Consider the following 55,032-nt stretch of genomic DNA (forward strand, 5'->3'; position numbering starts at 1 on the left):
CCTTATAAAGAGACCAGTGCAGTAAAAATGAAAGGCAACATATATGTTTTATCAGAAATGAGGAGGGTGTGGTAGAGTAAGTGTTGTAAAGTGAACCTGAGGAGTAATGGAACAATTTTTGGACAGATGAGACCAGAATGAAGATGTTTGCCTTCAAACCCATGAATTATATATTTTTTAAAACATGAATACAGAAAAAAAACCTATCAAGCACAGGAAGTAGACCTTTGTGTTGGTGCGGCTGGTGCAATTGTTGGTCACTTTAACTCCATAAAGATTTATTTGTATTCCTCTATTGGGTATTGCAGAGATGAGTCCTCTGAGAGGACACTCCACCAAAGCTAAAAAGCGTTTTAGGCGGTGATCTGTCATCGTGTCCTGAGCGCTTCAGCCTGTAAGCACCTCGGTAACCCTTGATTTGTCAGCTGTGGACATGCCATGAGCCCCACTCAATCCCTGAGAGGAAGCATTGGAGGATGAAGGGGGAGACAATAGGAGGCAGAGCGTTGAACTACAGACCTAAAGAGCGTGAGGGCAGCTGTCAAAACATCAACTCAAAATTATAAGCAGCCCCTGATTGGAAACTTTAAATGGTGGTTTCATATTCAAGCAGCAAATGCACCTTCAATCTTCCTTTATTCAAAAGAATCAAAAGTAAAATTGTGGGTTTAGTAGTTTAAGTATCTGATTTTTTCCACAGTGCACTTTTGGAGATCTAAAAAGTAATTTTCTGAAACAAAACTTTATGAAAAGTCTTACAAGAATCTGATGATGAGTTTCAATGCGGAGAGATGCTTTATTTTGAAAATCCCTGCCTATGCCCAAAAGTAGGCAGGTTAGGCTCTGGCAGCACAGTGACCCGAGAAAGGGATAGAGCAGGATTCGAAAATAGATTGAACATTATTATGGGAAATTGATCCTGTTTTGTATTACAGCATTGCTGCATATTTACTTTGAACAACACTGATCATAAAAATTCTGAGCTATAATTATCTGTATGCAGCTTTCCAGTACCATTTTTAGAACCTATATGAAGATCAGCTAAATGGCAACAACTCAACATGGATACAGAATACTCTTCCTGGGTTTTCTTTTCAAACCTTCAACAAAAACGGTGAGGAATATTGGAGCTATCCTCTGGATCTCTTTGTCTGCAAGTGGATGCATCAGAATGGAGAGAAGGAGGGAGCTTGTGACCTGCCCAGCGTATTTTCTACATCACAAATAAGATTTCTTCCAAACACATTTTTTATCTGCTCCTGATTCACCATTATTTGAACAAAGAAATACTCAGAATAACAATTTTAAGTTTCGTTTTCGTTCATCGTGAGAAAAATACCACAAGAACATGTTAAAAACAGCAAAAACATGAATTTTATTTTGGTGGGTCTCTAAAATATATTTTGTTACCATTTTCAGCACATGGGATTTTTTAATGTAAATACAATGACTTTGCATTTTCCAGTTCTTCATTAGCAAACTTTGTTCTAACCAGTGTGTTTTTGATCAGAACCCATCTATCTCATGACCTCATAACCAACACAGATCAAAACAGCCAATGGCATCACAGCTGGATTTACTGCGAGTTCCATCAGATGCAGAAACAGAGAGATAAAAACAAGATATTGTTTTGCAAGGTCATATTTTTATTTCTTTAAAAATAGAGGTCATTATTTAGAAAAAAAAAAAAGGTCCCATCAATGGTTGGTCAGAACGATGACGCTGGTCGAGGACGTCTGTGGACGGAGCAAACCTTCACAACTCTTTGTTGGTGCGATTTTCGCTTTCCCCCTGATCTGAAACCAAAACCGTAGGAAAAATAAATCTTCTGACGAAAGAACAAAAGCTGCAGGCGTGATCCGTCTTTCTCTGTCATCAGGATTTTAAGCACCGGCCACCACAAAATGTGTTGTGGACATTTACCACAGACACTGCTGCAGAGCTGCTCCTCCACACCATCTGCTTTCTTGCTGAACGTGGATATGATGGCGTCCTCCAGCTCCTCCACCAATGTTTCACACTGGGAAGGAAACACAACAGGAAAACACACATTCAGTAGAAATATACAAATGAACAGACTACCATGGGGTTGGGTTGGCTGGAGCTTATAGCCTGAGAGACCATCTGCCTGTTGGCAAGGATTCACATCCTGAACCTGACAGTCAACAGCTTCAACCCACAATGCTTAGCAGTGTGTTTATTATTGTTTATTTGACCATTCTTTTGGAGACATGTTATCGCAGAAGACTTCACTCCAATTCATCCCAATCGTGTTGTATGAGGTGGAGGTTGTTGAGTAAAGATCTTCCACACAAATTCACTCATCTGTGTCGTCATGGACCTCGCTTTGGGAACAGTCATGTTGGCATAGGATGGGCCATCTTTACACAAATGCTCCAAACCGGGGAGTCTGCAACCTGACGCTCTGGAGCCACAGCTGGCTCCTTTGTGATTTTGGCCCTTTGTTTTTGGATCAAAATGCTAAACATTTGGATAAAAAATATTTGTTTGCAGTTGTAGTTAAATTGATTTAGTTAATAAAGTTTGTGTTAAGATTTTTAATATGTCAGATAACCAAGCGAAATTATGGTAAAAGGTTGAATCTACTCTTTTAGGAGTTTGTTGTTGAAATACAGATTTTTTTAAAATTGGATTCTGAACTAATGTTGGGATGTTTATATTCAATAGTAAGAGGAGAAGAAGGATGAAGGAGAACCACTTTTTATTCAAACAAATGAAATCTGCTACAGTAGGAAGAAACACAGTGTGTATTTTATTTTGAAAGGAACTTGTATGTGCTGCAATAAAAAGTAAAATAAGTTGAAATTGTTAAACAAAATTATAAAACTGCTCTCATTCAACTATTGCCAATATTAAAAATACTATATGATATAAAAGAATGATTTAATGGTTGCAAAAACAGAAATAATGTTATTTTTTTTCTAAATTGCAGTGTGATTTTGTGGGTTTTAGTAAGAAATGGACCCAAATGGTTCCTGTAGCGTTTAAGGTTGCAGACTCCTGGTCCAGATTCCTGATATGCTGTGGGGGGAGGGGGGGGGGGGGGGGGGGCTCTACCTGGTTATTGAGATGTTTCCAATCACAGCCTCATGACACCATTTATACTTGTTCTTGTCATATTTATCAGGGAAAAAAGTACCAAAAACCCTTGTTGCCCTAGCAACATTCTATCGTACAATGATTATATTTGTTTATTTATCTTTGTAGACTTGTTTGTTCTCCCTTACTGCATTTTCATGCAGATGCAGCTTAAACAACCCTGAGTCATCTCTGAAAAGGTCTACTAATCTGGCATCATTCAAATGTATCTATAAAATGGCAATAAAATGTGTTTGTTTTGCAGCAAAATGTGATCCTTGCAAACGTGTGTGATACGTTTTATGCACCATCCTTGCAAAGGAAGAAATGTTCCAATTTTGTACATTAAGATTAAAAATGAACAAACGTCCGTGAAGACTGTGTGAATTTGAAATGCAGCAGGTTTTCCTCAGTTAAACTTCTGTATAATTCATTTAAAAAAGGAAACAGAATAAGCTGATGGAAAATAATTTGAAACTGGACATCCAGAAGTAATTAACAACTACATGTGTTCAGTAGTTAATCTAACAGGCGACAACATACTGCAAATGTCAGGCCGGTGGACGCCTCAGGTCCATCAAACTGGAAATTCTTCAAATCTGGAAAGCCTCCGTCAGCCCCGGTGCTTCTAGGAGCAAACCTCCTGTACTGCTTCTGCTGGGTGTTGGGGTCCAAGTAGAGGGCGTAGTCACTCATGCTTTTGCAAACCTCCTCCAGAAGCTCGCCGAGGTGAGTCTCTGAGCGAGCCAGTGGGACCTGAACACAGAGACATGAGGACATGCAGAGCACTTAGGAATGCTTTAAAAAAATCTGATTTAGTGTTAAAACCTATAAAATAGCTAGAGTGTGTGGTTTTAAGATTCACACAGATGTAGAAAACCAGCCTAAATCCATTTACCTCCATTTAGACTTCTAGACGAGAAGATGTCTAAGAAGGTACACCAAAAAACTGTTAAAGAAAACAGTGAGAAGCAATGTGTATCACGTTGAAACCTGTTTTGATGACCCTGCATACATCTGACCACATTTCAATGAGTTACTGTGTCTCATCTTGTGCTGAAATGCAACGTAACTTTTAGGATGACGTCACAGCAGCACAGAAAAGCATGTAAGAAGGGTTTTCTGGGGTGTTAAAATAAACACTAACAAGTAAACAGTTGGACCCTTTTTTCTGTTTGATAACACGAAAATCGTCGGGGGGGGGGGGGGGGGGGGTATTTTTACATTTTTCGTTCTTATATAACTGCTATTCCTTTTTTTGCTTTTTTCATTTTATTTCCCAACTAATGACTAATCCACGATGATCCAGTATAAACTGAGGGAAGTGACTTTAACAAAAAAAGTTACAAACAAAATAGAAAAGAAGTAGTCCGCTCCCGCACTTCACTAGTGAAGTGGACCGGCGGAGCGCGGACTTAAAGTTTTGTGTTTGATGGGAAGGGGGGGGGGGTACATGAGCGGTATGTGTGGGAGATTTAAGACTGCGATCCGTCCCGCAGCTCTAGGGGTACAAGCAACCGAACTCAGAACCGGGTCTAAAGGTGTGTCTGAGCACAGCTCGGATCGTCAGCACACACAGCGGTTTGAGCTTCAGAGCAGAAATGTCGCTCAGTCCTTAGAAAACATTCAAACAATCACGTGGATTTGTGTTTCCAGTCGTGTCCCGACTAAATAAAGGCTGATGTTATTCTTACATGTTTACGTGCAGCCAGCAAGCAGCACCACCCAAAGCTAATGTTGTTAGCCCGTGTTAGCATACTGCTAATCCTGGCTTCGTTCAGAAAAAGCACTGACCACACGGATTAAAATTCAAATGATGAGCGAACAGGTGTTTCACAATAACCGTAACATTATTAAAAGCACGTTTAGAAGATCATCTCGTATTTTACCGAGCTGACATGTCAATGTATATAGCCGCTCGGCGCTGTTTAACATTGTTTTGTATTGAATTGTTACATTCAATAAAGTTTGAAAAAAAAAAGCCGCTCGGCGGAATTTATATCCTTCCGGTTTTCAAACCCTACTGCGCATGTGCGAATGATTTATTCCGACGGAAAGTGTGACCTTAGTGAACGTTTTTATATTCTGAAAACATTTTTCTGGGCCCATGTACACGGTTGGATTCTAATCCGACCATTGATCCCATCAAGATATTTTGTACATGTAACCGCGGCTTATGGTGTCGACGCGCAACGTGGCGGGGGCGTGGCCTCACGATGGTGGTCTCTCCATCGGGATGTCAGTCACCCATCACGATGGACGATGATATCGTCCATCGGCACAACCCTAGTACGGTGGCCGTTTTGGTCCAGTTGTTCCGCTCCGAGGACAGATTGTATTCAGACTGAGGAATCTCAGAGCAAACCGAAGCTCAGTCCGATTGGAAACGAACCGAGACCACCTCCAAAGACGGGTCAGAGAGCGGTTCCTGGTCCCGGACGAAGGTCTGATTGGGTGTATTCAGACTGAAAACTTGTTCCAGATTTTCAGGGAAAACAAACTCTGGTTCACTTAAAGTGGACCAAATGTGTTCAGTCTGAATAGACCCTTAATTTGCCTCTCAAGTACCAAAGGAAAAAAATTCTAAAAAAAAAATGAATGAACCAGAGGAAACCTGCCTCTTTGGTTCAATCACCAGTTGAGTATAATTTGGTGAGATGCAGTGGGGATTTATAACAGGCTATAAAATCCTATTATTCAAAATTAATACACATAAAATAAAGAAAAAAAACACGTTTCTTAGTAGACCTGTATCCAGACTGACTGAGAAGACAGTTTTGGCAAAACTCCTAAATACAGTAGCGGATTCAGGAACCACAGCTTCAATGATCACTGAACCACAGATTCTTTTAGAGCACTTTTGTCCTTTTGAGCTTTCTGAGCATCAATTCTATCATATTGTAAACCATCAGCTTGTCTCTTGCATTTGATTCTAGCCCGACTGTTTACCAAGATTTAAGATAGTGGTCAATAGACCAGATTTTAACCGCAATAATTGGAATTATTCTCACTTTCTCTCTCTGGGGGCAAATCTGACCCCCTCAACTCAAAAACTTTTACATGCCTTTGTGTCGAACGTTGGTTGTGAAGGGAGATTTAGGGGTTCAAAGTTTTTCATGTCATGGCACAGTCATACAGTGAATCAAATTGGGGTTAAAGTTCTGGCACTTTGTAAATAAACTGAATTAAATTGAATTGAAGTAGATCAGAAAAACAAATCAACCCAGTTGGCTTTGATTCCCGTGAAGGAACACAAACTACAATTTCTCTTGTCATTATCTCTAAACGTTGAGGAAACACTCAGAGCCAAGTGGAAATGTGGCGATTAAAGAAAAACAAACGTCATGTTGGAGCTTTAAAGGAAAAAGGAAGTATTTTTGAGCTAAAAACAAAAGTCAAGTCGTGCTCCGGGTCTCGGCTGACCCAGTGTCAGATGTGCAACAGTGCGATGGTCTGTGTGGGTCAGCAGGGTGACCACTCGCTTCCGTAGCCTTTTCTCCATTCACACTAACAAACTTACTGCTACAATTTAGACTTTTAACCTTTAAGAGTGCTCTCTCCACCTCTACACCACCACATTGTTCCTCTGGGACAAAGACACCATGACAGTTGTGTCTAGACAGGTGCAGAGTGCAGCCCAGCGCTCTGCTCGCTGCGTCCCCGCATGCATTCGGGATGCCAAGGGCGACTGAGAAACAGGTCCAAGTGGTCTGCTCACAACTCCACTGAGGCTGAACAGTGGGATGGATTAGAAAAAGAGATCAGGACATGAAGAAATGTTCCCCGACCTACTTGATAACACCTGTACTAAACTCCAGACCAAGTACAAAAGTAACATAAGAGAAGCACAGGAATATTGATGAGTTTAAACTGAACAAAGAGCTTCCCTGCCATCTGCTTTCGGGTGGATCTGTCCTCCTCCTGTCTGTCCTTAGAGTTGGCAGAAGATCCTGAACACCCGCCACTTTTAGCATTGATTGAGCCCCCCCCAGAAAACTCTGCAGCTCTGAGATAGAAGGAAGGACGGAAGTTGGCAGGTCAACTGAATGTGTTGCAGCATGAGGCCAAAGGTTAAAGGCCATGAGCACTGGGGAATGTAGGTCAAACAGGTCGTGGACGATGAGCATCACCTATCAATCAAATCCTGTCTGTCATGACTTTGACACCATTGGGGAGAGAAAATCTTTTCTCTTGTTTAAATCAACTAATGTTTAAAAAAAATATTGTTGTTTTTTTCTGTCAGAATTGAAGCAGTACCACCTGCCTCTCAGTTTGAATTGTCAGCACCTCACATTTTATTCAGTTATAAACTGATAAAAGCCTGTAAGAAAAAAGTCCTCAAAGGACAAAATAACCGTCATCCTGAACTTCTACCAGTAAAGCAAATTCATCCATAAATTATGTCCTGAGTGATCCTTCAGCAACTCAAAATTTGTCAAATATAAAAAATAATTTAAGGGCAGGAGAAATAAAAGGTCGTTTTTCTTTAAAAGTCACTGTTGAGGTTGTAGTTGTTCATTTAAAAAAAAGCTTTACTTCGTTTTATCTTCGAGGTTCTTCGTGTTTAAATTAGATATCAAACTAAACAAAAAAAATCTCCTACATGATTTGAAATGTTTTTATTGATTTATCCTTCATTGATTGATACTGTTAGGGTTCAATAGTTCAAAATTCAGGTAAAGACACAAACTTTATACATAAATTTGGTCAAAATCTTTGTTAGAAACCAGCTGTCTGCTGTTTTAAAGAAGTTTTAAGGAGGAAATTAAAGTTTTGGCTCTAACCGTGAGAAAGCCAAAGGAAAAGCACGAGGGATTCTCAGACAGGTAGGAAAAGGTGTCATCAGCTCGCATAGTGCAGCAATGAGGTAAGGGCGCCTATATGCAGGACTTACCTACTGTGAGAGCGCAATAATTAAGATTTGCTCGACATTACTGCTTTCAAATGCATCAGGATCATTTCTATGAGAAGGCAGAAAAGCAGCGAAAGGGGTAAAATATTGCTCTGTATTTTTATTATTCTTTTATTAATTCAACTTAAATTGAAACTCTTTTGGAAAAATAAATAAAGTTGATGGGATGGGTCATTGTCATGCCACACCGCCAAAAAGTGTTGTGGAATTACAGACCTTCCTCGCCAGTTGGAGTCCGCTGAAAGGAAGCTGTCAGTCAAAGCCTTGACTGAAGAATGGGCTGGCGGAGGTGCTTTATTGTGGGACCAGTTTGACCAGAGAATAGGCTTCTTAGGGATCCTATCTGCTATTTAATTCAAGCTGGACAGGAAGCCATCAATGCAGAACGGTGGAGAGGGGCCCTTCACTTTCATTCTCCTGCTGATATGGATTAATGAAGTTTCTAAATGCTTATTAATAGTAATAATTTTGTCTGCCAAGCTGATAAAAGAGATGGTCGTTCCGATATCTAATAAATTTAGAACTCATATCTGTGCATGAGTAGAACTGAGAGGTGAAAAGAGCTTGACAACAATCCAGAAAAGAAACATGATTTTTTTCTTTTTTTGGTTAGTTATTAAACATCTATCTAGACTGGTCCTATAAGAGCGTCGTTTCTCTGATATGTCTGTCCACTATTACCTCATACAGTTGTTCCAGTGGTTATACATATGTTGGCTCATTCTCTTCTACAGACATCTTTCTGCTCAAAGGCCGTGTGTGTTAAAACACCGTGACTCGTGAAAGTTCATATCTATTGTAAATGAATTTAGTTCATTCGAAGTCGACTTTTGTTTTGTCAAATAGAAACCCGGAGAAAATGGCACAGGAAATAGCACTCCACAAAAACACTGGAACAAGGTTAAAACTATCCTTAGTTTAATACATTCTCCTTAAAAAAAAAAAAAAAAAAACGCCAATGGGGCTTAGAAAAAAGGGCTGTATCAAGAATTCTTATTTTTAGACAAGAATTATAAGACACGTTTTCTTAAACTAAGATTGTTTTGCTTTTGAAAAACTTTCCAGATAAGATTATTTTTCTTGCAAAACTAAAAATAAGGGAATTTTTCTTGAGGATCAAATTACTATGAATCAGTTTTGCTGTGCATAGTTGAGGACTTTTCTTTATCCTGATGGACAATAATGCAATAATAGGAGGGATCAAAGAGTGAATACAGGTGGCAGTAGACCTCAAATTAGCTTCTCGGGTGCAGCAGCAGAAACCAGGAGAGGTTGGTACAAAAAAGACAGACAATACCTCTGGAAATAGTACACCATCAGCATTAACATGCATTTATGTTTTAAAGGCTGAATGATGCAAACATTACGCTACTTTAACCCTGGAACACTTTCGCGATAAAAAGTTACACCATCACTTTTGCTGGATAATTTTTAACCTTATATAATATACCCAACAAAAAGTATTTGTCATAAAAAAGAGATCAAAGCATGACAACACATGATAAATTGCAGTGGTTGTCTTATTTTCAACTGTGGTATGTTTAACAAAATGAAAAAAAAATAGGAAGTTCCTAAAAACATGTTTAAAAATTACTGAAAAATTAAGAATTTGAGGAAAAAAATCCTAAAAAATAATAAAACGATACTAGAAACTTGGTCTTTGGTCCACCCATTCCTGGGACATGTGAGACTTCCCTGGTGAAGGTAAAGACGTGCAACATATTAAAATTTATGTAAAAAGTTTTGCTTGGGTAAAAATCAGCCGGTGATAGTGCTCTAGGGTTAACCATATTGATATTAAAAGGTAAAAAGAAGCTAAGAACTCAACTATACTTTAAGCTTGAAAGACTATACAAACTTTTGAGTTAGTTTAAGTTTTGTAACGTTTCAGGCTATCGCGGTTTATGTCTCATGTCAATGTTTTAGGACCTATGAAAATATTTTCACTTTTTGCACAGGAACTTAAGTCATTTTTAGCATTAGTGAATGTGCCAAAATGAAAATTAAAATAAGTTAAACAAAAAAGGAGAATCATTTCACTCGAAGCCAAGCAAACACTTGAAATGACATTCCAAGATAACCCACGATGGATGTGTGTGTCAGGGTGAAAGCAGGTCTTAAGGTGGGCCTGTCCCAAATAATCGGTGTTACCTCGAGTTAGGCCCAAGACATAGAAAAAGCTCAATAATTTTCCAGAACCACTCCCCCGTCTCTACCCACAACTTTATTAACACAAGCAGCCAATCAGCCAGTAACAACCAATCACAGTACTTACACCAACAAGCAGCTAGAAATCACTACTTTACCCAACAGCTCAGTTAATCCATCAAACATAGGAGACACATCAATAGCAGACAATAATTAGCATAGTAATTAAGAAAGCTGCTGGATTTCACCAAATTGAGTGCCTTTAAATACTGCCATGTGCTGGGTCCCTGCCCAAAACTCCCACTGTTTACCTACAAACACCTTTCGCTCGCTTGAAGTTTTCTTAGGGCCTTCTTTGAGGTCCCCTTCCTCCATCCACAATGGGATATCTGTATTCCTTCTAAACTTGATGGTAATGATTCCTCTACAGTTTTCATACTAATCAGTCTTGTGAGTTCAGAGGTCGTTAACCTAATGTTTTGTCTGAAAGTCATCTTCCACCCCGCTCACTGACTTTAGGGCAGGGGTCGGGAATCTTTTTGGCCGTAAGAGCCATAAACACCACATATTTTTAAACGTAATTTCATGAGAGCCATACAATAATGTAGTGTCCCTTTCCCATACTGAGGCACAGAGATTTAACCTCTTTTAAGGTTCTTTATTCTGGTTACTGTAGGCCGTAACCAACGCTGATACGTGGTGAGTTTCAGCTTTATGCAGGCGTTGAGACTTTCATCTGTAAAATGTGATCGTAGGTTGGTCTTAATGTTCTTTAGATGTGAGAAAAACTGCTAGGTGACGGCCAGCGTGTTTTAAGTTTTGACCATCAGTGCGTGTTTCACCTTGCTGCCTGTGCCCACTACCCCTCTCCTTTTCCTCCTCACACATCCCAATTCGCAGTATTCAGGCTTTTAGAAAGTCTGTGAAATAACAGATAATAGTAAACTGATAGTGGCGCAGATATTTTTTTCTCCAAGCACCGCTACTACTGCAAGCCCCCCCTGGCATTTCATCACACCCGCGAAGGAGTAGTCTAATGAAAAAAAAATTTATGATTAAAGATTTGTCTGCGAGCCAGATGTGGCCATCAAAAGAGCCAGATATGACTCGCGAGACATAGGTTCCCGACCCCTGCTCTAGGAGTACCGCTCTGTTTGTTTGGGGCTTTAAAAGTAACCTGTTAAGTTACTGGCATTATGAAAATTGGGTATGTTCTCTACTGCTAAGTGCCTTTAAGGCTTACACTTGGTTTCCCTAGTTAACTGTTAACTATTCAAAATATTCACTAGCTGACGTTCACACTGGGCATATGTTGCACGTTCTTCAACACACTTTTTGAATATGGTGTTCATAAAATAAAGTATACGAAAAAAAAAAATACTGTACTGTCACTACAGTAGTTACTAGCACATGTACTTTCAGTTGGAAGAGGCTTGGTGCAAAATGCTGAAGCTGTGTGAATGTGGGGAATTTTGCTCCAGGTTTTTTTTTCTTCACTGCTCTAGTCTGATATATGAAAGACTTTGAGTCAAAGAACTCCGGCCGGGCACAAACCGCAATTACTAATTTTCAGGAATCATTATTGTCCTTTTATCACCGTGGTAAAACGAAATTAGGTTCTCTGGTCCCGGGACCAGAGCCAGCCGTTTACAGTGAGAAGAGACGAATAAGTAACTATCAATATGATGTGGTATGGTTTCTATTGAGTATTGCACAGTGGAGAATATGTTACAAAATTGCACAGTGTAGAATATATTATTGCACAGTCGTATGATGTTGCACATGAGATTTAGCAAGTTGTCCATAGGGTGGGGGGTGGGGGGTTACAGCAGTCTGACTGCTTCAGGAAAGAAACTGTTCCTCAGTCTGGTGGTCCTGCTCTTTATGCTCCTCGGCCTCCTGCCTGAGGGGAGCAGGGAGAACAGAGGGTGTGAGGGGTGGGTGGGGAGGCGTTTCCTGCATCTGGTCTCAAAGATGTCAGTGGTGGTCGGCAGGCTGCTAATTTCTCCTTCATGATTAATTTTCAATCAGTTGGTACTTCCATGAATTAAAGGAACACCTTCCATACACTAAAAGTTAAAGTGGTTTAACTTTCAACGTGTGTTCAAAGGTTACATTCCATTAAATTTGGAATGTCCAGTTAAATTCCACTGTTCTACATTGAATTACAGCTGATTTAGCATGTCATAAAGCAAACTAACATGTCACAGCTGTAAGGTTCATACACTAAGCTCTCAGTTAAACTGAGAGCTCTACTTTTTTCCACCTTTAACAAATTTACATTTTGGTGAAAGAAACTTTTGATTTTTTCATTGGAAAAATATCTCCCACATCTGTAAATATTAGGGGGAATGGGATAATAGCGATTTCATGAATAATTCTTATTAATAAAGACACACCTGTCCTGTGTCAATTTTTAAACTAGTTTGTACAGACCTGACAAGAAATTCTGTGTGGAATGCTGCACTTCTCCGGACAAAAGGAAAAACTGAATGACAGGATGCCCCCTTACACATTCATTCACATTTCTGGGCCATGATATTAGGTGTCATGGTGGCAGCTTGCTATTATGCATCCTCTCATTCTCAATGCATGACTTCCCACTGGTCACCGTGAGATCAACTCGCCGTTCTAAGTTCAATGTCTTTGGATGCCCTAAGAGTGTCATTGTTACGGCAGGCAGGTTTCACTTTTGTGCCACCGAGCAGCCCCATACCCCCAGGAAGTCCAACTGTGAAAGAGGCCAAAGAGCAGAGACTTAAAACCTGCAAATCCTTCACAGAGATGGTATCGAGGCTGTGACATCCCGCCCTCTGTGATTCACTCTAGGTGAAAAGCTGATAAAAAGGAGAGAGTCAGGAGGGCATTAAATCAAGGCTTAGCTCCTTCTGTGTCTCTGTAACATTTGACTGACCAAACAACAAAACAGATGGAGGCTGGTGTTGGCCGAGGGCAAAGGAGGAGCTCATGTCTGGAAGGGGCACGTATAGTCCTGGCCTGGTGAGCCAAATCAGAAGAAAACAAGAAAAGCTCAAGTAAAGCTTTATTAACAAATAGATTCCCCACACCAATGCAAACAGGACACATGATAGATCATTAAAAAGCCACTGCAGGTAGATCAACTGTTGTTTTCTTTTACATAGAGTGAAGGTGGATGATAAGAAAATAAAATTAAGTGACCATCCCCTCTTACAAAAAAGAAAAGTAACTTTAAAAAAAAGCCAAAGACTTACTGGCTACTGATGCAATAGTTCACTGCTGAAAGTTAATTAGGCAGCAGCTTCTCTGTATGAAATGGTAATAAGAAAAGTGGAAACCAGCAAACTTCTAAGAAGATGACTGGACAGAAACCTTTACATGACTAAGTCATGACTCAGCAGAAGTTTGAGTCTGCTCAGCAAGGATCTAAATGCTGACTAATCCAAAATACAAAAACTAATTTTTTTAACTTTTAAACTGTGCAAAGAAACAGTGTATCTTGTCAATTAGTTTTGTTGAAGAAAGAAACAACTTTTTAGGCTGATGACAAAAGAAACCAGCGCATGCTTGAAAAAAAAAATGGTTTAATATAGTAAAACAGTGGTGGCTTCATGATGATCAGGGCTGGATTTACTTTCTCCAATAACACTTTTTAAAAACAAAATTAAGGCCTCACAATTCATTTTCCCATTAAAAGTCAACTTCCGCAAATGACCACTGAAGATTGGTTTCAGTAGAAAATCAATTTCTCTTTGACTCCCATGTTAAAAAGTCCAACTTTGCTCAAAAAAATTACTTCTGCACTGCTTAGTTTAATATTTCATTTAGAAATTTTCTTTTTAATTGTAAGACAGTAAGTTTGTGTATTTTTAGTGATATATTTTTTATAAGCAGGAAGGTAGACATGAGTGCACTTACGAAAACTCACTTTATTCCAATCGGCCATTTTTTGGTAAACGGCGTTTATTTAAATCAGTCTTTTCTACCTCGATTAAGGCCAAGTGATTTACAGCCACAGCTCCATTTACCCACGCCACGCATGCACGCACACACACACAGAACTCTGCTGCCATGCAAGGAGCATAGTGAGAGGGAAGCTCCAGGAAATGAACTCACACTCCCACAAGCTTCACTTCTGCAGTTCAGAAATGTATGGCTGATATCAGACATTTTTGGTCAATGAAAAAAATCCAAGGAAATGATGAGAGTCTATCTGTAAGGAGGCTGAAGAAAAAGGGTGTCAACACCACCCAAACGCTGGTTCATAACTGTGGAGCATTCACACCTTGTTTTTGTGACATCACCATAATTAAACTTCTGTTCAACAGTGTACAACAGACTTGTACACTGACGTATTTTCTGCATCTTCTATACTGTCAGTTATAGTAACAAAAAAACGGGTTTTTTGCTTCAAACATGTCATTCTGCTCAGTAATCAGCACGAAAAACATCTGCTACTGTTGTAGATCTATCATTATGTTCTAAATGTGATCCACAAAGTCATAATGAGGTCTCATCCATGTTCAACTTGACTAGTTTTTTCATTTGTTTTAATTTTAGGTTTCCAATAATTAAAAAAGCCAAGTGGTTGCAAGTAAAAACACAAACTTAGTATTTCAACATTTTTCTCCTTAATCTGCATTAAGCCAAAACTATCAAATAGACAAATGTAGCCCCCAAAATCATCTTCAACACTGAGCAGTGCACTTAAAAAAACATAGGCATCAATGGCCATTATTGAGTAGCGCACAGTTCTGAATTTCTATTCTTTTGATAAATTAAATGAATGCTTTTGTTGCAATTTTAGTTCTGAAAATGTAAAAATATTTGCTAGAAGTCAATTAAATAAAATGTACATCTCTTAGTGCAAGTTATATTGCAACATAGTAACACAGTAGTGGCGAGCGAAGGTTCTTCACTACACACCAGTTCACTGTACCTGCTTGTTCTTCACGCTTCCATCTGGGTTGACTCTAAAACCACCAATATCTATGGTTTTTCTCGGGTCGACCTGACTGATTGAGTAGTTCAGTTCGTCCACTATTGCTCTGCAAGCTGGAAGACAAATGGGAATGATCAGATCAAAGCAATTGAATTGATAAAGTCAGTCAGATGATTTGGAATAAATTAGGCCTGCACAATATACCGCAAATTTATCGTTATCGCGACATTAAGCTGTGCAATATGCATACCGCAAAAGACGGCGATAATCGCAATAAAGGGTTACCTTAAATCTGCTATAACAAACTCATGGCAGCTTGAAATATTGAACAAATGAAATAAATCCCTTTATGCATTTAACCAATCAGAAGGACCCGTTTACGTTGTTGATCAATCAGATGAGCCCTTTGATGTTTGATGTTTGCCTCCTACGTCGACGAGGGTCATTTGGAGTATCATTTTTAAACTGTTGCAGTGAAATGGAGATGATGTTTTTGGTTGTTTTGCTGTTTGTTTATATACCGCGAATTATATCGTTATCGCAATATTAATCACCAATATCGCATATCGCGAGTTTTCCTCATATCGTGCAGCCCTAGAATAAATGAAGAAAAAAAAATACAAAGGCAGTAAATAAGACTACTACCCCATTTACACTGCATGGTTCAACTGACCCAATTCCAATTTTTTCCTCTCATGTGGCACAGATCGGATATGACCGGTGAACGTGTGAGCAGGAAAAAACTGCATGGATTTTAATTGTCTCAGATTAGATTCAGGCCTCATTCTTATGTGGAAATAAATCGGATACGAATCAGATACCTATATTTGAGTGTGCCATGTAAGCAGACAAATCGGATATTCCCCAGTAAATGTGAGTCGTACGTCAGTGACGTCAACTCAGGTGGACACCACCAACTGAGATCACATGTCACCAGTCTTGAGTCCTTTTGCTGCATCCAAACCTGATGTTGCAGCGATCATCGGTAAATTCGCCCAGGCTGCAAAAGGGCTCTCCTCTTTTTTCTCCGCCGTACGAGACCAATGTTTAGCTGATTTTTTTGCTGACTTTTCAAAATAGTGGAGAAAGCAAAACACTGTATAATTTCTTTTGCATCTGCATCCATTGTATAGTCGGTATCCATTGGAGACGTTCTGACCTGGAAAAGGAAGTAAAACAACACGTATTGTTTTACCTCCTTTTCCGGGTCAGAACATCTATGTTTGGTAGTTTCAGCATTGTAGTGTAAATGCAAAAATGGGATACGGGTCACTTTTAAAAGATGATGTAAGCGCGTCGTCAAAAAATCGGATATAGTCAAAAAATCGGATTTGGGCATCAAGACCTGCAGTGTAAATGCAGCCTAAGTGTTACAAAGTATTTGGTTACATGTTTACATTTTATTTAATTACCATCTTCAACAACCATGGACTTCCAACAGCCTTCTAGAAACTTCTTTTCACCGAGTTCATTGATCAGACAAAGACATGTTTGTGTAACCAATAACCTCTTCTTTTGTTTCCATTTGCTCAATGTATGAACCAACGGGGCGTAAATACTTACCAGAACAATAAAGAACCTGGTCTCTCTTCCCATGACTGGTTTTGATGAAGACGGACATCATCATCACCACCATCTGGATTATCCAGGAGGCCATTATGATGGTCTAACAAGACAAATTCCTGACATTAGCAATGTTTTCGGAAACTAAAGTAGAGTCCATCAGTAGATCTTTTCTTCTTTCACAAGGTTTAGAGGGAACCATTATTCATCAACAGTAAAAGATATTTGAGAGAAGTTTATACAACTGCAAATTAATACTTCATCATGACAAGTTAAGTGAAAAAATACAAAATGAAGTAAGCACCAGTGGTATTTTTGACCGAGTTGTATCACACTGATTTTGGTACACATGACACAACGGGTTATCATTACCACTATTCGTGTTTACGACGCGATCCAGGTGCCAGTGGTTAAAAAGAAAATAAATCTGATAAACCATGCGCACGGATTGTTCAATTGTGCACGTACTGTTGCGCAATCGTGGGTGTGCACACATTGCATGTGCACGTCTCTGAGCCGGACTCATAGCTTCTGTTTGCAGGCAGGAGGGGGCTTTGTTACGGTGTGCGCAACGAAGGAGGCTTCGGACCCCAGTCCATCCGCCTGTTCTGCGTGAGTGGGCTGCTGGACTCAGAAGAACCGTGTCTCCTAAGAGATTTGTATCTCCAGACAGAGGACGGGCTTTGGGACAGGCGGAGGTGGCTTTTGAAGGAACAGTTTTATTTAATCAAACAAAAGTAAAATGTCGCTAATTACTGCAGTAATTTTCCTATTCAAATAAAGGAACACACTCTAAATGAAAAATAACTTATAAGATGATGTTCTTGCAGTTATGCAACACCTTTAGGCCACATCTCTGAAAGTAGATCGAGAACAACAAACCAACAAACAGAACATGTTGTATTGTGTCTGCATACTGGCTACAAATACAAAATTTGGAGAACTGAGCTAAAGTTCCTGTTGGACTTTACCAACTGAAACACCAAAACTTTATTCTTCTGTATTCAAAGTCTGGTTTTTTCAAAGCTAAAAGTCCTCCATCTTGGTGTTCTTGCAGTATAAGGTAGGTTAAAGAGCTATAACCTGCATTAACTAGGATGCATTTGTACTTTTTTTCTTTGTCTCAATTGCCAGCTTTACCTTGAGCTGTTACTGCAACAGAAAAGTTTCTGGATTTACAGCATGTATTTTCATACACAAACCCATGGTACAAGCATTTAGATAAACAAGTTGTTACAACATGGTCGACACGTTAAGGTCTGTTGCAGGCATATTGCTCTTTTTTACATTATCATCAACAAACGTTCGTTCACAGGGAAGCCCTGTTTGTCTGTCTGAGGCATGCAGGAAATACCAAAGTCATAAACAGCTCTGTAAGCACATATCAAGCGAAAATGTTCCCTGCCCATAGAATATGTGCATGCTGCAGGCCACAGGTTCTAGCAAAAACTCCTATAACATGCAACGCTAAGTAAGGATGAAGTAGGCGTGTCATCCAGAATTTTTTTCTTAGCTGTTAGGATATTAGGAAATTAGACAGTGTGTGGTAAGTGTGGGCATCCTACGGGCATTTACGCATCACCTACACACCTCGTGAATGCAGCAATTGCTCGGCCAGTAGAGGAGACGGTGCAAGTACCTCACTAACAACTTGTGTGCAACAGCAAGAGTGTGCAACTTACATTATCCTTACAAGTACTTCACGATACACTTACAGCGTGCACAACAACACGACGTCCCTGAAGTGCCCGTACGAGCCTCTTAGGAACTGTAAAACACACCTGCAGCCACTCCTTTCTACAACCCTCTACGAGCCCGGACAACCCAAAAACCCGCAGCACCCCCTACGGTAAACCCCTTTATACGGCTTTATTCACTTCTCTTGAAACTATCGTGCAGATAATTTTCCGAAACTGTTAAAAAAATTTGAACTCTTGTAAGGAAATAAATTAATTAAAACGTTGATTAAGGAGGGGAATTAACCTTGTGGGGAGATTTTATTTTATTCACCCAAGTTGAAAATGTGAAATATTGTCAAATGTGATGTAATGTTTGTTTTTCCATCACTTTGGAGGTCAGGGACATATGTTACTTCATCATGTCAATGTCCAGAAAAAAGCAACTGTCTATTGAGCTGTTTATTTAGTTACTGATAAACATCCAAAGAGGCTAAAATCGTTAAATATCTTCTTTTTTTACCTCTATATCTTCATTGTTGGACTTACAATTTCTGTTTCCCTATTATTATTCTAACATGTGACAGCTAGTTATCTCAGCAGTCCAGCTGTCCGTTTTCATACACTTTACAGTGTTTTTTAACTTAAGGGTTTATAAATGTTGTAATATATTGTAATTTGTTGGTTTAAAAAGGAAGAAAGATAAAAGTTCATTTCAAGCGTTTAACAAAGAATAAGGCGAAACAGTTGGTGCCACTAACTTATCTCAGAGAGCCCTCGTGGACCCATAATGCATTTGGACTGCTTGTATCCATCCAGCAGTGTGCCAAAACAGGCTACACCGAGGAAGTGTGACGGGGAAAATTCCAGCTTTTGACTGAAAACATTACATTTGTGTCTTTGGCAGCGGAAGCCTTAAACAAGTCCACCACTTCTCTTACCTACGGAAAAGCGCAGCCTTCGCCCGCCCTCACACTTTGATATAAAGACTCAAATGTCAGACCGGTTCCGTCCAAAAGACTGAGATGAAGCTTCTCCGTTTGACTGCCATTAACTTGCAATAACCAACAGGACGCTCGATCAAGCTAGCGATAGGACACCTTCATGTTCCGGTTACGGCTTTCAAAATAAACATTAACAACATGACGACAGCGTCCTCCAAACAAAACCCTGGAATGAAAATCGTCAGTAGTAGTCTGTTATAAGCTACACGTGTTCCTAAAAGGCTATTTTAAATATATATCGTCATCTTCTTAGCTCAAAGACACGTGGAGCTTTTATTTTGAAGACAAGGTGACGCGATTCCTGCTGTCGTAACTTTTTTTTTTCCGAGCGGAGGGTTATGGAAGTGTCTGAAACTATAGTTGTATGGCAAGCCACGATGACCAAAAATGATCAAATGTAATATTAAAAAAATGCCAACTTTTGTGAGGAAACTAAAAGAAAATACCAGGTCACAAACACTACCCCTGCACCAGTTGCTGGACCGTCCCACGGTAAAATGGGGCTATAGCATTGGCTATATTTCAGAACTGGAGTGAGTGTGACATCACCCATAGAAATGACTTGTTTCCGGTTCCAACAAAATGAAGTTAATTCAGTTGCCATTTATTTGTGATATGGACACAGCAATGCTGGAACAAAATTCGTTGGTCTGAGTTGGTCTAGGTCAGGGGCCGGCAGCTTCAATGCACGGGGTGTTCACAGCCGCAGACACCCCTGTCTGTGGCTGTGAACACGGACCAGAGGTTGTAATAGGATGGAAAATTCTTCTGAAAAGACAGTACTTGTTAAATTACGTTGAATGAGAAGTGAATAAGTGAATAAAAGCCTCATCATACAGAACCTCTCCGGGACGTCTGTTGGCCAGCTGTTGTATTTTGGTGAGCAGGTCTGAACCAGGAGCGGGTCGGAACCAGCCGAGCTGCTCGTCCCTGGCACGGCCGGCAAGCAGTAACCGTCCCAACTTCCGCCGGCGCATAATCCTAACACTAACTGTTGTTACATGTGCAAAACATTTTTGATCGGATCTAAGATCGGATTAATATTGAACTGTGTACATGGGCAAAGAAAAACCTTATCCAATTATAACAAACTTTTACATACCCCGCACTTTCGGTCGGATCAAATCATTTGGACATGCGCAGAACTCTCAAATACCGGAAACCGGAAATACTTGTAGAAGAAGAAATATTGAGTATTTGCTAGTTTTGTGGCCTCCCTTGGAACCCATTAAATGACAGAAGAAGCAAAAACGGAACATCTCTTCACAACTTTAAAAACGAGTGAAATTATGGCATTCACTGGAAACAGTGAATCCCTCTGATTTAATTTCTGTGGGCAACTGATCCAAATGGCTCTTTGAGTGGTAAAGGTTGCTGACCCCTGGTCTAGATCAACATTTCTATGGCAACCACCCTCCCCAATCAGGAGTGAGCTTAATGGAAGGCCGTGCAGCAACCATTTCAGCTCGGGAGAATTTGTCAACGAAACACCTTGAACATTTGACATGAGACCACATAGTTTTACTGAGGCATCTGACTGTTCAGTTTATAAGTTGAATAACTTACACTGCAAAAATATGAAAAAAATTATATTTGCAAGAACATGTTAAATAAAGGTAGCAGAGAAAGAACTGTAATTCTGACATACACAATGACCAAATAATAGCTGTTTATTTCTCAATAGAAGTCTATGAGATTTTGGCTACTTGGAACCAGTTCTTCTTATTTGGAATGCCAGGGGGTAGGAGCCCCTCAGTCCAGTTCCTAAATACAGTCAATGGGTAAAGGACAGAGGGTCACAGGTGACTGATGTTCGTGTTTGTTATTAATATTGGGTGGTTGACATCTTGTTAGTAGACACTCATGCCCAAACACCCTCATATCAAATGACCTTGCGAGTGTTATGTTGAATTTATAAGAGAGAGGTGCAGATCCACACCACAATACAGGGGGAAGGTGCCACTGTCAAGTAGCGCAACTCCTGATTGGCCTTGGGCTGAGCTCTTCCCCTATGAGAAAATCTCTTATAGGGAAGGTTGACAGTTGGTTAAAAGAAAATATTGATATATGTCTGGGCAGCACTCGGGAAGTAACCTGAAGCTGAAGGAGTGACTACAGCAGGTCCATGGAAAGACCTCGGACATCTCAGTCCAGAAAAGTGCAGTGCTAGGAACAGCTAAGATACTGTTCCTGATTGGTGAGCAGAGGAGTAGTTGGGCTTGAGTTGGAGCTGTGCTGGTTGGTTTGTTTCTCTTGTCCCTTGTTGTCCTCAGCAGTCTTACACTGCTGGGTTTTGTTTCATTTGAATCGTTAGACTTTGTTTGAGAACCCTAGCAGGGAGCTGCTGTCTCTGACGGTCCATGTCGCTGGGTCAGTTGTCTCCCTGACTTATTTTATGTACGGCCAAGGTTCCAATCCCTTTGTTTTTTGTCTTTTGTTGTAAACAGCACATTAATAACTTTATTTTGTTCTTGCTTTACAGGACACAAAACTTTTTTTCTTTCTTTTTTAATTTTCTGAAATAGTACTTTTTATTGCTGCCCAGCTGAGGTCCCTTTAAAGACAAACTCTTTGTTATCCACATGACAGAACATAACTTGCATGTTAAGGCTGAAACAAGCATACTTGGAGACACAAACCCTCCTGAGCCATGAGAGACAAAAACGTGGGACTTCGGGGAATTGACAACTTTGTGCAAACTGCAAAAATTGATGCTAAATCCTAACTTCCAAACATAACACCAATATCTTCATCACCTTGCCTCTTCCTTTTGTTGGGTAAGTGAAAAATAGAACAAAAAAATAAAATATTAAGAATTTGTAACGGATTGGCAAACGATGAAACCCAGGAGCAGGAGTTGCTGTGTCTCATCGTTGTGGTGGTATGGCTTCGTTTCAAGAGAATTCTGTTAACAGATCTACAAGGTAGCTTTGACCCTTGTGCTATCTTAGATGACCCCAACCTTAGATTGATGTGTTCTCCCTACCATGACAAAGGTGGATAAATGTGGAAAGATTTAATGTAATCCATGGACACCAGTGAGGTTCACAAATCATTGAAAAAAAAAGGTTCAGCACACTGTCTAGTGGGTCTAGATGACCCAACTCACAATGTTAAACTGCCTAGGATAGCACAAGTGTTACGGATGATGTCATAGCACCATCCGGCGTGTGCCTAGTAACGAGACACAGGCAAGCACATAAGAACTGTTTTCAGCTGTGTTAAAATAAATGTTCTAACAAGTAAGGAGTTGGACTATTTTTTTCTTTTTGATAACGTGACAATCGTTGCTTTATTTTATGTCCACGACTCATCTGTTGCTATACTCCTAATTTCTTTACATTACATGACCACTGCCTATGGTGGCCTTTTGGTTCAGTTTTCCCACTCCAGGAATCTTTGAGCAAACCAAAGCTAAATCCAACCAAGATCTCCCCAAAGATGGACACGTGAGTGGTTCCTGGTCCCAGAACAGGGTCCGCTTGGATGTATTCAGACCATAGACTGTAAAAGCAATGGACGAATCGAGGTGTGACCCACAGTAAATGCCTTACCTCTGCCTTTCATGAAATGAGGCAAAATCCCTCTCTATTTTTTCTCATATGGGTGCCACCATGTCTATTGTTTTTACAGTCAATAATTCAGACCAAAAATTTGTTTCTGATTATTGGGGGAATACAACTATGGTTCCCTTTAAGCTAACCAAATGTGTCCAGTCTTAATACTTCCTTTATCTATTTGATGCTGCTGTCAAAAATGTGATATCAAAAGTGACATTCCAGACCCTCCTAGCGGCCTCAAGGGCCTGAGTTAGAAATGTTGTTTGTAATCATCAGCCCTTATAGCTCATAAAAACTATAGCATCAATTATATACCGTACATCAATATTCTTTAAAAAAACAAAAACCTAAACACTTGAGTTTTATCCACTACTGTTTATTGGTCTTGACATGTAATTATAGCATTCAAATCACATTTAAGAATCAAGACAGTCAAACAAGGTCAGGTGAACCACATTACAGTCTTTGAGAGCAGAATATAACAGAAAAAATTATTGCATATCGGATTTGTTACTTGATACAAGTACACACGTCCAGATCTTCTCTTTGTGAAAACATTTAGGAATCTTTTTATATTGTTGGCTAAGACAAGGGTCAAATGTCACAACGATTGTATTTGGTTGACCAATTTTAACATCCTTACATGTTCTATGACGTCTTCATTTTGGGGGAACAAAAGAACTCATCACTGAGGTGATTCCACGTGAATATCTAGAACGACACATACTTGACTATTATATAGGAATTCATTAGGAATAATCAAAGAGTGAAGGTAATCTTTTGTGAGAATTAATACTGATGTTACACTAGAAAACATTTGAATCACAAAGACTACAGCTTGTCCAGACCACACAGCAGAACAATAAAATCATACAACACACGAGGTGCAGAGTACAGCTTCTCTCTGAGCGATCAATTGATTTCAATCGTGTGAATTTTTAGACGCTGTAGTTCTTCCAAAGTTTCTTTTATCATAATACAAACTTCATTTCCATACATCAACCTTAAATATCATGCTTTTAGATGACTTCCCAAGAAGCAAAAAAAAAAAACCAAACAAAAAAAAAAACACTACTTACATGACAGTTACACACATTTTTTTTTTTTACTAAAAGTATAACCCTAAACCATGCCGGTGCATCAGGTTAATTTCCCGCAGGTCAACTGACTGCGTTCTGAAGACACTGCCTGTGCAATGACTTTGGAGTATTTCAAATATTGTTTCGAAGGAGAAAAGGAAGTTCACTCCAAACGCTGGGTAAAGTTTTCAGGGAAAAGTCCTTTTTGAGCTCCAACACCAAGTGTTAACCAGTCGTTTTCTTTGATTCCTGTGAGCCATCCCGCATCCTGCAAAGATAATTGTCACACAACGGTAACTGTACGCAACTGATGACCCACTGTTCCTGCTTTAGTAAAAAAAAAAAACAACATCATATTTTTACCTGATCCTCCACTGAGACTGTGGGAATCACCAAAACAACATCCCCTCTCTTCAGATCCAGCTCATCAGAGTTTGCAGCTTCAAAGTCATGCATAGTCTCTACCTGCAGGTACAGAAACAAGATGACTTAAATCCTGGCAGATAATGTAGTGCTATTGCTGTAGGTTTTTGGGTGAAAATTGTTTGCTGTTGACAAAGAGCCCCACCTTGTACAAAAATTCATCAGGAAGCCCCGATGCTGAGCCTGAAGGGCTCATATGTTTGATGGCTTGACTTGGAATTGCCACGCCATTGTCACTGATGGTGGTAGGAGAGATGATGTCGACATCACGATCATCATCACCTTCATTGCTGGAGGCGGGTTCGATTACTACAGAGGGGATGGGCATCTGTTCCTGCACACAAACATTAAACCAAGAAGAATAAGCCAACTTAAAACTCAAAAGTACCCACATCAACCACAAGAAAAATACTAAAACTTGGGGAAAACCATAATTTCCTTAATTGACAGTACAAACATGAGCACTGGTTCTAAAAAAATTGACCATAACCCAAACCCATATGCCCTCAAGGAAAAAACAAGATGCAAAAGCTTGTCGTTTGATTGAGAAGCCTACTTTGGCCTGAAACCAGAAACCAGAGAAACTGCACCCTAGGGGTTGGTGGTGCTGCACCTAGAGGATCGTAATACAAAGTGAATTGAAGGAAAAGGATGTATATTAGAAGCTTATGCTAAGATAGCCAAGTGCAGACATCAGTGGTGCACCCTATCCTTTTGAGATGTCTAACTGATGAGAGCAGCACTGGAGGAGCAAGTTCTGCTACACACAGTGGAAGTAAGTTCTTACAAATCATAAAGGAAATCTCTAAGTGCATGTCCCTTTTAGCAGGGCCTGCAATGTAGTAAAGGGTTCTGCAACTTTTCTTTCTTATTCAGTTGTTTCTAGAGAAACCACCACCAGTTATGATAGGTTTTTTATTTCCAGAAACCAGTTCACTGTAGGAAATTTTCTCAGTAATCCTGTCATTTGCCATGAGACACACACAGCCAAGCCAGATCAATCTGTACTTCACGAGGAGTGTTTGTATGGTGAAAAGGCCAGTCAGGGGATGGATGTTGAGAATGCCAAGAATAAAGCAAAGGTACAGTTATTGAAACATTTTCAGTTTCACCATATGTTTGTCTTGAGTCGCCCTGTACATGTGGGTGCTCATGATACAAATGTACTAAAATGTCATCTTGGTTGGAGTGGTTGGGTAAAGTCATGAACAGACATGAACAGTCAGTTGAACTCAAGTTGTTCCATCCTTTTTGTTGCATTTGTTAAAGTTGAGATCAAACTTTTAGGTTTTTTCAATGACTGTACCACTCCAAGTTGGTAAAGTTAGGGTCCACATTGTGTAGACTTATTCGCATGGAACCTTAAAGTATATTTCAGACTAAACAAAACTTCTGATATAGGCCAGACAAGGACATTGATCTTTCTTACTCAGCTTTCAATGGCAAAGTACTGAGCTGTAAAGCCCCATACTAGATGATCACTCTCATCTTCTTCCTCTTTCGGCTTCTCCCATCAGGGGTCGCCACAGCGAACAAGTCGCATGGTAAACTTGGCAATGTTTTACGCCGGATGCCCTTCCTGACGCAACCTTCTCAAACCGGGCTTGGAACCGGCACAGAAGTAGAGAAGGGAACAGGGAGCAGCCCGGAGTCGAACCCTGGTTTCACGGACGGAAGGCGCCGCGAACCAGCACGAGCTAAACCGGCTCGTTTGATGATCACTCTCATCATGCTGTGTAATGTGCAGGTCCATATGACCTTGAAAACTGTGTGGATGAGCACAAGCTAAAGTCCTTGATTGGGTCCTTGAATACACTGAAGTGGGGATTTCGCTCTTGCCTGGACTTCTGCAGTTTGCCGAGTGAGGATATTGTGTTGTTGTCTGATAGCTTAGTCACATGACCTAGGCTTCTTGTAGCATTTAAATGTTTTATTCATCAACAAGGGAGCTTCCTCAGTCTTCATATTATGAATGTCTCATACACTTAGTGTGAACCAATGATTGCTAGTAAATTTCATTTGTTTATCTGGTGTGGTCCACTTTCAAACACGGCACATCAGATGTGAAAAAGGGGAAAAAAGAGGACCCGACTGCTAGAAAAAAAAACAAGACAATTCCAAACTGTTAACTTGTGGGTGTTACTGACTGACCGAAACGTCTCATTTTGGTCACTTGCACACTTCAGTTCACCCCTAGATGAACAGAAACTCTTGCTCTCAAGTGAACTAAGATTCTCCTTGATCAGTTTCAGAGTTCAGGTTTTGCCAATTAAAGCAGATTGTCCAAGGAAACAAACCCTTGTACACAGTGCAAATATGCCCTTGAGGTGCAATTCATCTTTAGGCATCAATAAAAATAAGTAGTGTCCACAAGATAGCAGGACATTGTTGGTACTAAACCTTTAGGTGCTCCAAAGACAGCAAGTGTGTTAAAAAAAACATACCGATGTAGCAGTTTCATCAGGAGAAGTTTTGGTCTCTTCAGTTGGAGAAATCTGTTGAACCACACACAAAGAAAAGGCTTTAAAGAAATCCTCTGTGACAGTCTGTGGTGGCTGCCTACACTGCCACCCCATCAGGGCAGTAACATCCTGCACCACACCCTACATATCTGTTCACTTTATTTTTGCATATACCTTTGGATTTCTTTTTCAAACATAACACACACATTTGATAACATTTATTAGCATGCTTCAGTTTACTTTTTTATAATTTGATGGTTTGTTTGAGTTGCCAGTGCTAAGGGGAGCCATTGTTGCTGCTGCTGCCATCTGCTGCTGGAAAATCAAGTCAGGCCTGACACAAGAATGCATCCCAGTCAGCAGAGGCCTTATATTCAGCAGGCAGCTAATTGGACTGAACCATCGCCCAGTGGACAAGGAACTCTTTCTGTGTTTCTTTACTTTAGTTTCTATTTTGATGTTCTTTATTTTCATTCATTTGTGTATGTTAAGTTACTATAGGTTGGACTTTAGTTTAGTTTGTTTGTATTTTGTCTTAGTCATTTTAAGTTCCCCCTTGTGTGTCTAGTTGGTTTGATCAGCCACTATATATGTTCCCTTGTGTTTCCAATGAGGAAGGTCAGTTTAATTATGTTGGTTTGTCTGTTCAGTTGTCCTCTGTTACATTTAAAAACTTGAGTTAATTTTGTTACTTTGACCTCTTTTAAGGGCCCATTTTTGCCCATCTACACCTTTGTAAAATAAATTAGAAAATTTTTGATAAAACTATTTTGCTGTCCTTGTCTTTTACTGCTCGGTCCACCACACAGTCTAATTCAGGGGTGTCAAACTCCAGGCCTCGAGGGCCGACATCCTGCTGGTTTTTCAGAAATCCTGTCTCATCTGCTGCTGATTACCTGGATCAGGTGTGTTTAGCCAATAAGGAGCTTCAATGGCAGGTTGGTTAGAAAACATGCAGGACCTGGAGTTTGACACCTGGGGGGTATTCCAGAAAGCAGGTTATGCTAACTCCCACGGTAAGTTTGAGGCTAAGGAAGTTGATAACCTCAGCTTTCGGTTCCAGAAATGGAGGTATGTTTCAGGGTATGTCAAGTTGCCATAGCAACTCATGCTCTGAACATAACCTGGTCTGGAGCAGGTTTAGTTGAAGGTTAGTTTGTTTACAGAGAGATGAAGCAGCATGGCGTGTCCATTTGAAGATGATTTAGTGGATGAAGAAGCTCAGATAATACTTTTTCCACCGTGAGAGGGTGATAAGACCACGTATGGATGTTGGAAAAATAAACTTTTTTACTTTGATCTAACTTAATTATTTGCTTCAGTTAAGATAAATCTTTTTTTTAGTTAAGTTAGATTAAAAATAACACATAGTTTTCAGACAGTTATTTTACTTTCATTGAAATTAATTCAATTAAGTAGGGGTAACTTTGGTGCTGCTGTTAGATCGGCACCGCAAGGGATTGTGGAATACCATTCCCTTTGCCTGTCTGGACGGATTTGGGTTTAATGTGGGTTTTTGACCAAATGTGTTTAGTTGTTTAGCTGTTTTACTGTGTTTTGCCGTGTTATTTTGTTCCACTAAGCTTACGTCTCTGCACCATGAGTTAGAGTGAAGGAGAGGATGATGAGTTTATATAGCACCCCTACCATTTCTTTCTGACATGACAATGATGGAGAATTCTTCAATGAATTTATGCACTCCGCTCATTTTTTTCCCGTCCTTTTTATTGTTATAAAAATGATCATATCTGCCAGCTCAAACCTAGACATATGAGAGTTCAAGAAATATAATTAAGATCGAAAAAATATTAATTGAATTGGAGTAATATGACATTTAGTTAGATAAATATGTAAATTTGAGTTGCATAAACAGTTATTGAGTTTTATAGACGTAAGAAATTAAGTTGAATAAATTTAACTCAATTACTTGTTACCAATAAGTAATTCATTTAAGTTGGCAAATTTGATAAGTTATATATATATGCGTCACTAGGAAAATGGAAACAAGATCCGAAACTTGTGCGTTTACTTTGTTTGTTCTTCTACTACAAGCAGAAACTCTTTCTTTTGATGATGCAGCCGTGTTACTTTTTTGATGGTCGTATAATCTTCATACGCCGTCATTAAAATCTCAGACTCCGTCTCACTGAAGTATAGCGCTTTCTAATTTTTCACCACGCGTTTCCAAGGTGACTCCAGAAATCTGCGATCTATTGAGAATGCCTTTATGTACTTGACATGCACGTGCATTAACCCAGGATTACCAAGTTGAGCGTAATTACGCCAACTCATATCCGGTCTTTTGGAACCGACATACCCAGAGTAAGCAAGTTCAGGCGGATTTCAGCCAGAGTTCAGGGTTAAAGTCAGGGTAGTTTAAACATGCTTCCTGGAATACCCCCCTGTAGTCTAATATTTAAGCTCAATTTCATGTTCCAGCCTGACCCTGGTCAGTTATTTCATCTAAATTCCACCATACAAAAACTTGCTACCACAACAAAAACAAATCAACATGAAAAACTTCAGATACAAAAAGTTGTTTTTATGAAATCCAAATCTAAACAATTTATTTGTTGGTGTAGAATAACATACCGCGACAGGCTCCACCCTCTCAGAGTCTGTAGCTCCAAATGAAGCCTTGAAAAGAAACATGTCACATTTAAACATAAATAAACTAACTTACTGAGGCAAATGGTTATCTCATACATACTACTTTTAAAAATACACTATGTTCGCAATCATAGTACCAGTACTTTGAATTCTGCTTTTTTGTGGTTCAGATTTTGATTTAAATTTAAAATTTTATAAACTTCCCGCTCTTCGTAGCTACTAAATGGGTTAGCTTGCAGACAGTGTGGTAGAGCTGATATTTGGAGGTCATGTCACTCAGCTTACAAAATCCCTCCAACCAAGTGTGTTGCTGTCATTGCTGATATTAATAACAACAATACTGTATGGAAGAAGAAAAGCCCATGAAATCAGTTTGAAAGTGGTAGAAAGAGTGAAAGGACGCTGTGGCTGGAAAGAATGAGAATGATCATGAAAATTATTACGGATGAAGACGATCATGTGGACTGAGAAGATGATCACGGGGATGATGGTGTCTAGGAGGAGAATGTTGACCTTGAGGATCAGGAAAATGGTAATAATGATAAAAATTGAGAGGATGGCAGGATTATGATGAAAACTTCAAAAACTAAGGCAATTAGGATGATAAAGATGGTAAAGAATTATAGGGGTGATGACTATGAGGAGTATACTGAAGAGGATAGTACCACCATGGTTGAAGTCATCTCAGGGTATCTGACTACAGAGATAAGGTCAATACAAGTGTCAGCATGGTGCTTTATGAAACATCTCCCATTCAAGACTGCTAAAAGGAAAAATATCCTTCTTGCTCTCAGAAAAGGAAAAATTGACCTAGACCTTTTCTACATCAACAATAGCTGTATGGAAAGGGTCCAGTCAATCATTTTCCTGGGTGTGCAGTTCTCAGGTAACCTCTCCTGGACTGTCAAAACCATGACGGCAGTGAAGACAGTCCAGCACCAACTCCACTTCCTGAAGGTCCTCAGCAGGAAATACCTGGAAGAGAAGCTGCTGGTGGTCTGTAGAGCCACCATGGAGAACATCCTGACATGCTGTATTATAGCATGATATGAAGAGAGTAGCAGAGTAATCAACACAGCCCAGCCTCTGCCCAGCCTGAAAGACAACACCAGCTCCCACAAACGGAGTTGAACCCAAAGTCAAGAACTCCTCTGAATCAAATATCCACCTCCTTGAGCTTCTGCCCTTGATTCAAGGGTATGGGTCACACAGAACCCAGATGAGAGGACAGGGAGAGACTGTTTCTTTCCAGTACCAATGAACACACCGGATTATTCAAATAATCAAAGAAATAAGATCTGTCTAGGAGGAACAAAACCAGATTTACTATGTCCTCCATCACTGTTCCTTTACCTTATTTGTTTTTTACATACGATTGCTTTTTTTTCTGTATGCATAGAGTGTGAATGTGTATCGATGGGTTCTTGGAACACTTGATTTATAAAAATGCCCCACCTTAAGAAACAGCAGATTTTCCATGAAAAAGGTGATTCTGATGATAAAGGTCATGATGATGATTAAAGATGATTACAAGGATACTCATGATAATGAAGATGATAATGATGAACATAGGGTTGGTGATCATGGTGAAAATGATGAACTTTATCATAAAAATGGTGAAGATGAAAAATGATGATGGTAAAGAACACCATGATGACGACCACACTGACAATAAACACAATGAAATTAATAATGAAGAAAACAATGAGAGTGATGGTAAGGACATTATGGTAAAAAGATCACAGCCACGAGGATGATGGTAATATGGTGGATGGTTGAGGTCATCAGCATGTCACTCACAGCTGGTTTATCTTCCAGACTCTCTGAAAATGTTCCTTGTTCATCTTGATCTGAAGGTGGAGCTTTAGGTTCTTTCACTTCATCAGTAGGACTTGGTTGAGGTTCCACTACCTCTTCCTCCCCCTGGGGACTCAGAGGTTTCTCATCAGAAGGAAAAGGTGGACTTTTGGGCTCCTCAGCTGGGGGAGTTTCACATTTATCCTGTTCATCAATAGCCTCTGTTGAGCCAACAGCTTCTGTCCCAGATGCTTCAGGATCTTCGGATGATTTGCTGTTAACGTCATTCTTTTGCGAAGAAATATTAAATTAATTCCAAAGAACAAGTAAGTCCTAACACACACTCAGAGGGAAAGGTTTTGCAGATAAATCAACAATGAATGGAATTCAATTGTGAAATGCCAACTGTTCTGTTATAACTCATTTAAATAAAAAAATATTTGAAATCACAAATTCTGCTCTTATTAGGTCATAAAAATCAAAACATTAAAAACAACAACAGCTTGTAAAAAACAAGTTAATTTAGAAAACCTACCATTTTATCAAAATCTGCGAAGAATGATGGGTCACCTGCGTCCTTCAGGTTAGATGCATTAAAATAATAAATACAAGAAAAAAAATTAGGAAAAGATTATGAACAACATTTATGTTTTTAAAAGCTGTAGTAATTGTGGCACAAAGGAAAATAGTGACCAGATTTAAGACACCTATGTCTCATACATTTTCCAAAAATAATTTGAAGCTAATTTTTTTGTTTGTTTTTAAAAGACAATCCAACGATATGTTTTAAAACTGTGACTTGATTAAACTGTTGAAGAAAAGCTCCTTACTGACACCAGTGAATACCAAGAACTAGAAAATATTGCAAATGTGGTCAAAAGGTAGACAGGGCTCACATTTGTAAAATGCATGATTCTATTTTTGAGAGCAAATCTAACTTAAGTAAAAAAAAATTACCTGCGTTAATCCATTAAAAGCACTGGTAACCTAAGTTCAATTTCAGAGAAAAAGTTAGTATTGGAAACTTAAGGGGAAAACTGATTTGACTAAAATAAGAAATGAGGGAAACAACATACACTACTAGATATAGTGGGATGGGGGTTCTAAAGACTGGGATCCAGGTTGTTTTGGGAGAATTCTTGCTAAATGGTCTGTGTAGAGGACAGAAAACAGGACAGGGCTTCTGCTCTGTATTCTAAACTATTCTATGCTAATCTGCTAAACTAAAAAGTGGTGGAGAAGTTGGTACCTCTTCCTTTTCTGTATCTAGATCTTGGTACAACTTCCCAAACCTCCGGTTTGCAGCTTCATCTTCGGACATATCTGAGTTTTCTGGGTCTTTGTGAGTTACATGGGTCTTAACTTCCTTTTTACTCTCTGCTGGTGTTCCATGGAAAGAGATTTGTGGAGTGGGCAAGGACTCATGGCCTCTGCCCATGCCTGCCTGCTGCACAGCAGAAGTCTGGGGTGCAGAAGTGGTACTTCCCAAGGAACCTGCCAAGTCGTGTCCTGCAAAAATGACTTTACCCTGCCCACTTTGTCCTTCCTGACAGTGTTCAAGACCAATTTGTTGAAAAACACCTGAATTAAAAGCACTTCCTAGTGCAAAAGGATCTGAATCAAACCCACCTCCATCCTCTTTTTCTGCAAAAGGATCTGAATCAAACCCACCTCCATCCTCTTTTTCTGCAAAAGGATCTGAATCAAACCCACCTCCACCCTCTTTTTCTGCAAAAGGATCTGAATCAAACCCACCTCCACCCTCTTTTTCTGCAAAAGGATCTGAATCAAACCCACCTCCACTGTCTTTTTCTGCACAAGGATCTGAATCAATCTCACCTCCACCCTCTTTTTCTGCAAAAGGATCTGAATCAATCTCACCTCCACCCTCTTTTTCTGCAAAAGGATCTGAATCAAACGCACCTACACCCTCTTTTTCTGCAAAAGGATCTGAATCAAACCCATCTACACCCTCTTTTTCTGCAAAAGGATCTGAATCAAACGCACCTACACCCTCTTTTTCTGCAAAAGGATCTGAATCAAACGCACCTACACCCTCTTTTTCTGCAAAAGGATCCGAATCAAACCCACCTCCACCCTTTTTTTCTGCAAAAGGATCTGAATCAAACCCACCTCCACTGTCTTTTTCTGCACAAGGATCTGAATCAATCTCACCTCCACCCTCTTTTTCTGCAAAAGGATCTGAATCAAACGCACCTACACCCTCTTTTTCTGCAAAAGGATCTGAATCAAACGCACCTACACCCTCTTTTTCTGCAAAAGGATCTGAATCAAACCCACCTCCACTGTCTTTTTCTGCAAAAGGATCTGAATCAAACCCACCTCCACTGTCTTTTTCTGCAAAAGGATCTGAATCAAACCCACCTCCACCCTCTTTTTCTGCAAAAGGGTCTGAATCAAACCCACCTCCACCCTCTTTTTCTGCAAAGGGATCTGAATCAAACCCACCTCCACCCTCTTTTTCTGCAAAAGGATCTGAATCAAACCCACCTCCACCCTCTTTTTCTGCAAAAGGATCTGAATCAAACCCACCTCCGCCCTCTTTTTCTGCAAAAGGATCTGAATCAAACCCACCTCCGCCCTCTTTTTCCGCAGAAGGATCTGAATCAAACCCACCTCCACCCTCTTTTTCCGCAAAAGGATCTGAATCAAACCCACCTCCACCCTCTTTTTCTGCAAAAGGATCTGAATCAAACCCACCTCCACCCTCTTTTTCTGCTATAAGATTTGAATCAAACCCATCTCCACCCACTTCCACAAACGGATCCAAATCAAATCCACCTTCACCCTCCTTTTTTGCAAAAGGGTCTGAATCAAACTTACCATATCCCTTTTGTTCTTTTGGCTGATTTAAATCAAACATACCCTCAGCCTTCTTTTCTCCAAAAGGAACTAAATCACATGCGACAGCTGTCTGGAATTCAGCAGAACCTTCATAGTCTAACTGAAAAAGACTGTCTGTTTTGGAGGATAAATCTATTTGGGTTTCCTGTGAATCAGCTTCAAAATTATCAATGTCAACTTCAGAGGAGTCAGTTTTTCTTTCAGGACAGGTACTTTTTGAGGCATCAACAGCCCCATTCTCCGCACATCCTTTCAGGTTGTTTGACTTTCCCATATCAATTGGAAACTCTTCATCTGCACTTGCCCAGCCTCCCCCTTGACCCCCATCTCCCCACTCTTCAGCAGTCTCATACTCAGACCCTGAACCGTCCACAGACCTAGACCAGTTGTCTCCTCTGTCCCCAGTGCTGTCCATAACCTCCTCACCAAACTCATTGGTGAAAATGAGTCCTGGGGTAGACTTCCTGCGGTCTTCCTGAGTCGTTTTTTTACTGCCTGTGTCTGCCTGGCCAGCATCATCTTCATCAGTGCTTGTTCCACAAGAATGATGGTGTGGGTTAGTCTGATATTCTTGGCAGCTAACCTCGTCTGCCACCACCTCTGTGTCTTGAGGAGATGCCTTTGTCTCTCCATCTCCAACCAGAGTCCCTTCCTGAGCGTCGCCCTGTTCCCCTTGCACCCCAATGGTGGAAGCTTCAGCCAAGGAGGCAGCTTCTCCATTTGTTGAGGTCGAACCAAAATCAGCAGTCCATTCAGCCACAAAACCGGAATCAGCAACCTGCTTAGACAAGAAATGTAGATTAAGATTTGGACTCCTCCCCCAAACCCCTCAGTTGAATCTGTTGAACAGCAAATCTCCAAACACCTCATTTGACCATGAAAGCAAGGACCAATGAAGACAATCAGAAGCTTCAACAGCAGCAGATGCAGCATCCCAGCAACCGGTTTCCAGTGGATGTTGGACCCCACCAAGGAGGCCTTTTGTTACTTTTGTGGTTCATAATTTTTTGGACATAAATTTTAGGAGCACTCAGGTCCGGAGGGTTTTTTAGTTTAAAACCTCCAGAAGACTACACCGTCCTGTTGACCAGGACCTTTAGTGTGGGCTAAGGTCCTTTGCAGTTACCGTAAGTCTGAAGGGGCTGGAATGAAAACTAGCCCCCTTTCAAACAAGAAGCCTGAGCTCTTGCCTGAACATGGTAGCTAATCCTCTTCAAGTAGCCCCTTGTGGAAGAGTTCAGTATTTTGTTCACAACTGAGGCTAGGTTGGCCCACAATATTGATAGGTAGAAGGGTGAAGTGGCTGCTGTAATGTGGACTCAGAGCTTCTGATTTACTGGTCCATCTGAGTACGCAGAAGTCAAGACTAATAGGAAATGATTCCATTACAAGTGAATGGAATTAGTTAAACCAAAACTTAAAAATGTAAAAAAAAAAAAGATTCTTGAACATAACTGAACAGAGATAAAAAGAGGTTTTAGAGGAATTTTCAAAATCTAGGTATCTTTGACCCTTGTGATTGTAAACTGAACAGGACTGCAACACCTTTTTGATTCTAGATGTGTTAGTGGGAATACTTACAGGCTGTGCAGGCTGGGAGTTTGCCTGTAAGCAAATGAAATAAAATGAAAAGTGGTTCCTGCTGGTTAAACACATGCAGCTTTATACAAGAACAGAACTTTACTTGGAACCTGAGAGAAACTTGACATGAACTACTAACTTATGGTTAACCCTTTAACACCGGAGCTGTCTCTGGCGACATCTACACACGACACATGACATGACACTTGCTTTTAGGCCTACTGTAAATACTTGAGAGTTTATGCAAGCACTGTGAGTCCGCTGATTCTGACTTGGTCAAAAGCGCTTTTTCACAACCGGTGTCATGCACCTTTTATCACGCACTAAAGTAAAGTGTTGCATAACAGCACAAAGCTGTTTTTCTCCACAACAGAATTAGCCGATTCATGTTGATTGCCTAAACACTTCATCACTGTTAAGTGTTGCATATCAGCACAAGACTACTTTTCTTGGCTTTAAAATCCACTGGAACTGCATTAATTGCATTAGCAGTTAAAGAGTTATGGTAGAAGAAAGAATGTCAACACTGTGGCTAAAACTCTGGTGTAAAAGCGTTAACTAGTTCCAGTTTTGAGACTAAAATTCAGCTTGGGTGGGATGGAGAGAAATGCTTCCTCCACTTACAAGACCGCACTATGCTCCTCTTAAAATGTGGCGTACACTGGGTCGTGGTTCAAAACGTAGCAAGATTCTTTTCCCAGTTTATATCATTCCGAAACACTTACTACAGTTTCTGCACCTTCATCATCTTAATTTTCTTTGGTTTCATTTTGCTTTTGTAACCTTCTTGTTGTCCTACTAAATTGTCTTTAATGAAACCATAGCACACTCTAAATTTTAATTCAAGTGATGCTGTTTGCACCTGTTATCAGGTTAATCACCTGCAAATAATAAGCAACTAACACTCTTTATCTTTGTGCACATGCAAGGCATTTTTTGGTTCTTGCTGGGAGTCTTTCTTAATCAAGGTCTAGAGGTAGGATTAGGACGGATCCCTTTTTTATTCTTTGTTTTTAACTGTTAACCACCTGTACTTTTGTTTGCAGTTGTGGTTTGCTCCCGCACATTAAGTCCTTTCCTGATTGTTATTGAAATGACAGATGTTTATTCCCTAAATCCAACATGATCAAGGGCTCATGCATGGTGTAACGTTTGATGGTGCAGATGGTGGTACTCACCGACCACATGTCCCACGGCACAGCTGTCTGAAGGAGTAAATAAACCAAGGACAAAAAAGTTTAAGTAAACACATTTACATTTTTCAAAGAGATGCAAGAACCAGTCATGAGGGCTTTCTCTACAGAAAGAACAGAGTGTCAGAAGTCAGTGCCGGTCTGCACTGAATTTTCTGACAGATAAAATAAAAAGAAGCATTTATGAATACAAAGTATTGCTTTGAAATAAGGCTTTTCATTCTGAAATGGTGTTGATTGTTGGGAAGTACAGCTGATGGCTACAGCATTACCACTGCTTTGTAAAGTTAGGTAAGGGGTGTTTGATGGTTCTATACTTGATTGGTGGGTGATACCTGAGGTATTGGTGAAACACTTTCATCTGCTTGAAAAGCATCAAAGTCTAGATCAAGGAGGGACTCTCCTGGTCGTTCGTTGGGCTGTGAAGAATAGATAGATGAATATCCACACCTGCCAAATAACTACAATAGGGGTCTGAGTCCATCTTACCTGTGAGGGTGAAGGTGCTGGTAGGAAGTCCCCACCAAACAGGTCAATGATCTGCTCCTCAGCCAGCTCCTTTGTAGGTGTAGCCTTTGGTGGAGGAGGCACTGGTGGCCCCTTTTTCGGCTGTCAAAGGCATGAAGAGGAGTCATTTAACAAGTCAAAGTAAAGGTGATCAGGATCAGTAAGAGTCAGCTTTGATATGGATCTGCAGCCAAACTGTCAATGTGCAGCAAAGAACAACAGGACTGTCAAACTGCAGATGGCTCATAAATGAGTGCCAAGAGACCACTGCTGCGGTTCAATCCTGACAGTTTTTAAGCACAGAAAATAAAGTTTAGAGCTTCAAATTTTATTATTACATTTTTGCTCCATCATCTTCACTGCGGCTTCAAACAGCCAGACATTAACAGTTGAGCAAAGGCGTCTGTCTACAACTATTCTAAAAGCGGCATGAAGCAAGAGGGGGGAACACAGGTCCCCTTCAAGGGGGAACTGTTGAAGCATCAATGACAGAGCCACATACTACAAAACAGTACTACACAATCCCACAGTATATACAAATAATACCAATCAATGGGTTTGAAGGGAGCACAGTAACGTAACAAATGTACCAGATCAGTTCTGAGTTTCAGGGATAGACTTTTCTTCAAGTTTAAATGTTTCTCTAAATGTCATCTAATTTTAAATGTATAAGCTTTAGAATAATGACAATGGCATCAGTGGCTGATAACAGCACCATTACACATCAGTTGAGTTTTACATTATCTGAATACAGATTAGCTCACTACAGTTGTTTTATAGTTATGTTGTACTGTTCCATATAGGCTTTCTTCTGATAGTCATATAGTCTTCCATGCTAAATATATTTTTTATAACTGACAGAGAAGAAACTTATTACGGGATATGGTGAAATTGTGAAATAAGACATCCTTTATAGCACTAAAATTTGTTACGAATAAAACAGCTTGAGGGAAGGCTAATAATTTAGCTTTAGGATCATTTAAGGTCATTAACACCTAATTGCAATGGTAGTTACCAAAGCTGCAATGTTGAAAGCAGCAACGGTGGTAGCACCAGCTGTAGAATGACTGAAAACATCATACTTTTAGCAGTCAAGCAAAATTTTTTGAGAGGAATCGGAAAAATTGTTTTAATATTTGTCAGCAGCATTCAGTTTGACGAACAGATCAACTTGTTTGTCTAAACTAGCGTTTTCTAGCTCTAAGCTTTGGCTTAAGTTGAGTTGTTCCTAAGTCAGAGAGACCTGGAAAAGCGTTGACTATTATAACACGCTTTAAAGTGGTAAAAAATTAGTAGAGCCTTATAGCTGGTGCTATAATGGTTCAGGTGTTAACTAACATTAGGAGACAGAGCAACATGACTCACGTTTTGCACTCCTTTCAATGTTTTTTTAAATTTATTTTAAAGTTGATTTTTAACTTTTAAAACATTTTCAAAAATAGCGTATAGTCGTGCCTCCTTTAAACTATATGAACTTTTTTTTTTAACAGACTTTCACTTTGGTTGGTCTGTGAAAATGTATCCCCCATGCTGACGATCCCCCGTGTACAGACTAAGTAGTATGAAGATCCTGGATATTCTTTACTCGAATCTGTGCCTACCAACGTATGTTTCATCAGAAATCTACCTGGGTTTAAATAAAAACTTTAGTCCCATTTTGAAACAAAAAAATAAACCATTTCAAATCAAATCAAAAATCAAAATTTTGAAACTAGAATTTTAATACTAATCTTTCTTGTTATTTCTTTTAATTTTATGATCTGACAACTTGTCTTTTATTTTAAAGTACTCTGGCATTTGAACATTGGCTTCAAAGGAAGCACTTTGATTTGATCAGAGGTTATTTCAAGGCATTATCCAAATGGAGTTTTATTGATTGATCGATCAGGACCCACAATGGTACTGGCTCAATGCCTAGTAGATCTGGTCTTAAATAATATCTACTGCGATAAAAACTGATTCCTTAATTTGCTTTTGTCTCTGAAGAGTTTTTAGGTCCACCTGACCAGAACCAATGCACATAAAAATAAAATACACAAACACAAAACAGAGGCGTAAGCACATGGGTTTTCAACTCCAAACAGAGTTGGAAGTGGACTCACAACACTGGGGAGGATCAAGGGTGCCAACATAAAGGGATAAAGACAAATGACAAAAAACTGCATTTACGTGTTCACTCACCCATCAACAGAGAAAAGTGTGCCGAAAAGAAAAAAAAAGTCACATAGAGTTAACAAAATGTCCAATAAACACTAAACCATTGCTACAACATTTTAAGCTAAGGATTAGAGATGGTTGTGCATTGGAGGGATAAGCTTCTGTGTTCCAGTAACAACATAGCGGAGTGTTGAAAACTCAAAATGTTCTTGTGTTGCAGAAATGACATGTTCCAGTTTTGTAAGTATGCCAAGGTTGTATGTTGCAGGTAATACATGAATATCAATTGCAAATACAACATATTGTGTTGCATGAATGTAAAATGTTTGTGTTGCACACACGACTTGTTTTTGCTTTGCAGTTACGACATGATTGTGTGTTGTAAGAATTACATATTGTGTTGTATGAAGGAAACTTTCTAGTGTTGACCGTGTTTTACAAGTCCAAGATGTTCTTGTTGCAGAAATGACGTGTCTGAGTTTTGCAAGAACTACTTGCTCTTTGTGGCAGCAATAACATGATCTTGTTTTGTATGGGAGACATGACATCTGACCGGAATATTGCAGGTTAGGTTCTCACTCTTCGCGCCTATGTCTGGAAATGTCCTTGAACCAGTTAACTCCACATTGCTCCTGGTGGTTATAGGTTGGTGCAAGTGTTCAGCAGGGGAGGCGCCATCAGTGTGCAAATTCGTGTGTGAATTGACTGTGACTGTAAAGCACTTTGGGCCTTCCAAGAAGGTAGTAAAGCACCATATAAGGATATGCCATTTACCATACACCTTGTAATTACACATGGTAGTGTGATGCGGGTTTGACATGATTTTTTTGTTGCAGGAAAAGCATACTGAGTTATAGGAATATAAAACTCTTGCGTCAGACATGAGACTTGTTCTTGTTTTGCAGATAGAACATGGTTGTGTGTGGCAGGAATGACATTTTGTGTTGCATAAATGGTATTTTTCTAACGTTGCAGGGATGAGATATTCATGTGTTGTTGGAACAACGTTTGTTTGTTTGTTGCGAGTTTTGTGTTCCATGGTTTTGTGTTGCAGATTTGACACGTTGATATCTTGTGGGGACAATGTGGATACCATCTTTCTGAATGGCATTTACCTGTGCAGGAGATTTGGGTCGTGGTGGACCAGGTGAGACAGGGTGGAGCCTATTGTTGTAGCTGATGTCTGGGCTCTCCGGGGGGCTGTCATCCTCTGGCGGTGATGGGGTCCTCGCAAGACGCAAAGGTCCTGTATCACTGATGTAAAAGAAAGAGACCAAACAATGAAAAAAACACACCTGGCATACCTGTATTACCTGTATCTTTAGCCTTTACTTTATTTAATTAAAGGTCATCACTAACGTTTTACTGCAAAATTGAAACAAGGAAGGTTTCTGACAAAGAAACGATGATAAAGTCCATACTGGCCTTTTTCCACTTTCTATTGTAAGCAGTGTCATTTAAACACATTAGGAGTTCTACAGTAATTTGAGCAGGTAGGCCAGTTACCTTGGGGCTCCTTGAATGGTGAAGATTTTGTCAGAGTGCTGTTCACGCAGCTGGGTCATCACCTCATACAGCTCCCTGCAGACCTAAAAAAGGGGAGTTTTTTAGTTTATTCCTCCAACAGCAGCTCCTTGTTAAGCCAGAGTCATTTACAGTCAGGCTAAATGCTGCTGGAATGGCAAATAAAAACCAGAAAACAAACTCACCAATGAGATTTCTCGATGAAACTTTGCCTCCAGACTCGTCACACTCTTAAAGGTGCTAATGTAGAAGCCAACCCGGCTGTAAAAGAACCAAACACACTGAGTTCAGTGATGTCCTGAATGTCTGACGTTAACCCCATCCACCTGTTGTTCATGTTGAGCCTTGCAGAGTCTCTGATCTTTGATCTGTGCCTTTTGGATGAACATCATAATAATATATTTTCCGTTTGCAGAGGAAAGCTGGTGATTGTCTGTTAAATCTATAGACTTCAACATTTTGCCCATGAGTGTGAACACCACATGGTTATCAGAGTCTTTCTGATCCGCTCTGGCTTGGTCTTAGCAGCTGTCTAACAGATTAGCTGCAGGAGGGCGGAGCTTCTGATGAGACTTCAAAATAAACATTTTAACCGATTTATGTGTAAACTGAGGGAGTCTTTGCTTTACATGAATGCTGCCTAATAGGTGTGTACATAGATGTGTGACATGACTCACCGGTCCCACAAAGTTGGCAGTTCATCCTGCAGACCAACATTCAGTTCATCAAACACTCTCTGAGCCTTTCTCAAGTCCTCTTCTGCCTGTGCACAAACACTCAATCAAGACTAGTAGTCTTAACCCGTTATCTTCCTTCATTTCTAACCTCAACCAGGTTTGACGGAGAGCTAACTACCAACCTTTGTGATTTTGCGGTCATTCTTCATCCCTGATATTTGCAGAGTTTCCAAATGGTGGCGTGCGCTATCGTAGTCAATCAGTTTCCGGCTCCTTTTGGCCACGCGGGTCTGAAACAATGCTCAGTTCCAGATTCTTTCCACATGCCATTTTTATTCTTTAACCACAGTACAGGGTGATGCATACCTTCAGGTCTGGAAACTGCTGCAGATACTCATCCAGGTTCAAGAGTGTAGCGTCCACCAGTTTATTATGGAAGTCTTCCCACAAGGCATCACTGTCCTGCAGGAAATAGAGGATTTGATTTTAAATAATTGTGGAATCTTACTGAGGATTTGCTCAAGGTAACCAACTTTTTTAAAAAGGACATTATTAGTTATTAGTCCTAGAAGGGAAATCAGCAGATGAAGAAAGTAATTTTCTTAGTCAGTATTAGACTAGATCTAAAGAAGCCTCTGACCGAGGAGAGTCTGAGATTAAGTTATTGTGTTATGAAGGGGATTTTCAAAGTTCTCCATGATGGTTTTTTATATTCAGATTCAAAAAATGTATTGTCTGTTCCAGTTAATAAAAAACACATTTTAGCATTTAAAGTTCACCATCAGCATGAAAACACAAGTGAAAGCTGATAAAAATGGAAAAGTAACATATGAAGTGAAGACTTTAAGCAGATATTGTACTGAAAGCTTTCTGGTTAAAGTTTTAGCCAGAAAGGTTCTCAATTGTGCGCCTGATGGCAGCAAGTTGAAAAAGTGATGGAGGCAAGAAAAGTCCTCAGTTATGGGGGTGGCATTCTTCATCACTGAGGGGTTCTTCAGTACTGCAAGATAAAGCTGAGTTGATTGGGGTTTGGTGTAAAGGTTTGTCCCAGAGTGGTGGTACCTGGCTGTTCCTAAGATGTGTTACTAAAAGCACGTCATCTTTCCAAGTATCATTCATTTGTGCAGGTGATGTCACTTGTGCAAACAGAAAACAGAATGGCCAGAATGGCCAGAACCCCCCCTAGTGGAACTCTGTCCATAAAGTCATTGTACTGGATCTAAAACCACTTGCTGTGGTTAGTAAAGTAACTAAATCTTTATTTATATTGCATTTTTAGAGTCTTTGAGTCTTTGGTATGACTTGGCCATGGATTTAAACTTGTGATCTTCCAATCTTAGGGCAGACACTCTACCCCAAGGCTACTGTGCTGGTGAGAAATATAGTTAGGAGTTTATCCAAGAAAGGCTCTGAAAACTACAATTTAAATCTGCTTTAAAGCTCTTTATCCACAAGATGGAGATCAGAAACAGGGTGTTATTATTTACTATTTTAAACTTCATGAAAAGTAGATGAATGAAATCTTTGATTGGGGGTTGTGAAGTCCAGTTAATTGACGATTGTGTTAAATTCTGTATGCAAACTGGAGTGGACCCAGTTTTCCTGCCAGGAGCGCACACTGGACACACACTGGTCACACACTGGTCACACACTGGTCAAACACTGGAACAACGGAGGAGTTATTCTACTGGTCAGGTATTGTGTTGGAGTTTAGAAGGTGTTGCAACAGGCTTGTATAAAACACCAACTAGGTGGATGAAGCTGTCTTTGAGAATGCTGCCTCTGTGTCTGTCTCCAAGTCCAAGCCATTGACTGTATAAGAGAACTGGAGCGAGTGAGTGTGATGTCACCCAAAGATATAAGCTTGCTTCTGGCACCAACCATTTAAAGTCAATTCAGTTGTCATTATTTTGCGATATGATACGCCGCCATGTTGGAGCCAGAGGACATCAGTAAGAAGTGATTGTTGAAAATTTCATCTTTTCATTGTTTATTCTTGCATCAGAGAACTTAAGCTCCCTTAAGAAGAACCTGCTCATTTAGAAAACTTCATCCTGGAAGAAAGCAGGATGTTTTTGTCATCATTTGAATCCTCTTTTGGGTCAGTTGAAGAGGTGCTGAAGAATCCTACATAACTGAAGTGTTTTGAACTGGGGGGGGGTTAACAACTTTAGACTTGAAACTTTCTTTTTGTTTCAGCTCTTCAGCTGCCTTATTTTCCAACTTTTAGACCTTGACTGAATGGAGACGGAGGCAAAGCTGATGTATGACAGACAAGCAGTGAGTCAAAAGAGGATAGAGGTCCATTTCGGCTGAGGGAGCCAAGCCTGATGCTGGACGGAAACCTTGAGAGAACATGTTCAGTTAATTGTTTCATTTAAGGCTTCCCTATAGTCCCCTCAACATGGACCACACCTCTCTGAAATTTATCAAACTCTTCCATGCAACTGATAGACTTTTCTGTTGATGTAGAAACAACAAATCAACAAATCCAATCAGGAGCACAGTTGGTTCTTCTAGCATTGAAGTGATAAACCTCCTTAAACTGCGGTTCAGTTTTCAGATGTTGATGTGGTGCATTCAGGCGTGCCACAGTGACTGACCTTTCCAATCGTTAGGACCTCGTCTTTTCCGTGCCAGTCCGGTTCGTAGACTTCATGCAGAGACTGGGTCAGGTTGATGGAAGCCTGTTGCATCCCTGAAAGAGGAGGGCAGAGTTCCTGACACAGATTCAATTAAAAAACCCAAATAAAACTGAATGTTTGACAAAGATTTTAGAACAGAGTCTATTACCTTTGATCGCAGACATGTAGGCCTTCATCTCTCGCTGCAGCCGCGAGCCTTCAGACTGACACAACACACTTCTGGTTAGCTACATTCCAGGATTTACCACTGACTGTCAAACTTGACTTTCAAAGCAGGTGATGTTCGTGTCATCAATTTTTATTTTGGATTACCCTCTTTATTCCGAACATACAGACTGGTTCCTTTCTCACCTCTAAACACTCCAGAACGCTGCTGGAGTCCAGACTGGAGAACATCAGAGGCACCCCACCACTTCAAATCTCAACACCTCAACCTGAGTACTTTAGACTCAGGTCTCTTGTAGCACATACCTCTCTTAACTCCTCTCAGGTCAGCTGATCAGATTCTCCTAGAGCTCCAAAAAGAACATTTGAGGGGGTCGAGCTTTTCCATTGCTGCACCTAAAATATTCTACCCCTTAATGTTGGACATCAATCTACCCCGTTTCTTAAAACCGTTTTTACCTCTTCACCTCATAACAGGCACAAACCATCCATACAAAGTGAGTTCTTGTTTGCTCCTTGACATGAAAAGCGATATTCTCTCAGCTTGAAAACATCTTACCTCCTGTCTCTTGAAGTTGGAAACCACTTGTTCAAACTGCTCATCTTTGGTTTCATCTGCTTTTCCCAGTTTCTGCAAAACCTACAACACATGCAGTTGAAATCATCAAAAATCTGCTTCACCCATGGAAAAAGAGCTCAATAAAACCAATCCATTCTGGACCTGGGTGATCTTCTCTGCTATTTGGTTGAAACGTCAATTTTTGGGATTGCAATTGAGTTTCAGTTTGAAATAATAAAGAAAAACAAAAATTCTGCAAAATAATATTAAAGATTATTTTATAAGAGAATAACAATAAAGAAAAACTTTGCAGTTGGCAATAAAATAATACTAAATACATTCAATTTAGCTCAACATAAATATATATATATATATATATATATATATATATATATATATATATATATAAAAGAAAATGTGTGAAAATTATTCACTACAATTTTTTCAAGACTTTAATGGAAAATTTCCCATTGAGCCTCAAAGAGTTGATAGTTTCATGTTTTCCCAACAGAACACTTTGTTTTCAGGATTACTGCTCATTCAGTTTCCGAAGACAGAATGGAGAGGCAGATCCTTAAAATACAAATCTCTTCTTTTGTAGAGTGAACTATTACATTCTTTTCATTTCTATTTCTGTGTTTAACTCTTCAAACTCTTTTGTTTAATAAAGCTGAACGTTAAGGTTAAGTTAAGGTTAAGTGATGTGTTGTGCTGGTTATGCTGCTCTCCCATGATGCACCGGGCTCCTCACTTTCAGCACTCGGACAGCTCCTGTTTCGCCGTCTACTTTACGGGGGAATCTGCATGGACGCGCGCGGTGAACATAACACCTGTGACGCAGGTAACAGCAACCGTGGCGTCATTCCCACCCCAGGCTGCCCACTCGAAAGTCCCCACTTCATCCAGGACCGTGCGTGCCGTTTTGGCAGCCCGATGACGTCACATACGGTCGTGTTAATCCTCAGTGAGGATTTCTGCCAATCATCATTTTTAACGTTTTTACGGACACACGCAGTCAACATCGATCAGTGACATGAGGTGATGATCGATGACCATCTCCGCAGGCCCACAGCCTCCAGCCGTCACACTGGACCCCCCCTCCCTCCACTCGCATCCTTAGGACACCCTTCACCCCCCCCCCCCCCCCCACCCGGCCTTCCTACCTTCTCCTGCGCGCGGTTCAGCCGCTTCTGCACATTTTTAGCAAAGATTCCCGTTTTGATCTCCGCCATGATGACCGAGAGAGGATTACTGACACGACGACTGTAGGAGGCGTGCGTGCGGGCGGGCGTGCGTGCGTGATCCTGCGGGGTGGGGCTAAGAGCTCCGGCAATTCAGTAACCATCCTGAAGGGGCAGAAACTCCCCATCTCACACTGAGTTTGCCATCATTGACCCTCTCATCCTTGATAATCAGGCCTTAAAAGATGAAGATTTTTGAAGAAAACACAAAATAAAGCAGGAGTGAAGGATTTTGATTAGAAACTGTGAATGTTGGGACTTTGACAGGGAAAACTGGAGAGCGGGTCGACATGACGGAAAGAAGAAAGATGGACATCGTGTGTTCAAGACACCAGATGGAAAGAGAGCAGGGCATAAAGAACGGTGGAGGAGTGATCCTGAAGGAGGAGTTTGCTAAAAATGTTCTGGAGGTAAAGATAGTGTCTTATAGGAGGATAAGTGTGAAGGTGGAGGTTGCAGGTGTGATGTTGAATGCTGTCAGTGGTTCTGCCCTGCATGCCAGGATGTGCGCTTAAAGACCCACTTCAATAAAAACTGTGTTTTTGGTCTTTTTAATATGTTTGTGTAGCATTTTTCTCATGATGGAGGCACATATATTAAAAAATTTAAGCTCAAAACTGTGTTTCTGAGTATTTATTCAAATCGTGGTGGATCGGGAGCAGACAAAAATATGCAATTTGAAAAAGCTCAGGTTTTTGACGTAGCAGGCCAACGTCTCCCTGCTTCGCTCCATTCTGATATATCCAACTGCAGACAAATAGATCCATGTACATCTTTGTTTTCCTCGTCTGAACTGACATCTGACTCAAAACTGAACAGCTGGATAGCTCCAATATTGCTCGCCATTTTTGTTGCATCTATACCGTTAGGTTGGGGTTGTGAGGGGCTCTAATCTAGCATGAGAGCTGTAAGCAGAGGGTTTACGGGAAATTAGGGCAGACTTACTCCTCGTCAGCAGTCCTGTCCACAACTCAAAAGGCACATATCTAATGAACTCCTGCCGCTCTGCAGAAACTTTGTCTTAGAAAACAACACATGTTTTTGATTTTGAAAAACAAAACAAAACTGCATAACCATAATTAAAAGACCACTGGGAACACAACAGGGAAAAGGATGATTGTGGTGGAACTTCAATATGTTTTTGTGTTGAATGATTTTTTTGGTAGGATTTGTACTTCAGAGTCAGCGAATGTTAAGCTTAAAAAAATGGGATGGGGGCTTCAAAGACCAAACAAAGAGTGTATGAGGACATGCATGACAGGTTGGACACAAAAGGGGCAGAGATAGATCTGCTGGAGTGAGACAATAAAATAGAGATGGAAGGATGTGCAGCAGGTTATGACGATGAAGGACAGGAATGAAAATGTGTTGACAGGTTCCACAAGTGTGATAGAAAGATGGACGGAGAACTTTGAAAAGATAATGAATGAGGAAAATGTTGGCGAGCATATAGGAGAAGAGATGGGTGACACACTTGTGGAAGTGTTTAGGAGAGAGTCTTTAACAAGTTCTTGGGGAGTGAGAAGATGTCTGAGAAATGGAGAAGTGTTCTGGTGTCTATTTTTAAGAACAAAGGAGACGTGGAAACCCCAGAGGACTTAAGCTGATGAAGTCAGAAGTAAGCATTTGTGACCAACTGTTTGGTTTTATAGCCTTGGAAGCAGAGTGGGGGGGGGGGGGGTTCCCCCAACAGAACTGGAGGAAGTTTCTTTGCAGAGGGACATCTGAGCATCTCAGCTTATGCTGCCGCTCATGTCATTTGGCACCAAATGAGCAGGAAAAGATGGATGGAATTGTTCTGTTTTACCAAGTAAAAACAATATATCACATAACACATTTAAACACAGTTAACCAAAATTCCCTGAGAATTACTGATTTTTATTTTTTACGTTCTTTTAATGTTAAGCCTAAGTTGACCGACAGTTTTATCAACCTGAGTCAGAGGATTTGAGAGAAATCCCCTAGAGCAGGGGTGTCAAACTCAGTTTCACCGAGGGCCACATTAGCATAGTGTCATGATTACAGCCGGCAGCTGCACCCCCCCCCCCCTCCTATTCCTGTGCAATTACCTGGATCTCAGCTGTTGTCTGTTTCTAATTTGTGTTTGTCTATTTAGGTTCCTGTCCCTGTGGTTTCTGTGTCGCAGTGTCCTGTTTGTTCAGTGTCACTGATGATTGTTTCCTCGTGTATTTTGAGTAAATCTTTTGACTACTCAACATTTGGTTTTCGAGTCCTTCCTGCATTTGGGTTCTTCAGTTACGAGCCGTAACACATAGTGGCTGTCCTCAAAGGGCCAGATAAAACTTATACATGTATCTAAATGTAATGAAATATAAATGTAACTACTCCTTAATGTTAAACAATTCATTGTTTATTCATTATAACATTTTAAAGTGTCAATTACAGTTGCATAGAAAACATATGTTTGCTTGTTACTCTAGCATAAATCCTTTTAAATTTGATTCTGTCAGGTTAGGTTATATGGACAGTGTTTACGTCCTAATGTATAGTTGCCCAATCAATATTTCTAGTCTGGTTCCCTCTAGCTATGAATAAATACACACCAATTTTTTTATTTTATTTTAATAAATTAAAAACTTTTATGCTCTCGCGGGCCACATAAAATGACATGGAGGGCCACATTTGGCCCCCGGGCCTTGAGTTTGACACATGTGCCCTAGAGTCATCGCAGAACTGCCAATGAGGATGTAAATGAACAGTATGTGAAAAGAAACCAGTTGAGCGTTCAGACAGCTAAACGCCTCCATTCTGAGTAGCTTTAGGGTAGATTTTAATATAGAAATTATGGATCACAGACTGTGATTCACCAATTGGATTGCAATTATCGATTTAGATAAAAACGTAAAGGTAAAAGGCAGTTTATTATTTGTTTATGAATAGAATATAACAACAACACTAAAAATAATAAAAAATCTTTTTGAGTGAATGAATGATGAGCAGGTGAAATAATTGTTGAATATCTGTGGGGCTGAGCAAAAAGCAGCAATATTTACCTTCTAACTAGATTTGACCTTTTTGGAAAAACACGGATGAATCACCAGAACCTTACAAGTTGATAGTGATAAACAGCGGTTGAATGACAGTAGTCTCCACTCCGGCAGACAGAGAGCACAGTAAAACAAATAGAAGTTGAGGATCTTAGAGACAGGACGTGGACATGTGGATATGGAGGAGATCTGACAAATACGGAGGGGAGAAGCGGTGAATGGCATTGAAAGCATGTGAGTATTTTGAACCAAATTCAGAAACAATCAGGGAGCCACTGGGGTCGTTTCAGGATTGAGTTGATGTGAAAAGAAGGAATCTTTGTGATGATTCTAGTGGGAGAATTCTGTACTAACTGGAATTTATAAATAATATTTTGTGGAAGAATATAAAGAATAGAGTCACAGTTATTGAGGCAGGAAGTGACAAAGCTATGAAGAAAAACAGAAGCAGAATGCAGACCAGGAGCAGGGTGAAAGTGGTTGATACTTTGCAGATGGAAGTATGTAATTGATTTGGATTAGAATGCTGTCGAGAATGACACCCAGACTCTTACCCTGAGACTGTGGAGGATCCATTACTAAAAGAGACATTTTCAACTTTAAAGAATGGGGATTTGGTGCCAACTAGGAGTCCAGTTTAATTGCCATTTATTTTAAGGTGAGATTAGGATTAGATCTCGAAGACATGATTGCTGAGAAAGGAAGGTGGGAGAGAGGAAGAAGGTTTGCTGGACAGATAGAGTTGGGTGTGGCCCCTGCCTTGCTCCTTCCTGGACCAACCGTGGGCCGGGTGGGTGGCTGCCTGGAGCGCGGGGCGGGTCTCCCTTGTGGGGTCAGGGCTTGTACCTTTGGTTGGGGCGGGGGGATGCCCAGAACTCCTGGGTGGTGATGAGCTGTTCATCTGGGGTTGTGGGCACTCTTGTGGGGCGGGGCCCTGTGTCGGGCCCTCCCTTCATGGTGGTGGTGGTGGTGGTGGTGGTGGGGGGGTTTGCTGCTCTCCTGTTTGAGCTTTGCACCAATATTATGCGTGATTGAATGAAATATTTCACATTAGTTGGTTTGAAGGCATAAGTATGCGTGTGTGAACGATAATTGTATTGTATACATGTTGACATGTGGACATTTTTGGAGCCAACAGTAGTGTTTATAACATTTGAGTGTGTGTGTGGACAGGACCCGCCCCTTCTAGATTTGTATTACATCTGAACCTGACCGTAATCATAAACATCCAGCAACTTGTTGCTTTATGCTGCTTCATGGTTTTACCCCCCCCCCCCCTCCCCCCATGACCACCCTCCTATTCCCCCCTCTCTAACATCCCTCTCTCTTCTTCCCTCCTTTCCCTTTCCGTCCGGTACAACACAAAAGATTTTCAAATATGAATAAAATAAATAAAGTTTGGCCTCGATTACAAAAGGGATTTATTCAGACATACATCTGGTTTGTCAGAAGATTCATTACCCCTCTTGTTAAAGTAAAACGTGCCCAACACAAGAGGCATTCAGCTCTCATCTGTTTGCCCAGCTGTTGGAGAGGACAAGTCAAATAAAAATTAAAAATTAAAAAAAGGATAGAGTTGGGTGTCATCAGCAAAAAAGTGGAAATGGATGGTACATTTTAAAGAAGACAATCTCAAGGGGAAAAGGAATAGATGATGAAGAGGAGGGGCTTCAGGATAGAGCCTTGAGGTACACCTGAAGTGATGGGGGAGGACTAGGTTTGAAGATTTGTATGTGGATAAATTGAAAGTGAGCTAACAAACACGAGTGAAACCACTGCAAAGAGGTCTGGGTAAAAGGAGGATGGAGGAAGACAGTGTGAATGATGGTGTCATTCCCGGACGCTCAAACAGCGCTTTACCCAGGCGCCCATCCTCCATCACCTGGACCCAGCCAGTCATTGTGGAGGTGGATGCATCTAACACAGGGGTCGAAGCCGTTCTCTCACAGCGCCATGGTCAGCCAGACCGACCACAGGAACCCTAGAATACATCAAGTCTGCCAAGTGTTGAACCCACGACATGCACGTTGGTCCCTGTTCTTTTCACGCTTCCAGTTCCAAATCACATATCACATCACATAGAACGGAAAGGCTGATGTGCTGTCTCATCTCCACCTTGTACACGACTTTCCTGCAGCCGGACACCCAGGTATGGCCAGCACACAATCAATAACTGTGAACTCTTTCTGGTGACCCACAATGCTGGCAAACGTAGCTCAATACGTAACCCGATGTGCATCCTGTCAAATGGTAAGACTCCTCGATAGCTTCCGACCAGCCTCTTGCATCCACTGCCCAAACCACGGTGCCCCAGTCACACATCCCAGCGGACTTCATGCAAATCTATCCTGCTCAAGAGGTAACACCACCATCCTCCCCATTATTAATTGCTTATCAAAGTCATGCCGATCGATCCCTTTGCCTAAGCTGCCCACAGCTCAGGAAATGGTAGAACAACTCATCCCCATGTGTTCCGGCATTATGGCCTTCCGGAAGACATCGTGTCGGACCATGGCCCCCAGTTCACCTCACGTGTGTGGCGGGAAATGTGAAAAGGTCTGGGCATAAAAGTGAGTATCACATCCACAATCCAATGGCCAAGTGAAACGCCGGAATCAGGAAATCACATCTCTCCGGACCTACTGTAGTCAACATCAAGAGGACTGGAGTCGATTCCTGGTTTGGGCGGAATACGCCCAAAACTCTCTCTCAAAAAAAAAAATAATTTGAAAAAAAAAAGAAATTCTCTCAAGAAGACGGCCACGGGGCTCTCGCCCTCAGTGTGTGCCAGGGTTTCGACCGCCTTTCTTTCCCTGGTCGGAAGAACCTACGGATTTGCCATCAGTTGATGATTGGTTCCGCCGCTGTGAGAAGATGTGGGAGGCGGCTCATATACAGCTCCGGCAAGCTGTTTGCTGAACCCGAAAGCATGCCAATCGGCGCAGACAGGAAGGTCCCAATCAGGTTCCCGGTCAGTGGGTTTGGCTCTCCACCCGAGACCTTCAGCTATGGCTCCTTTACAGGAAGCTCAGTCCCCGGTACGGGGGAACCATTCCAGAAAATCAAACAGATCACCCCCTATGTCCTGCAGCTTTCAGTTACCTCCTGAATACCGCATCTCGCCCACCTTCCACGTCTCACTGCTGAAGCCCACAGATGGACTCCCGGATAGGGGGGGTCGCAAACTGGACCCGCTGACGTCCACATGCCCCCCTTGATCGTGGATAGCGAGGTGGCCTAATTTATCATGGAGATTTAATATTCCTGGCGCTGGTGGGATAAGCCTTAAGATCTAGTGGATTGAGAGGGGTACGCCCACAGGAATTCTCCTGGGTTGCCGCTGACGACATTCTTGACCCCTCCCTGATGAGCGACTTCCACCGATGCCACCCGCACAAACCAGCGCACCTACCTCGTGGTCGTCTTTTTTAGTGGAGGAGAGACAGCTGCTTTGAAGAGAGTGCTGTTTTGAAGATACAGCTGTTTTGAGGGGAGGGAGAGTACAAACCCAATAGTTAATGAGGGTTGGGTGATTGATAAAATCAAAGGGAGGATATGGGATAAGCAGGTTCTGGTGGTACTTATGACTAGACAAAGACAAAGTAGACAAAATGAGTGACTCAGATGTTTGACAAGGCAAATTACCAGTAATTTATCAATGTTGATTAATCTTGACAGAAGGTGATGGCACCAAATGGCTGTAAAACTGCAGCCACTACAAATCAATTGAGCTTTAATGGAATTTACATCAATTTAGATTTCTAATAAACTCCCTAACAGTGTTTATATTCCGAGCTTTTTTTTTTTACTTAAAACCTAGATTAGTTTAACCAGTCTTCAAGCATGAGCAGTTCAACCCATAATCTCAGCCAATCAACTGCATCCCAGCAAAGAACCTAAAAAAGCAGTTGTTCAGTTGTGTTTGATTGCTGACACCTCCAGGCCTGTTTCCATTACTGATGTTGGGGATAATCATTCCTAAAGAACCAGTTCCTTTGGCATAAGCCGTCATCCTCTCAGACGTCCCTGAGCACACAATTTTTCTGAATGTAGATTCTTTATAACCTTATTTTGTCAAACAGCCTGTTTGAAATGCACTTGCGTAAACTTCAGTACAAAGTATTTCAAAAATATGATCAAGTCTGTGGCTCATTTCAGTTGAAATGTAGCATTTCAGGCTCCATTTCACATCGGACATTAGATCAATTCTCTTTACATATTAAATTCACTTTGGGCTATAGAAATGTGTTTAAAATGAAAAGTGACAGACTGGGATAAGGTGAATTCAGTCCTCATCATAAGCGTCAGACTGAGCTCAGAACAGCAGTGTTACATCAGGAAGGGCTGAATCAGAGGTGAGCAGCTCCCTGTAAGTGCTGCCTCTCAGCAGCAGAGGGCGTGCTGATGTCACAGCTGGTGTGAAATGACACCATGCTCCATCTGTACTACAGACTTCCCAACTCCAAGCAACCTTTTCTATAAATTCGCCTTCACACCAACAGTTTCTCCTCCACGTGAGGGGACGATGACAAGGCTCTGAGTCATCAGTGTGCGTGCACGTTTGTGTGTGATAGTGCATGTGTGTGGTATGAATGAATCAGGGACACTCTTCCTCCATCCTCCTCCACTTATGTCGTGACGTCCGTTTAGGAGGAAACACCACCAGGCGTCCAGAGATATTCTGAGAGACACTACTCACTGTAGGAGTGCGTGCACGTGTGTGAGTGCAAGTGTATGACTCATAGGGAATACCTCTGTGGATGGACGGAGGGAGGGATTAAACAGGCTGTGAGGTATAATTGCAGAAAGAGAGCAGGAAGGGAAAGCAGAGTGACCCTGCAGAACATTCGCTCAGCTTCCAACAGAGGACGGGCATATTGGATCCAGGACCAGAACCAGAGGACCTTTATACCAAGTCCGGGACTATAACCAGCAAAGGGGGAAACAAAGGAACCTATAATCCACAACGGCAGACTTTTTCCAAGGATCAAAACACCAAGAACCAGTTCAGAATAGTTTTGCTGTTCCTTTTCCTCTTCTCACTTGTGTCAACTGGAGGACAGACTCCATTGTCACTCTGCTGTGAATCTGCTGCTGGACTCTGTGTTGATGACGGGAGTAGTGAAAGTTTGATCTGAAGGACTGCAGTCGGGCTTCTTCTCAGATCATCATGTTCTCCCAGTATCTAACATTCTTCATATCAACAATTTTGGTTGTTGATGCCTCTCCAACTGCCTCCTCCCCACTGGTTGTGGCGACGCAGCTTCAGGTGGAAGCGCCGCTTGCTGACTGCCCCTCCTGTTCTCTGTCTCAGATGAGAAAGAACTCCTCTTCAGGTCAAGGTGAGATGGTGGAAGCAGTGAAGCGTCACATTCTCAACATGCTGCACCTGAGCGCCAGGCCCAACCTGACGCATCCCGTCCCCCGCGCCGCGCTACTCAACGCCATCAAGAAGCTGCATTTTGGTCGAGTGGCACCAGATGGCAGTGTGGAGATTGAAGGGGAAAACCATCGCCCTGAAGGCTTCACACCATCTGAACCACCATCTGAAATCATCTCCTTTGGCGAAGAAGGTGAGTACAAGGGTCTAAAAGGACATGGGAGGAATGGTGCTGAGAGAAGTAATTCCAGGATCTGGTCTCAGACCCATTACGGT

The 55,032-nt window shown here is 40.8% G+C and overlaps 3 protein-coding genes across 6 annotated transcripts in view; 1 reads left to right on the forward strand and 2 right to left on the reverse strand.

The window, feature by feature from the left end:
* Positions 1-1,412: 1,412 nt before the first annotated feature.
* On the reverse strand, positions 1,413-19,418 carry LOC101161751 (protein canopy-1). Its single transcript, XM_004078876.4, has 6 exons — positions 19,261-19,418; positions 16,644-16,746; positions 15,078-15,193; positions 3,643-3,855; positions 1,924-2,020; positions 1,413-1,796 (listed from the first exon to the last, which is right to left on the reverse strand). Exons 2-6 carry the CDS (start codon positions 16,735-16,737, stop codon positions 1,756-1,758), a joined length of 561 nt encoding a protein of 186 aa, XP_004078924.1. The 5' UTR covers positions 16,738-16,746; positions 19,261-19,418; the 3' UTR covers positions 1,413-1,755.
* Positions 19,419-23,238: 3,820 nt separating this feature from the next.
* Positions 23,239-46,455, reverse strand: amph (amphiphysin). 4 transcript variants are annotated; one of them, XM_023965122.1, is made up of 22 exons: positions 46,291-46,455; positions 45,128-45,208; positions 44,552-44,606; positions 44,362-44,456; positions 42,125-42,220; positions 41,941-42,048; positions 41,759-41,844; positions 41,267-41,342; positions 41,064-41,146; positions 40,673-40,811; positions 37,383-37,502; positions 37,229-37,312; positions 36,879-36,905; positions 35,701-35,724; positions 34,703-34,897; positions 31,790-31,831; positions 31,258-31,542; positions 29,440-29,484; positions 26,830-26,880; positions 24,531-24,719; positions 24,326-24,427; positions 23,239-24,230 (listed from the first exon to the last, which is right to left on the reverse strand). In XM_023965122.1, the coding sequence occupies exons 1-22, from the start codon at positions 46,357-46,359 to the stop codon at positions 24,126-24,128; spliced, it is 2,157 nt and encodes a 718-aa protein (XP_023820890.1). In that variant the 5' UTR covers positions 46,360-46,455; the 3' UTR covers positions 23,239-24,125. The 4 variants fall into 4 exon arrangements, with proteins under 4 accessions (XP_023820890.1, XP_023820887.1, XP_023820889.1 ...); XM_023965119.1 differs by lacking the exons at positions 34,703-34,897; positions 35,701-35,724; positions 36,879-36,905; ... (10 more) ...; positions 45,128-45,208; positions 46,291-46,455 and adding exons at positions 32,212-32,241; positions 32,504-34,696; XM_023965121.1 differs by lacking the exons at positions 31,258-31,542; positions 34,703-34,897; positions 35,701-35,724; ... (11 more) ...; positions 45,128-45,208; positions 46,291-46,455 and adding exons at positions 32,212-32,241; positions 32,504-34,696.
* A 7,432-nt stretch (positions 46,456-53,887) lies between these two features.
* LOC100144359 (inhibin beta A chain) overlaps positions 53,888-55,032 on the forward strand; it is a 4,669-nt gene continuing 3,524 nt past the window's right edge. The window contains exon 1 of the mRNA XM_004078933.4: positions 53,888-54,949. Coding sequence (XP_004078981.1) covers positions 54,547-54,949 — 403 coding nt within the window. The 5' untranslated portion in view covers positions 53,888-54,546. The remainder of the gene's footprint in view (positions 54,950-55,032) is intronic.

The sequence above is a fragment of the Oryzias latipes genome, chromosome 17 (genome assembly GCF_002234675.1).
Source record: "Oryzias latipes chromosome 17, ASM223467v1".
NCBI classification, from domain to species: Eukaryota; Metazoa; Chordata; class Actinopteri; order Beloniformes; family Adrianichthyidae; genus Oryzias; species Oryzias latipes.

What these genes read in the sequence shown, in the direction of transcription:
- amph (XM_023965119.1), bottom strand. Translation starts at nt 34,534, where the DNA reads ATGGACAGCACTGGGGACAGAGGAGACAACTGGTCTAGGTCTGTGGAC. An exon ending in CTTTTAATGGATTAACGCAG is followed by an intron (nt 31,832 to 32,211) that starts GTAATTTTTTTT and finishes TCTAACCTGAAG; the next exon opens with GACGCAGGTGACCCATCATT. An exon ending in CAGTCTCAGTGGAGGATCAG is followed by an intron (nt 24,231 to 24,325) that starts GTAAAAATATGA and finishes TTATCTTTGCAG; the next exon opens with GATGCGGGATGGCTCACAGG.
- LOC101161751 (XM_004078876.4), bottom strand. Translation starts at nt 16,737, where the DNA reads ATGGCCTCCTGGATAATCCAGATGGTGGTGATGATGATGTCCGTCTTC. An exon ending in GAAGCGTGAAGAACAAGCAG is followed by an intron (nt 3,856 to 15,077) that starts GTACAGTGAACT and finishes CTCTGTGTTCAG; the next exon opens with GTCCCACTGGCTCGCTCAGA. An exon ending in GCTCTGCAGCAGTGTCTGTG is followed by an intron (nt 1,797 to 1,923) that starts GTAAATGTCCAC and finishes TTTTGGTTTCAG; the next exon opens with ATCAGGGGGAAAGCGAAAAT.